General features: G+C 35.3%; 3 protein-coding genes and 1 long non-coding RNA gene across 6 annotated transcripts; 3 read left to right on the forward strand and 1 right to left on the reverse strand.

The window, feature by feature from the left end:
• Positions 1 to 12,061: 12,061 nt before the first annotated feature.
• LOC112705709 (protein NLP5) lies at positions 12,062 to 16,526 on the forward strand. 2 transcript variants are annotated; one of them, XM_025756619.2, is made up of 5 exons: positions 12,062 to 12,262; positions 12,744 to 13,880; positions 14,194 to 14,241; positions 14,360 to 15,269; positions 15,408 to 16,526. In XM_025756619.2, the coding sequence occupies exons 2-5, from the start codon at positions 12,864 to 12,866 to the stop codon at positions 16,325 to 16,327; spliced, it is 2,895 nt and encodes a 964-aa protein (XP_025612404.1). In that variant the 5' UTR covers positions 12,062 to 12,262; positions 12,744 to 12,863; the 3' UTR covers positions 16,328 to 16,526. The 2 variants fall into 2 exon arrangements, with proteins under 2 accessions (XP_025612404.1, XP_025612403.1); XM_025756618.3 differs by having other exon boundaries at positions 12,215 to 12,530.
• Positions 16,527 to 24,978: 8,452 nt separating this feature from the next.
• LOC112704902 (uncharacterized) lies at positions 24,979 to 25,914 on the forward strand. Its single transcript, XM_025755763.1, has 2 exons — positions 24,979 to 25,323; positions 25,570 to 25,914. Exons 1-2 carry the CDS (start codon positions 24,979 to 24,981, stop codon positions 25,912 to 25,914), a joined length of 690 nt encoding a protein of 229 aa, XP_025611548.1.
• A 7,904-nt stretch (positions 25,915 to 33,818) lies between these two features.
• On the forward strand, positions 33,819 to 35,279 carry LOC140174894 (uncharacterized). The gene is made up of 2 exons (XR_011865006.1): positions 33,819 to 34,119; positions 34,690 to 35,279. It is a non-coding gene; the product is annotated as an uncharacterized lncRNA (long non-coding RNA).
• A 2,948-nt stretch (positions 35,280 to 38,227) lies between these two features.
• Positions 38,228 to 52,659, reverse strand: LOC112705710 (uncharacterized). Of its 2 annotated transcripts, none has more exons than XM_025756622.2 (39): positions 52,368 to 52,659; positions 51,355 to 51,419; positions 51,075 to 51,174; positions 50,807 to 50,914; positions 50,428 to 50,544; positions 50,096 to 50,246; positions 49,728 to 49,975; positions 49,401 to 49,592; positions 49,167 to 49,243; positions 48,971 to 49,088; positions 48,483 to 48,566; positions 47,996 to 48,091; positions 47,813 to 47,914; positions 47,633 to 47,701; positions 47,327 to 47,422; positions 47,137 to 47,244; positions 46,635 to 46,748; positions 46,379 to 46,462; positions 46,073 to 46,201; positions 45,357 to 45,555; positions 45,108 to 45,251; positions 44,017 to 44,060; positions 43,561 to 43,644; positions 43,372 to 43,440; positions 43,205 to 43,281; positions 42,674 to 42,743; positions 42,286 to 42,435; positions 41,783 to 41,848; positions 41,522 to 41,666; positions 41,308 to 41,372; positions 41,166 to 41,231; positions 40,899 to 40,992; positions 40,634 to 40,670; positions 40,442 to 40,499; positions 40,204 to 40,314; positions 39,926 to 39,993; positions 39,116 to 39,182; positions 38,956 to 39,024; positions 38,228 to 38,808 (listed from the first exon to the last, which is right to left on the reverse strand). In XM_025756622.2, exons 1-39 carry the CDS (start codon positions 52,422 to 52,424, stop codon positions 38,734 to 38,736), a joined length of 3,873 nt encoding a protein of 1,290 aa, XP_025612407.1. In that variant the 5' UTR covers positions 52,425 to 52,659; the 3' UTR covers positions 38,228 to 38,733. The 2 variants fall into 2 exon arrangements, with proteins under 2 accessions (XP_025612407.1, XP_025612409.1); XM_025756624.3 differs by having other exon boundaries at positions 51,765 to 52,620.
• Positions 52,660 to 72,089: the final 19,430 nt, after the last annotated feature.

Here is a 72,089-nt window from a genome sequence, read left to right on the forward strand (position 1 = left end):
GTTTTCATTAGTTTTTATGATAAATTCACATTTCTGGACTTCACTATGAGTTTGTGTGTTTTTCTGTGATTTCAGGTAATTTCTGGCTGAAATTGAGGGATTTGAGCAAAACTCTGAAAAAGGCTGACAAAAGGACTGTTGATGCCGTTGGAATCTGACCTCCCTGCACTCAAAATGGATTTTCTGGAGCTACAGAACTCCAAATGGTGCACTCTCAATGGCGTTGGAAAGTGGACATCCAGAGCTTTCCAGCAATATATAATAGTTCATACTTTATTCGGGAATTGACGACGTAAAGTGGCGCTCAACGCCAAGTACATGCTGCTGTCTGGAGTCAAACGCCAGAAACACGTCACAACCCGGAGTTGAACGCCAGAAACACGCTATAACTCGGCGTTCAACTCCAATAAAAGCCTCAGCTCGTGGATAGATCAAGCTCAGCCCAAACATACACCAAGTGGGCCCCGAAAGTGGATTTATGCATCAATTACTTACTTCTGTAAACCCTAGTAGCTAGTTTATTATAAATAGAACTTTTTACTAGTGTATTAGATATCTTGGGACGATTAGTTCTTAGATCATGGGGGCTGGCCTCTCGGCCATGCCTGAACCTTTCACTTATGTATTTTCAACGGTGGAGTTTCTACACACCATAGATTAAGGGTGTGGAGCTCTGCTGTACCTCAAGTTTCAATACAATTACTATTATTTTCTATTTAATCCTCTTTTATTCTTATTCCAAGATATACGTTGCACTTCAACTTGATGAATGTGATGATCCGTGACACTCATCATCATTCTCACCTATGAACACGCGTGACTGACAACCACTTCCGTTCTATCTTAGGCCGGGCGCATATCTCTTAGATTCCCCAACAGAATCTTCGTGGTATAAGCTAGATAGATGGCGGCATTCATGGGAATCCAGAAAGTCTAACCTTGTCTGTGGTATTTCGAGTAGGATTCCGGGAATTCGGAAAGTCTAACCTTGTTTGTGGTATTCTGAGTAGGATTCTGGTATTGAATGACTGTGACGAGCTTCAAACTCCTGAAGGCTGGGCGTTAGTGACAGACGCAAAAGAATCAAGGGATTTTATTCCAACCTGATTGAGAACCGACAGATGATTAGCCGTGCTGTGACAGAGCATAGGACCATTTTCACTGAGAGGATGGGATGTAGCCATTGACAACGGTGATGCCCTACATACAGCTTGCCCTAGATATAAAAGATAATGGGATTCCATAAGAGAATTCTATTCCAATTAACATTCCGTACTTCAGAGTTTTCCTGAATCCTAGTTTTCTTCTCTGAGTCATGAGCAACTAAACCTCCATTGTTAAGGTTAGGAACTCTGTCTATTGTATGGATTGAAACTATTATTTTCTATTTTAATTCATGTTTTGATTTATATTTCAAGAATTATTTTCGTTATTTATTTTATGAATTTGGGTGGAACGGAAGTATGACCCATGTTCTAATTGAGTTCTTGTATAACATGGAAAAGCGCTTTACTTGAACAACAACTTGAAAATAATTTCTCCTAAATTTTAATTATTTGGATTTAACGGGATACGTGACATATAATCCTCTTATTTTTGGATAATTAGAATTTTTGTGGCATACAAACTGGAATTTGGTCATCACCCTCTAATTGGAATTAATTGACCAAGGAATTGGCAGTTAATGAATTTTAGAGGAGACTAGGAAGGTCTAAGGAATTAGCATCTAGTCACATATAGTTTGCCATGAATTAAATCTTGCATGATTAAAATATAGTTAATAAGAAAAGTCAATCCGGAAAATAGACAACTCTGAAGCGTTAACTATTTTCTCCCATATTTTATTCCCAACTTATTCACCTGCTGTCTTCAAACTCTTAATTTACTATTTAATGCTCTTTGAGCATCCAACACTCTTTTCTGTTTGCCTAACTAAGTGGTTTAACCAACCATTGTTGCTTGATCCATCAATCCTCGTGGGATCGATCCTCACTCACCTGAGGTATTACTTGGTACGACCCGGTGCACTTGCCGGTTAGTTTGTGGGTTATAAATCCCGCACCAAAGAGCCACAGGATCATTTTATGAAAGCAATGGATTGACTTCAAGCAATCATTCATCAAATGGAGCGAGAGGAAAGCCGGAAAGCACGCGAAGCTCTCATGGCTAACGAATCTCAACTTGAGAACAAGGGATTAAAGTGTGTTGTGCAACAAGTGAAAAAGATAGAGAGTGTTGAACCGCCACATCCTTATCATGATGAACCATCCTCCTATTATGAACCTTCCCTCCCAAGCAATGAACCCTCATATCCACTCCAATCTCCAATGGATGACACTCTTGGTGTTCTTCTTCAAGGGCAAAGAGAGATGCAAAGGGAGGTAATAGAACTCACGGCTACCTTGACCGAGGTAGTAAACAATTTAGTCTCCCTACACTTAGACACTCAAGGAACTCTCATGGACATGTGGAGCATCTAATGAAGAACGTAGCATGAAGGAGAAGTTAGAAACTCCGGTGGAACGTGAGGAATGTGACTTTGTATTGGAACAATTGGAGGAAGCTGTAATTGTTGAAGAGGAAGAAGTGGTTGAAGACTTAGGAGATGTTGAACCTCCATGGGAATCCAGAGTTGTAGAGTATTCCTCCAAGACGCTTGAAATTGATGTTAAGGAGGTTAGTGCACAACCTCCAAGGCATATTCCCTATGAAGAATTGGACGGGATAGATCAAGAAGCAAATTCCTTTGGTGATGATGATCATGAATCAAGTCCTCCTAGTGATGAATTGGCATCCACAAGTGAAATTCTTGAGTTAGAAGAGCCTTCTCCCAATGCAATTGATTGCAACATTGAGGTAGATCTCTCTAAACCTCATATTTATTATTTGAGTGACGGAGAAGAGCTGGATGAATCCAGTGAGGAAGAGCTTGAAGGTGAAGAATTTCTTAAAAAGGTGGAAGTCCTTCGGCAAGGTTGGACGGGAGTTGAATATTCTTTGTCAAGATCATTGGAGAGTTCTCTACCTAGGTTGCCATCTACTCTTTCATTTGAGTGGGTAAAACTTATCTCTATTAACTTTACTGTCCCACTTGAGTATGGTATTCTTGAAACGGATGGCCAACTTATGAGGCTTTGTGGCATTAAGCGTAAGAGAAGGATATTTAGTGGTTGGAGTTGCAAATCAAGGCTCATCAAGGTTAAAATTTCAAGAGCTAGATGCAAAGGTTGGACCGGTGATCACTTGGTTAGATCTAAGGGAGGAGTTTGGTACTTCATTGAGAATTCGGATTGTTTGTCACCCGGTTGGAACAATGATGATCCACTTAGAGATGGGTGTAAAAACAAGATTTGGGATCCCGGCATACAAGAGGATCAACTTTGGGAGTTCAAAGCTTGTGAAGAACTCCATCAAGGCTTAGTGAATTCACTTGGAAATGTTGGAGCTTATTGGAAGTGCAAGCGTTGGTGGATGTTTGAAGATGAGTTTAAGTACAAGCCACCATGACAAGGAGCTCACCATATGTTCAATTTAAGGACTTTAACTAAAGTGTTAGGTGGGAGACACCCCACCATGGTAAACTCTTCCTATTTTCTCTTTTATTTATGTTGGTAATAAATTAAATTTTTATTTTTAGTTAGGATTATTTGGTTTAAGTTTTGGTTTTACTGGTTAATAATGTTTGACATTAATTTGATAGCTTGTTGATTTATAAAAAAAAATTCCCACGCGTGCGCGTGGCCGATGCGCACGCGTCATATTGGATTTTTCTCTTTGGTGCATTTTTTCCGAGAGTTGTGCTGGAACTGTGCGGGTGGTGAGCCTGGCGCACAACCCACCCCACGCGTACGCGTCACTTAGCTTTTTTGTCTTTCCACCCGTACATGTGGGCGACGCTTACGCGTCGCTTCCTTATTCTGCAACCTACGCATCGCTTCCTATTTTCCATTTCTTCTTCTTTCTCCTCTCCCTCTTCTTTCTTTCTACCTTTCTTCTTCTCTCTTCTTCCTTTCTTACTTTCTTCTTTTCCCTCTCTTCAACAAAAAAAAAATAAAATAAAATAAAATAAAATAAAATATAAAAATAAATAAATAAATAAATAAATAAATAATTTCATTTTTTCTCATCTTTTATTTTCTTTTGTTTATTGAATTCGCATAGTTTTATTCATTGCACTTCAATTTTGTTTTTATAGCTTGTTCTTATGTTCTTTTCTAAGTTTCTTATTTTAACATCGGTGTGGAATTCTCCTACTCAATTGTTGAGAATTTCTTGGATTATTTTAGTGTTTCTTGACTTGTTTGGTATTGTTGGGTAATGAAATTTTTATGTCAATGCTTAATCTTAGATGACTCTTGCATCCTTTGTGCATTGATATGAACTCATATTGTCTTTCATGACCCACTCTTTCTTATTTAAACTTGATGCTTCCGAGTATTCTTTTCATTTACTTATGCTTCGACTTTCCTCTTGCATCAAGTGCTAATTGATATGCCATTCACCTATATTATTTTCTCACTTGCATGTTGTATCTACCATGTCGTTGAGAAACTCATTATTCTTTGGCATTTTCCCACCTAGATTTTTTTTTGTTTGTGGGTTATTCTTCTTCCTTGTTCTCTTCTTTCAGGATGGCCATCGAGGAGGGAAACGGAAAGGCTTTCGAATAGAGCGACAAACAAGTCCCTTCGCACATTAATTCTTTGGAGAAAGCACAACAGTTGTAGCTCACAACCCCCGTCCACTTGCATATCTTTGCATGCACCGAGGACGGTGCAAACTTTAAGTGTGGGGAGGTCGATACCGACTTCCATGGGTAACTACTTCCTGTTTCAATACCAATGTTTAATTTTCTTTGTTAGTTAGTTGTTGCATTGCATAGTAGATTGCATGTATAGTTAATTGCTTGTACGTATGTACTACTTGGTTGAAGTGATGAATTCTTTTCCAAGAAACTATTTTATAACATTTCACTAATTTAAATTAAAATTTAATGTTAAACTTGTTTGAGGACATTTAATTTGGAACATAGTTTTAGAGCTCGAACACACAAAATCAGTGAAATTTTGAGCCTACTTGATTGGTTGCATTTTATCAACCAATATTCTGTTTTAGTGTGTATTGTTCTCTCAAAAATTGTGATCTTTGTCTTGCTTGATTCTACATTTCCATTATTTGATGTATACATGTATTTATATAATTGAGGCCTTTGTTTCACTGAGCTTACATACTCATATGGCCTTACCTTTTTCATTATCCTTTGCAAACCAATGTTGAGTCTATTTCACCCCTTTTGTTCTTTACTTTAGCACATCATTAACTCTAAGTGAAAAATAATAATATCCTTAATTTGAATCCTTGGTTAGCTTAGACGAGTGAGAGTGCTCATGAATTAAGTGTGGGGAAATGGGGTTGGAAATGTTTGGTTTGTGAATTGGGTATTGTATATTCTAGTGAAAATGTGAGAAAAAAATAGTTGAGCATATATTCTTGCATTCAATACCTTAATCATATGCATTGAGAAAAACAAAAGAAAAAAAATGCAACGAAAAAAAAAAGAGAAAAAAAAGAGCACATAATAAAAGGGGACAAAATGCCCCAAAGTAAATGGTGCTAGCAATGCATATGAGTGGTACTCAAAATTGGGATGCATGAATATGTGGAAAATATAGTTAATGGGTAAGATTTTATATTCTGATTACATGGATTGTCTTAAGTTAGGTGGGAAGTTTGGGTTAATCAAGGATTCAGATTTTAGTCCACTTAACCAAATACAATCCTACCTTCACCCTAACCCCATTACAACCCTTAAAAGACCTCTTGATATGTGTATTTGTGCATTAAAATTTTGTTGATTGGTAGAAGAAGAGCAAGTCTTAGAAAGCAAGATTAGTAGAGAATTGAGAGAATCGAACCTTAAACACTTGAGTGATTAGAGTGTATACACTTCCGGTGAGGGTTCGATGCTCAATTCTTTGTTCCCGGCTTTCACGAGATTTCTCCTTGCAAGTCTATTTGTACTTCATTTTATGATTTGAATTAGTAGAACCCATTTCATATTTGTTCTTGGAGAATTTGATTTACTTTTAACCAAGTAGTTAGAATCATTTTTGCATGTAGTTGCATTCATATAGATAGGTTGCATTTAATAAGTCTTACCATTCCTCTTCACTTTTATGGTTCTCTTGAGTTTAGCATGAGGACATGCTAATGTTTAAGTGTGGAGAGATTGATAAACCGCTATTTTACGGTTTATCTTGTACTGAATTGAGTGGATTTTATCCCTTATTCTCACACTTATTCATAGAATTCGCATGTTTTACATTTTCCTTCCTAATTTTGTGCTATGATTGAAAACATGCTTCTTTGGCCTTAAATTTGCTAATTTTAATCCTCTCTGATTACCATTCAATGCCGTGATATGTTTGTTAAGTATTTTCAGGGTTTATAGGGTAGGAATGGCTTAGAGGATGGAAATAAAGCATGCAAAAGTGGAAGGAATACCAGAAATTGAATGAATTACTAAGCTGACAATCCTGACCTCTTCGTACTAAATCGATCATAACTTGAGCAACAGAGGTCCGAATGAGGCGGTTTCAGTTGCGTTGGAAAGATAACATCTGGGGCTTCAAAATAATATGTAATTTTCTATAGTTTCTTCGCAGTTAGGTGATTCACACGCATGGTATGATGCGTACGCATGACTAGTGCGGTAGACAAGTGACGCGTACGCGTGACTAGGATTTTGTCAACAATGCGTACGCATAAGCAACGCGTACGCGTGACCAGGATTTTTTAGCAACACGTACGTGTGGGCGACGTGTATGCGTGACAAGTTGTCATGTGCTGCAGATATCAGAAAACACTGAGGGCGATTTTCGGGCTGGTTTTGGCCCAGTTCCAAGCCCGAAAACACAGATTAGAGGTTGCAGAGTGGGGGAATCAATCATTCGACACTTCATTCACATAATTTTAGGTTTTAAATATAGTTTTTTATAGAGAGAGAGGCTTTTGGGTTTTTTAGCTTTATTTCTTCTCAAATTCAGATTTCTACCTTGCTTTAATTTATATTTCTTCTACTTTTATGTGTTCTATTACTTCAGTTATCTACTTCTCTTGTTGATTCCTTTATGTTACCAATTTAGTTTATGAATTCCTCTTGTTTCCTTTAATCCATATTAATGCAATTTATGTTTCATGTTTCTTATTGTTCAATTGCTTTGCTATTGTTAGTCTTAAATTTTACATTCTCTCATTACTTTTCTAGCTTTTATTTTGTGCCTCCCAAGTGTTTGATAAAATGTTTGGGTGGATTTTAATTTACTTTTTATGTTCTTAACTTGGATTGATTAATTAGAGACTCTTGAGTTATCAAAATTCTTTTGTTGATTGGTGAGTGAGACTTGCTAGTTGGCTTAGGCTTCACTAAATCTAGTCTTTGATTAGGACTTGTGAACTTAAGTTGATTTTACTCACTTGACTTTCTTTCATTGTTAGAGGTTAACTAAGTGAGAGTAAAAGGCAATTACCATCACAATTGATGATGATAATGAGGATAGAAATTCTAATTCTCAATCCTTGTTAGGACTTTTCTTAGTTGTTATTTTATTTCCTTGTTATTTACAATATTTGTTCCTTATTCCAAAACCAAAAAATATACTTTTCCATAACCAATTATAAGTGCACTTCCCTGCAATTCCTTGAGAGACGACCCGAGGTTCAATACTTCGGTTAATTTTATTAGGTTTGCTTAAGTGACAAATAATTTAAATTTTATTGAGGTTTAATTATCGGTTTAGAACCATACTTACAACGCACTTATTTTTGTGAAAAATCTTTACCGACATTTTTCCCCCATCAACACCCCAAGTCAACATCTTCTAGCTGATAGAATAAGCTCTTGAAGAAAGATTCAGCTTCCCGGCTAAGAGCCTCTGGATCCTTTTCTCACACACAATCCTTGAGAAGAGACCATGAATCTTATTTATCTTCCACCGCCAAGTGTCTGAACATGGAAGAAGTTGGTATTTCTGTCCTCGAACTTCACCCACTGTTCTCTGAATTTTTGAAATCAAAGAAGTTCCTCTTGTACAAGAGTGTTATTATAATCCTTAATCAATTGTTGTTCCTTTTGACGCATGAAAGAATCTTCCCTTTCTTCCAAACACTTCTGAAGATAATTAATTTGACGATCTAATTCATATTTCCTAACAACGATGTTACCAAACACTGTAGAATTAAACTCAAGAGAATTCTTCTGCACCTCTAAAAGCTTGTTTTGCACCCCTCTAAAGCTAGACCACCAATATTGTTTCACAATATCTCTGTAACCAGGGTGAGTAGCCCAAGCCGCCATAAGATGGAAGGGTCTGTTCCTTTTCGGTTGCGGGCACCCTTTATAGTGTACTAAGATAGGACAATGATCAGACTGTAGTTTATTTAGTATTTCTGCATATGCCTCAGGAAAAAGAGATAACCATCTATTATTAATACAAACTCGGTCAAGCTTTTTTGCCACCCCAGTATTGTTTTTTACCCTCTTGTACCAAGAAAAACGTCTCCTAATAGTCTTCAAGTCAAACAGAGCACTATTCCCTAAAGAATTGGCAAATTGATAAGCATGTCTACTCAAAAATGATAACCCTTAGTTTCATGAGAGAAAAGAACCTCATTAAAATCACCGAGAACAATCCAAGGACCTTGAAAAGACAAAGATTGAGCTACCAGGTAATCCCAAAAAAGACCTCTAGTATTATGCTGAGGACTACCATAGATACCACTACACCTCTAAATCACATTTTTAAGATGAACTTCGATTGTGACACACTGGTTGCAAGCACAACCAATTTTCAGCAAGTACCTTGCATTGCAAAAAGGAACTAGATACCACCCTTATGCCCAACTGCCTTTTCTATACCCATAGGATAGTAACTAAGTCTTTTTTAGAACAGTTTTAAATGTTGAAAGGGAGAATAAGTCTCAATCACAATTAAAAAAAAATTCTAAATTTTCTAACAAGATCCTTACAATTCACCTAGGCTAACTTATTAGAAGCACCCAATTAATATTCCAAATTAAGATATTTAAACTATCCATTAAATATAATTAATAAGAGAATATCAAGAAACAGGTGAAATTAACTTGCACTACCAACCTCAGTAGAAGACTTGTCCCCTGAAACAGAACAACTCAGGCCTCCATGAACTACTGCCTTTTACTTCATTATGATGCACATTTATCCCGAGCTACAATCGACGAGATTAGTGGCAGTGCAACGCTCTCCGTACCTCCTTATACCCACCTTTTTAGACATTGATGGAATGCCAAAATCTTGGACCCCACTCACAAGAACTAGCGGTGCCATTACTCCCTTCTCAGGCTAAATCATGGTTGGACTCTCAAGGACCAGAGCATCCCCTGCCGCGCCTCCAACCGGCAAATTTTGCAAGGATGCCGAATGCAGACATTTCTTGATGGAGGGCCTTCTCGTTGCTGGCGTATGGGTAGATGATAGCGCATGCTGCTGGGTTGCCTCATGCCCAATCCGGACTCTTTGCTTTCTGAATCCTCGTAAAAGCTGAGGTTTGGACCTCTGGTGGTCACCCGACCCAAAATGGGTTTGATTGAAACCTTGGGCCTTCATTATTAAATTGTGGCCCAATTTAACTTTTCCTTTCTTCAGCACCTTATGTCAGTCCGCTTCCCCCTCTTCACATGACTCATTGCCATTGGCCTCGTTCCACACGGAATCATCTCCAGATTTTGTACGCAAATTAGTGTCGTTATCATTGCCTAAATTATTGGTCGGATCAACAGTTTCTATTTCACCTGAATTTTGAATTTTCGGATCTAACTTGTCGCCGCCTTGTGCCTCCCCTTGAATAGATTCAACCATCTTCTCTTTCTTGAGAATCTTACCTAGGCATTGAGATTTATTATGGCCATATCTTGCACAAAATTCACAAAGTAAAGTTAGACTTTCATACTCCACATCGTAAAAGACACCCTCTACTATGATATTCTTGATCACCAGCAATTCTAAATTTATTTGAACACAAGTACATGCATATCTCTCCCTCTTTGCCAGTTTGGTGGCCAAATCGAGTTTTATCAGGACTCTTATTCTAGTTGAAATACGTAGCATTGCCTGCTCTTGATAACACTCGATTGGGAGATTGGAGACTCGAATCCAAACTAACATAGAACCGAAAGATTGTTCGGGTCGAAAATCAACATCCCAAGATTTATCGCGACATAGTGACCCTCGATCAGCTAAGGCCCATCAAGCATGGCCTTTTCACGATCTTCAGCGACATCTAATTTCACCAGAATGTACCTAAATTCCACATCTAGCAAAGTGAAACCTCCTTTGATGCGCCATACTACCTTCAGCTTATGAGAAAGAGCTGTGTAGTTATACTTCCTGTCCAGGACCTTGATCACCAGGGCTTCTCTATAAGGTTCGGCCAAATAGGTCTTCACCTCTATGCTAAAGCTTATACTTGAGAATCACTTTGCTTGTCTATTATCGTCGCAATACCATCTTCTGGTAATGATCCGACAAGTGCAAAGTACTTCAACCTTGTTGTACCAATAACGTTATCTTGAAAAAAGACCTTAGGAACCTTCTGAAAATCATCTCAAAAAAGAGCCTCCTTATCACTGAAAGCACACCCACTCAAACTCTTCTCCTCGTGTTTCCCCTCACCCCCTCACGTGCACTCTCTCTTTCGCTCATTTTTTCGTTTTTTAAAAGAAAGAAGTTTGCTATCCATATTTATTCTTTGTTGTAATTATACGTGTAAAATTTTGTAGTGAAACATCTAAGTTTATATAAATAGAACAAAAAATTAGAAAAGAGTGAAAATAAAAATACAAAGAAAAAGGATAATGATAATAATGATATAAGAGAGTACTAACAATATGCATGAGATAGTAAAAATAACAATAACTACACATACAAACTGACTCCATCGTAATAGAAACTATTCCATGATAGGAATAACTGCATATGATTTTGGGCTATAGTGCATGTGTAAAATGGAAAGAAAGTATTGGACACCAAATTCCCATATTCCCTTCATATATTAGTATAGAAAATTTTCTTTATATATTGTTATAAATTAAACAAAATAAAATGTTAAGTTCAATATAAATTAAATAAAAAATGTCCAATACTCAGTATTATAGTAAAAAAATAGTTATTATGATAGAAACTAAAATTATCAATTTTACAATGGGATTAGTTAATTCAATTCATGACAAAAATAATAAAAAAATATTAAAATCTAAATTTATTAGATATTAAATAAAATAAAAAATATTCAATATTTTTAGAATAAAAATTAAAATATTAAAAAGAAATAAAAAAAAATTCATATATAAATTTTAGTAATTATACAACGTGACTTTGAAATAAGTTTAGAAAAAAAACTGAACAACATTTTTAAATTATAATAATAAAAATAAAATAAAAAGATAAAATTAAACACTAAATTCTCATATTTTTTTTATTTGTAGGAGTAAATGAAAAGATAAAATTAGACACCACATTTTTTCACATTTCGTTTATATATTATTATAGATAAGTCAATGAATCAAATTAGAGTACGTTCAAATGATAGAACTACTGGGAGAAAAAGGAAAGAACAAAGTTAAGGGATGTTTGTGTGCTGATGGGGGAGGTTTGAGTTTGACTTTACCTCAAAAGAGAGCGAGAGTTCCAATGAGTGGGACCCATCATTGGTAGCATCGGTTATCAGTATCTTCATTCTTCTTCTCAGTTGGTTGGAATCATCAGCATTCCATGATTTCTTTCTCCCTCACATACTTTCCAATGCCCCCTCCTTCATTTCACTCATACATGTCAACATCTATCTTCTATTTATTACCATTACACTTCAATTTTATTTGAATTGTTATTTTGTATCCTTAAAATTAAACTAAACTAAACTAATTATTTATATCATTTTTAGCCACACACAGGACAAGGTTCATTCTTGTGTCACGGTGGGTCCCTCCTAAGAATCCATCAATATTCATCATCAACCCACCATCTCCTATTTTATTTTATTAAATAAATTTCTTGCATTTCTTGTTTGTTGCTTCCTTACTCCTCACCTCCACTTATTAATTATTATTATTATTATTATTATTATTGACATCAGCATGAACTTGACAATTATAAAAGAGTGCACAGCACCAAATATAAAATAAAATAATAAAAACCAGAACTTGGAGTATCTTCAAGAATCTTTACATGGTGAGTTATTCCCTTCTTCTATCTTCGCTTTTACCTTGCCGGAGGACCCTCCTTTCTTCATTTTCATACAAAGGAACCGCATAGAAAAAAAGATTCCTTCAATTCACTCACTATAGCTAGAGTTTGGAATCTTGCACATAAAGTGTTATATTCTGAGTGTATAGAGGAGAATCTTTTCTTTTTTGGTGAGCATGGCCACCATGTTTCGCCTCCAACTTTCTTCTTTTTGTTTCCCCTTTTGCTTCGTCGATTAAGACTTTGCATCCAGGTTTTTCTTTTCAAACCTCGAATCTATTCTGTTCTTCATTTTTTGGTTTTCATTCTGATAAATCAAAACTTATATAATTATATATATGTATGTGCTGCTTTGACCTTAGCTTGCATCAGATTTTTAGTAGGAAAAAAGTAGAAACAATCATGATTCATTCATCAACTTTTGTTTTTTTCATTTGCTGACATTATTTGACTACTTTTTTGGCAGAAAGAAACTGTTTGAAGACTGAAGAAGCCGAAGCCGAAGCCGAATCCGAATCCTCTTACCTTGTGTTTTTGTTTAAGACAAGAAAGATTGTTTTGTTAGATCTGTTTTGGGAGCACCAACATGAGAGATGGTGGAGTGTTATCATCAGGTACCATGCTGGAACCTACTCCTCCTCCTCCTCCTCCTCCTCCACCACCACCACCACCAGCACCACCTCCTTCAGAGGTAGCAACAACAACAACATCAATATCAATGGACTATGATTACATCAATGAACTCTTTGTAGATGGTTGCTGGTTAGCAGCTTCTTCTTCTTCTGCTGCTGCTGCTGCTGCTGATGGATCTGCTGATTTCTATGTGCCAAGTCCTTCTTTTTCAAACCCCATATTTGATCCATTCTCTTGGCCTTGCTTGGATACTGAACAAATTGAATCCCAAGAACGAGAACGAGAACAAGAACATGAACATGAAAAACAACAACAACCACCACCTTTTAGCCATGACTTAGTTGTTGCTGCTAATAGTTGTAGCCGGAATCAGCAACAACAGTATCATCACTATGAGAATCAGTCAGTGGAAAACAATAATCCAAATCCTAATAATCCTTCTGAGTTTTTCAGAAGGTGGTGGATTGCACCAAGTTCTAATCCGGGACCTGGATCTTATGTCGTTGAGAAGCTATTGAAGGCACTCATGTGTATCAAAGATGTGAACAGAAACAAAGACATGCTTATACAAATATGGATTCCAGTTATGAACAGAGGAGGCACTCAGATTCTCAGAACCAATGGGCTTCCATTCTCACTTGAATCAAGGTCTGTGAACCTTGCAAAGTACAGGGAAATCTCGGAGGTGTACCAGTTCTCTGCCGAGGAGGATTCGAAGGAGTTGGTGCCCGGATTGCCAGGGAGAGTTTACAAGGAGAAGGTTCCTGAGTGGACTCCTGATGTTAGATTCTTCAGGAGCTATGAATATCCAAGAGTTGACCATGCTCAAGTCTATGATGTGAGAGGATCATTGGCACTTCCAATCTTTGAGCAAGGTAGCAAGAATTGCTTAGGTGTTGTTGAAGTTGTCATGACTCAACAGAAAATCAACTATCGCCCTGAACTTGAAAGTGTTTGCCAAGCACTTGAGGTTTAATTTTCCTCCTCAACTTTCCTTATGTGTTCTCTTTTATTTGCATAATGAACTTCTATTGTGTTGTAAATATCCTAAGAAAACTTGAAACTTGTGCTTGCTAGCTTTTTCCTTTCATCGTGCTATTGCTATTTCTGGAGGTATAATTAATTTCTATGAAACTCTTCTTTCAATATCATCCTTTTCAAACAGATACTTTTATGACAAATATGATGTTGTTTACTTGTGATTGAATTTTTCTATTTTAGCTATTCAAATATAAGATTCATTTGTTAGTTTTAACTATTGGAGGAAATTTGTTATTTTGCAGGCTGTTAATCTTACAAGCTCAAAACTTCCAACTATTCAGAATGTGAAGGTAAAAATGAAAAAAAAAAAAAAGAAAAATCATCTGAGAGTAAAGATTTTTAATGAACTTGAACTTCTCAATTTCCTTATGATAACTGAACTGTTCCATTTTTTTTTTTAATTTTCAGCATACATCATGTGAAAAGTCCTATGAAACTGCATTGCCTGAGATTCAAGAAGTATTAAGATCTGCATGTGAAATTCACAAATTGCCATTGGCACAGACATGGATTCCATGCATCAAACAAGGCAAAGAAGGATGCCGGCACTCAGAAGACAACTATCCACACTGCATATCTCCAGTGGAGCATGCTTGCTATGTTGGTGACCCTTCAATCCAGGTCTTTCATGAGGCATGCTCTGAGCATCACTTGTTAAAAGGCCAAGGTGTTGCCGGCGGAGCATTCATGACGAATCAGCCTTGCTTCGCACCCGACATAACTTTGTTAAGCAAGACAGACTATCCACTTTCTCATCATGCAAGGATGTTTGGATTGCGCGCTGCAGTCGCCATACGCTTGCGAAGCATCTATAATAGTTCAGATGACTTTGTTCTTGAGTTCTTCTTGCCTTTGGAATGCATTGACAATGATGAACAGAAGAAGATGCTCACTTCATTGTCATTGATCATACAAAGGGTTTGCCATAGCTTGAGGGTTATATCAGATAAGGAATTGGAGGAGGAAACTGATTTTTCAGTTGAAGAAGTGATAGCTCATGAAGATAGTGGCACTTTTGCTAGTGCTGCAGCGTGGCCAGAACCACTGCAGAGTCAAATTGTTGCTTCATTGGGTGCTCAAGAAAAATCAAGTGAAACTATGGGGACGAGTTTCTCCGACCAAAGGCAACAACAGCAAGAGAGTTCTGTTTTGAAAGGGAACCTTGACTCTAATGGGGAGTGTTCTACTTATAATGTCGGGAACTTGTCAAGTAAAACCGGAGACAAGAAGAAGAGCAAAGTAGATAAGACTATCACTCTGCAAGTTCTTCGCCAACACTTCGCCGGAAGCCTAAAAGATGCAGCAAAGAACATTGGTGGTAAGTGCTGTATTCATATGGAAAAATGTTTGCGCGACTCATTTTTTGTACTCAAAGAACATTATTTTGTGTTACACCTTTGTTCTAGTTAATACAAATCTTATGGTACTTTGTCCTTATGGAATCATTACTTTGCAGTTTGTACTACAACGTTAAAAAGGATCTGCCGGCAACATGGGATAAAACGTTGGCCTTCAAGGAAGATCAAGAAGGTTGGTCATTCCTTGCAGAAGCTTCAACTTGTAATCGACTCGGTCCAAGGTGCTTCTGGTGCATTCCAAATAGATTCCTTCTATTCAAAATTCCCAGACTTAGCTGCTTCTCCAAATCTATCAGGAACAAGCCTGTTCTCAAATCTCAAGCAATGTGATAATAATCCAAACTCACTAAGCATACAGCCGGATCCTGGTTCGCTGAGTCCGGAAGGCGCATCAAAATCGCCGTCCTCTTCTTGCAGCCAGAGCTCGATTTCTAGCCATCCATGTTCCAGCATGGCTGAGCAACAGAATCATCATCTCACAAATAATAATTTTGATAGTAGCAAAGATCAAATGGTGTTATTGGTTGGAGAGAATTCTAGCGGCGATGGCTTGTTGAAGAGGATAAGAAGTGAAGCAGAATTGAAAAGCTTGAATGAAGATAGAGTAAAAATAGTCATGCCAAGATCGCAAAGTCAAGAAACACTTGGTCAACATAACGTTCAAAATGGGCACCATGGATCATTGTCAAGAACCAAAAGCAAAGGGACTCAAAAGGAGGATGCAGCTTATAGAGTGAAAGTAACATATGGGGATGAGAAAGCAAGGTTCAAGATGCCTAAGAATTGGGGCTATGAAGATCTTGTGCAAGAAGTTGGTAGGAGATTCTGCATAAGTGACATGAGCAAATTTGATGTCAAATATTTGGATGATGATTATGAATGGGTGCTACTAACCTGTGATGATGATTTAGAAGAATGCATTGAAGTTTGTCAATCATCTGAGAGCACCACCATCAAGCTTTGTCTTCAACTCTCTAATACTAATCATAGTATGCGAAACCCTTTAGAATTTAGATAGCAATATTAGAAGTGAACCTTTTTTTTTCACCTGTAAATTATAAGATTGTTTGTCATATTGTGTGAATCAATCTTAGAAAGTTTGTAGTTTAAAGGTTCAACAATTCTTCTTTGAAGACATTGTTTTGGCAGATTATAAGGACAAAGATGTACATATATCCTTATTGCTTGAAGCAATAATCAAGTTCAACTTTCCTTAACTCTCAGTCTATCTAATTAGAGTTTGACCAACGAATTTTCTTAGTATCTTTTTTTTTTTTTAATACTTTACTTGAACGAAAGTTCTGGATGTGATTTATTATCATTTAAATGAGAGCATGTTAAGGGTTATCGTGCTTAAGTTTTGGATTGTTTGTCGATGATAATTAATAAATAATTTAGAGGCAAAGGACACCTGGGGATTTTGATATATAGAAATGACATCATTAATTAAAACTAATCATATTTGTTAGTTGTTGTTTCCAGCGCGACACAATCATGGCACCGCTCTTGTTTGCATCGCATTTCCACTGGATATATATAACGTGATCTTATTATCTTAACGATGCACTAACTACTATGAATTTTACTTAACATTACCTTATATAACAAAATTCATAATTTATATTTATTAAATCTAAAAGTATATAATTATTTAATAATGTTACGGCCTGGCCCAGGCCATTCGCAGGTCAACCCGACCCACTGATGACCTGATCCGAACGGTCGGGCACGTACAGCTCACTCAGCAACCCAGACACGCGTCATTGACAGCTCTCCACTGCAGTTGTGAGGAAGCTTCGAGGAAGGTGGGCCCTAACACGGTATAAATAGGGAAAGGCCTGCCCCTCCCCCAAGGTACGTAATACACCACTCTACCCCCTTTTTCGCCTGCACACTCTACTAACTTGGGTGTCGGAGTGTCTTCACATCGAGAGCTCGGAACGTCGGTCCATCAACTTCTCCTTCGCCACCTGACCTCGGGCTACATCCCACCGGATCAACTGAGAACCACTCCCGAACCGTCCGGTACCCGAGATACCGAACATTGGCGCTGTCTGTGGGGACGCCTGAATGGAGATCGTGCAAGGTCCAGGGGACCACGGCCGCGCGGCGGGCCGCGAGGGGGCAGCCTCCGTTGCCTCCCCCCGCGAGCGGTTAAGATCCCCTCCACGACGAACCGAGCCACAATCAAGAGCCCGTGAAAGACGCCCCTTCGGGGGAACGGGTAGCGACAGCGTTAGGATAATGCAAGAACTACGCCATAGGGTGCAGAACCTGGAACACCAATTAGCGGATCAGGAGCATCACCAAGAGACTTCTGACCCCGACTACTCCTAGTCCCCCGAAAGTCAAGGGAGAACCTCCCACCGAAGTAGTCGCTCCCGACATACTCCCGTCTCGAGATCGGAATCGGGAAGTAGCCGGGAGGACCAGGAACGCCCTAGGAGACGAAACGACACAATCATTTACGCCCGAGGTAAGCGAGCGTGCTTCATGAGGCGAGACCGCGAAAACGGAGAAGAGAGGCCAAGGGGAACACGACGACCCGTCATCATGGGCGCCACCCCATTCCATCGTTCCATCCTCGAGGTTCGGTTAGCAAAGCACTTTGACAAACCAACGGACATGAGGTATGACGGGACCCAAGATCCGCAGGAGCACCTCACGGCCTTTGAGGCCCGAATGAACCTGGAGAGAGTGGGAGACGAAGTAAGGTGCCGCACCTTCCCGGTTACCCTAGCAGGCCCTGCGATACGGTGGTTCAATAGCCTCCCGCAGGGATCCGTGGCCGGCTTCTCGGATATCAGCCGTGCCTTCTTAGCATAGTTCACCACCAGAATCGCGAAGGCCAAACACCCGATCAATCTGCTCGGCGTCACTCAGAAAACCGGCAAAACAACCAGGAAGTACCTAGATCGTTTCAATGACGAATGCTTGGAAATCGAGTGGTTAACAGACTCGGTCGCCAGTCTCTGCCTGACGAATGGACTCCTTAATGAGGACTTCAGAAAGCACCTCACCACAAGACCAGTCTAGACGATGCATGAGATCCAAACGGTAGCCCGCTGATGAGCGGATAATTTATACGCTTTTTGGCATTGTTTTTAGGTAGTTTTTAATAGGATATAGTTACTTTTAGGGATGTTTTTATTAGTTTTTATGCTAAATTCACATTTCTGGAATTTACTATGAGTTTGTGTGTTTTTCTGTGATTTCAGGTATTTTCTGGCTGAAATTGAGGGACCTGAGCAAAACTCTGATAAGAAGGCTGACAAAGGACTGTTGATGCTGTTGGATTCTGACCTCCCTTCACTCGAAATAGATTTTCTGGAGCTATAGAACTTCAAATGGCGCGCTCTCAACGGCGTTAGAAAGTAGACATCCAGAGCTTTCCAGCAATATATAATAGTTCATACATTATTCGTGATTAGATGATGTAAACTGGCACTCAACGCCAGTTCCATGCTGTATTCTAGAGTCAAACGCCAAAAACACGTCACGAACCAGAGTTGAACGCCAAAAACACGTTACAACTTGGCGTTCAACTCCAAAATAAGCCTCTGCACGTGTAAAGCTCAAGCTTAGCCCAAGCACAAACCAAGTGGGCCCCGAAAGTGGATTTCTGCATTAATTACTTACTTCTGTAAACCCTAGTAGCTAGTATAGTATAAATAGGACATTTTACTATTGTATTCAGTGTCTTTTGACCACGTTACATCTTTGGTCTCGGTTTTATTCCATTATTCATTTTAGGAGACTATTGATCACGTTTTGGGGGCTGGCCATTCGGCCATGCCTGAACCTTCATCACTTATGTATTTTCAACGGTGGAGTTTCTACACACCATAGATTAAGGGTGTGGAGCTCTGCTGTACCTCGAGTTTTAATGCAATTACTACTATCTTTTATTCAAATTCAATCTTATTTCTACTCTAAGATACTACTCATACTTCAACCTGATGGATGTGATGATCCGTGACACTCATCATCATCCGTCCCTATGAACGCGTGCCTGACAACCACTTCCGTTCTACAAGCGAAAGCTAGAGTGTGTATCTCTTGGATTCCTGATGCAAGATGCATGGTTGCCCTCTCCTGACAACCGAGCCCTCCATTCCGTGAGATCAGAGTCTTCGTGGTATAAGCTAGAATTGATGGGGGCATTCATGAGAATCCGAAAAGTCTAAACCTTGTCTGTGGTATTCCGAGTAGGATTCCAGGATTGAATGACTGTGATGAGCTTCAAACTCACGATTGTTGGGCGTGATGACAATCGTAAAAGAATCAAGGGATTCTATTCCAACTTGATCGAGAACCGACAGATGATTAGCCGTGCCGTGACAGAGCATTTGGACCTTTTTCACTGAGAGGATGGGATGTAGCCATTGACAATGGTGATGCCCTACATACAGCTTGCCATGGAAAGGAGTAAGAAGGATTGGATAAAGGCAGTAGGAAAGCAGAGATTCAGAAGGAGCACAGCATCTTCATACGCCTATCTGAAATTTCCATCGATGATCTACATAAGTATTTCTATCTTTATTTTCTGTTTATTTATTATTATTATTATTATTCAAAAACTCTATCACCATTTATTATCCGCCTGACTGAGATTTACAAGATGACCATAGCTTGCTTCATACCAACAATCTATGTGGGATCAACCCTCACTCACGTAAGGTTTATTACTTGGACGACCCAGTATACTTGCTGGTTAGTTGAGCGAAGTTGTGAAATTATGTTTAGACCATGGTATTGAGCACCAAGTTTTTGGAGCCATTACCTGGGAATCAATTTCGAACAACAATTTAAGTATGAATCACAATTTCGTCCATCACCCGCGAATACATTAATGACGAGGAAGTCAGCTGAGTTGTTGCCGCCAACAAACGGCAACCCTCCTACCCTCAACCCAGGCAGCACGGGAATGGAGAAAGACAGAAGGAGCGTGCTAGAGACGGCGGCCCAAGTAATGCACCCAGGCCGTTTCCTCGTGTGGGAAAATTCACCAACTACACTCTCCTCACCCTCCCCATCATGGAGGTTTACCAACAGATAGCTGAGAAGGGAATCTTGTCAAAGCCCCGCCCGCTGAAGGACCGAACTGGTGGGAACAAGAGCCTCTACTGTGATTACCACAAGGGCTACGGACACCAAACGCAAGACTGTTTCGACCTGAAGGACGCACTAGAACAAGCAATCAGGGACGAGAAACTAGCTAAATTCTTCCATCTCATCAGGGAACCGAGGAGACGAGGTTGCGACCACGATGGGAAAGACAAGGCCCGAACGGCGAAGCGGCGGCAAGAGCCAAGGGATGAGGACCACGGTCTTACCGTAGTGAATGTGGTAATCGCGAGAAACATGGCCCCAAGATCGAGATCAGCACACAAAAAAGACGCCAAAGTCCTAGCGATCTCCTCCTCCTCTTCACAAAGCTCCAAAAAGGCCCCATCCATTTCTTTCGGCTCGGAAGACCGATGGTTTGACGAGGTCTTAGAAACCCCCCCCCCCCATGGTCATCACGGCTAGGGTGGGAACCAGCCTCGTCAAACGGTCCTTATAGACACAGGGGCAGACTCAAACATTATGTTTCGCAACGACTTCAACGCATTAGGACTGCGGGACGCCGACCTAACGACTCACCAGCACGGTGTCGTAGGGCTAGGCAATCACTTCATCAGGCCAGACAGAATAATCTCCCTGCCGGCCTCCATGGGAGGAGAACAGGGACGGAGATCGGTTATGGCCGAGTTCGTAGTTCTGCGAGACTCCACAGCTTATAACATCATATTAGGGAGAAAGACCATCAACGATGTCGGAGCAATAATCAGCACAAAGCTGCTAGTGATGAAGTTTATCACGAACAACGGATCTGTGGGGTCCATAAAAGGAGAGTTGGAAACGGCGGTCGCTTGCGATAATGCCAGCCTCTCATTGAGGAAAAAGTCCAAAGAAGCATCGGGGGTGTTCTTCGCCAACCTGGATGCCCGGGTAGACGACAACCCCAGACCCGAACCAGAGGGGGACCTAGAGAAGTTCAGGGTCGGGGACACAGAGGAAAAGTTCACATTCATGAATAGAAATCTCCCGCACGAATTGAAAGAACCTTTGGTAGAAATGATCAGGGCCAATGGCGACTTGTTCGCCTGGATGCCAGCCGACATGCCGGGCATAGACCCTCATCTCATGTCACACCACCTGGGCGTCAAGCCTGAAGCCCGACCAGTGGCTCAGAGGAGAAGGAAGATGTCACAAGAAAGAGCAGAGGAGGTGGCCAAGCAAACGACCAGCCTTCTAGAAGCAGGTTTTATTCGAGAACTAGACTACTCGACCTGGTTGTCGAATGTAGTTCTGGTAAAAAAGCACAATGGGAGATGGAGAATGTGTGTGGATTACTCTGATCTTAACAAAGCATGTCCCAAGGACTGCTACCCCCTTCCCAACATTGATGCGCTTGTTGATGCAGCGGCAGGGTACCGGTATCTTAGCTTTATGGATGCCTACTCCGGCTACAATCAGATACCGATGCACCGGCCTGACGAAGACAAAACAGCATTCATAACACCAAAAAGAATCTACTGCTACAAGGTGATGCCCTTTGGCTTGAAAAATGCGGGGGCCACATACCAGAGACTGATGAACAAGATATTCAGAGATCTCATAGGCAAGACGGTGGAAGTCTATGTAGATGACATCCTCGCGAAGACCACCCGACCAGATGATCTCCTGGGCGACTTGGGAAACGTGTTCGCGTCCCTTCGACAAAACGGCATGAGACTCAACCCGCTCAAATGTGCCTTTACCATGGAGGTCGGAAAATTCCTGGGATTCATGATCACTCAGAAGGGGGTAGAAGTCAATCCTGAAAAATGCCAAGCAATACTACAAATGAAGAGCCTAGGCTGTATCAAAGACGTCCAGAGGTTGGCAGGAAGACTCACCGCGCTGTCCCGCTTCCTCGGAGCGTCGGCAGAAAAAGCCCTACCCTTTTTCAATCTAATGAGGAAAGGAATAGCGTTCGAATGGACCCCTGCGTGTGAAGAAGTGTTCAAACTCTTCAAAGAGATCCTGGCAGCACCCCCCGTACTCAGGAGGCCCAAAGGCAGGGAACTACTTTACCTATACCTGGCCATAACAGAAGGGGCGCTCGCAGCAGTCTTGGTGTGGGAAGAAGGAAAGGCCCAACAGCCAATCTACTTCGTGAGTAGAGCGCTACAAGGAGCAGAAATGAGGTACAGCAAACTGGAAAAACTGGCACTGGCGCTCTTGACCTCTTCCCGCAGACTAAAGCAATACTTCCAAGGCCACCAGATCGTTGTGAGGACAGACCAAGGAATCCGTCAGGTACTCCAAAAACCCGATCTAGCGGGAAGAATGATGACTTGGGCCATTGAACTATCCCAATATGACCTGCGGTATGAGTCCCAGCACGCAATCAAGGCACAAGCAAAAGCCAACTTTTTGGTAGAAGTAACGGGGGACCCCATCGAGGAAACGGGCACGCGGTGGAGACTCCACGCGGACGGAGCCTCCAACCAAAAGTTCGGAGGAGCCGGGTGATCTTGGAAAGTTCTGCCGGGGTCGTATATGAGCAATCGATCAAATTTGAGTTCTCGGTATCAAACAATTAAGCAGAATACGAGGCCCTCTTGGGGGGCTTGGCCCTAGCTCGTGAAGTCGGAGTAACAAAGCTTGAGGTGTGCAGTGGTGGACGGAATTGTGATCCATATTCTTTTGTACTTGTATGAAATCATTATTGTGGCACCAGTTGAATTCACAACTCCGTTCAACTAACCAGCAAGTGTACTGGGTCGTCCAAGTAATAAACCTTACGTGAGTAAGGGTCGATCCCACAGAGATTGTTGGTATGAAGCAAGCTATGGTCACTTTGTAAATCTCAGTTAGGCAGATTAAATTTGTTTATGGGTTTTCGAAAATTAATAATAAAAAGAAAATAAAAGGGATAGAAATACTTATGTAAATCAATAGTGAGAATTTCAGATATGTGTATGGAGATGCTGTGCTCCTCTTGAAACTCTGCTTCACTACTCACTCTTCCTTCAATCCTTCTTACTCCTTTCCATGGCAAGTTGTATGTAGGGCATCACCATCATCGGTGGCTACTTTCAATCCTCTCGGGAAAATGGTCCTATGCGCTGTCACTGCACGGCTAATCGTCTGGAGGCATCACCCTTGGTTGATGGCTACATCCCGTCCTCTCAGTGAAAACATTCCTATGCTCTGTCACAGCACGGCTAATCATCTGTCGGTTCTCAATCAGGTTGGAATAGAATCCATTGATTCTTTTGCGTTTGTCACTAACGCCCAGCCTTCAGGAGTTTGAAGCTCGTCACAGTCATTCAATACCGGAATCCTACTCGGAATACCACAGACAAGGTTAGACTTTCCAGATCCTCATGAATGCCGCCATCTATCTAGCTTATACCACAAAGATTCTGTTGGGGAATCTAAGAGATATGCGCCCGGCCTAAGGTAGAACGGAAGTGGTTGTCAGTCACGTACGTTCATAGGTGAGAATGATAATGAGTGTCACGGATCATCACATTCATCAAGTTAAGTATAACGTATATCTTGGAATAAGAATAAAAGAGAATTGAATAAAAAGTAATAGTGATTGCATTGAAACTTGAGGTACAGCAGAGCTCCACACCCTTAATCTATGGTGTGCAGAAACTCCACTGTTGAAAATACATAAGTGAAAGGTTCAGGCATGGCCGAATGGCCAGCCCCCTTGAGTGATCAAGAGACCGAATAATCAAAGGCTAAACAGTCAAGAGATTAAACTGTCAAAAGATGTCTAATACAATAGTAACTTATCCTATTTATACTAGACTAGCTACTAGGGTTTACATGAGTAAGTAATTGATGCATAAATCCACTTCCGGGGCCCACTTGGTGTATGCTTGGGTTGAGCTTGATCTATCCACGAGCTGAGGCTTTTCTTGGAGTTGAACTCCGAGTTATGACGTGTTTTGGGTGTTCAACTCCGGATCATGACGTTTTTCTGGCGTTTAACTCCAGACAACAGCATGTACTTGGCGTTCAACGCCAAGTTACGTCGTCAATTTCCGAACAAAATATGGACTATTATATATTGCTGGAAAGCTCTGGATGTCTACTTTCCAACGCCGTTGAGAGCGCGCCATTTGGATTTCTGTAGCTCCAGAAAATCCATTTCTAGTGCAGGGAGGTCAGATTCCAACAGCATCAGCAGTCCTTTTGTCAGCCTTTTTCAGAGTTTTGCTCAAGTCCCTCAATTTCAGCCAGAATTTATCTGAAATCACAGAAAAATACACAAACTCATAGTAAATTCCAGAAATGTAAATTTAACATAAAAACTAATGAAAACATCCCTAAAAGTAGCTCAAACTTACTAAAAACTACCTAAAAATAATGCCAAAAAGCGTATAAATTATCCGCTCATCATGCAGCGACACGCAGGTCGTCACCTCGCAGGTAAACGGGAGCTACCAGGCTAGAGACTCGTTGCTACAAAAGTACCTGGAAAAGGTTAAAGAATTGAGCAGCCAGTTTGAGCAGGTCACGATCCAACATGTCCCGAGGGAAAGAAACACACGAGCAGATCTCCTATCCAAGTCAGCAAGCACAAAACCAGGAGTAGGCAACCGGTCTCTCATCCAAGGCATGCTAAAAGAACCGGCAGTTACCCTCCACTTGACAAAGGCAGACCCCTCTTGGTTGGACCCAATCGTCGATTTCCTTAAAAGCGGCAAACTCCCTGACGACGAGAAAGTAGCTAAAGTGCTGAGAAGGGAGGCAGCAAAATACACGACCATACAGGGACAACTGTATAAAAAGGGACTCAGCCAGCCCCTACTGAAGTGCCTACACCCCGAACAAATGGATTACGTGCTCAAGGAAGTCCACGAAGGGTGCTGCGGCCATCATATCGGGGGCAAAGCCCTAGCAAGAAAACTCATCCGAGCTGGATACTACTGGCCGTCGATGATGGAAGATTCCAAAGAATTTGTGAAAAAATGCGCCAAGTGTTAAGAAAACTCCAACTTCCACAGAGCTCCAGCTTCCGAGCTGAGCCTACTGACGACCTCCCGACCCTTCGCCCAATGGGGAATCGACCTCCTCGGACCTTTCCCGGTTGGCCCAGGGCAAGTCAAATACCTTATAGTCGTGATCGACTACTATACCAAGTGGATAGAGGCCAAAGCATTGGCCAGCATATCCTCATCCAATTGTAGAAAGTTCATGTGGAGGCAGGTAATCACTCGATTTGGCATCCCAGAAGTCGTCATCTCGGACAACAGGACGCAATTCACTGACAAAAAGTTCATAGAATTCCTCAACGGCCTGGGTATAAAGCAGAGGTTCTCTTCAGTAGAGCACCCCCAGACAAATGGACAAGTCGAGTCCGTAAATAAGATAATCTTACAAGGCCTCAAGAAGCGGCTGGGTGACAAAAAAGGTGCATGGGCTGATGAACTCGCTTCAATCCTTTGGTCTTACCGAACAACCGAGCAATCCTCCACGAGAGAAACCCCTTTCCGCCTGACATACGGAGTAGATGCGATGGTACCCATGGAAATAGGCGAGCCGAGCCCATGACTACTTCTGAAAGGAGTAGAGGAAGCAGTGGAAAAAGACCTGGTGGATGAGGCAAGGGAGATGGCTCATTTGATAGAAGTAGCACTAAAGCAAAGAATGGCCCTACGCTACAACGCCAAAGTGCTTAAGAGGGAGTTCGAAAAGGATTACCTAGTCCTGCGACGCAACGACATAGGGCCCGCAACGCAGGGGGAAGAAAAGCTAGCGGCAAACTGGGAAGGACCCTACAGGGTCAAAGAGGTGCTCGGCAAAGGTGCCTACAAATTGGAGAAGCTCGACGACAGGGAAATACCGAGAACATGGAAGGCAGGTAATCTGAGAAGATTTTATTCCTAGCCAGAACGCGCCGGTTAGGCGGTTCGACGAGTTTAATAATTCACTATGGTTAGAACACTCACCACCGTTGTATCCCTGTTTAACTGCCGATTAATGTTTACTTAACAAATTTGCTCTTTATTTTTGCTCAACTATGCATCCCACGACAACATGTTCCCCATATCGAACAACAAACGGGATAACAATACGGCACCCCGGGACTGATCACCCCGGGAGCCAAACAAGTTGAAAAGCCATAATAAATGGCCGCGATAATAATAAAGCCACGATAAGGCCTCGACAAAGACACTAACGTAATGATAAACAAACGATGAAGCAGTGATCATATAATAGCAGAACGAAAACAAGACAAAACGCAAACACTACCGGGTAAACGGAAAAGCATAATATTGGCAAGCCGACCAACTGACTAAATAAGTACGACAAACTAGTTCAAAAAGTTCTACAACAAAGGCACAAAAACACAAGGTAAAAGAGTTCACTTCCTAGGCATATCAACAATCTTGCCGTCCTTGATCATCTTAAAAACCCCGATGGCCGAGGTATCAAAGTCGGGAGCCACGATTTTCACCTGAGCCTTGAGAGCCTCCTCAGTCATAAAGATCGCACTCTTTCCTTGCTCTCGGACCTCCTTGTGTTTCTTCCTAAGCCCTTCAGCCTCGTCTTGAGCAGTCTTGGTAGCCGCGACAGCCGCATCTCGTTCTTTCTGCAGGGCGACCAACCGACCTTGTGCAGCGCTAAGCTGGCTTTCCAACGTTGTTTCCTGCTCTGTCAGACGAGATACGGAAGCATCGGTAGTTTTCAATTTCTCTTTAGCAGACGTAGCCTTCTCCTCGGCGGTCTTAAGCTTCTCCTTCGCCTCGGTTAGCTACTCCTGGAATGTTTCAACTTGGGCCTTGAGTTTGTTGTTGGCCGTGGCGGCAGTCTCGAGCTTCCGACGGAGCGACGCCATACCCGACAACTCGAACTCAGCCTTCCGAGCTATGGCAGCACCACGGAGAAGAGTACAATACATCCATCGTGCCTGCCCCGCGAGGTCGGTACCATGGAAGTGTTCCTCCGTGCCGGGGAGTAGTTGGGAATCTATGAACGACCCAGCATCGAAGTTCCTCTCCATCATGGTAAGGACCCCTTCAGGACTAGAATGTGACCTTTGCCTCTTAGGGGTAGGAATTGGAAGACGAGTGCCCGGTACCAGCCACTTCCTCAAGAACGGGGGAGTCACGCATCGCATTGACAAGTTTGTCCGACATGACGACGTCACGAGGTGTGGGCGCCGCTTGCTCCCCCTCGACTCTAGGAGGAACCACCGATTGCTCGTCGGCCTTCTCCCCCATCACTTTCCGCCAAGAAAGTCTTGTACAAATTCTCAAGGCCGGTCACTTCGGCAGACATCCCCACTACAACAAGAAATGAATAAGTTAGTCAGTAATCAACATACTAAATCAAAAGAAGCAACCATACAGAAAGGACACAACAAAAGTAACTCACAAATATAATCCCTGGCGACCTCCCGGCTACCCATAAGGAGGTGAGGGTTCACATGGTTTTTCCCAAAAATGGCCCACAGCACGTCGGCAATTTTTCGATCCACAGCCGACATCCCCTTATAAGTTACCTTAATAAATGCATTGGACCCCGCCCCCGAAACTCCAATATGTCGGGATGAGGCGCTTCCCCTCTAATGACAACAAAAAAGGGTGACGACCCTTGACTGGTCACACCTTGAAATACTTATCCTTAAATCCATGATAAGAGTCCTCGAATAAGCCAAATATCCTCCGTCCTTGGGCAGAACGGAAGGACATAAACCCCTTCCTCGCCTTCCCCACCTTGGAAGGGTTCGTAAGACTAAAGAAGTATAGGAAGACATCGACGGACATCGGAAGCTCCAAATACTCACATACCATCTCGAAACAGCAGATTGAAGCCCAACTGTTCGGATGCAGCTGCGATGGCGCCATGGAGATCCGACTAAGAAGCCCCATTTGGAAGGCGGAGAAGGGGATACGAACCCCCACTTGGGTGAGCATGGCTTTGTAAAATCAGATCCAGTCGGCAACCCAAGGGGCATGGAAGTTGATCTCGTATAACCGCTCATGAGGAGCAGGAACGTAAACATCATAGTTGGCCTCCTCATCGGTGCCCCCGCATAGGTATTCGGCCTGACGGAACTCGGTAAGCTCCTTCTCACCCATCTGATTCGGGGAGTCCTTGAGGTCGGAAACCACCCAAGCATACGGGTCATAACTCCCGTCGGAGGTAGAAGCCCGGGCGACAACGCGAGGCATACCTATAGTTGGGGTACCACTCGATTAGTCTATGAGGTCGGGAGTGGGGAAAAACCCAGAAACTACACTTGACCTATTCTGCAACCCAAACTAAACACACCTAAAGTAAAACCCTGACAAAAACCTACCCCGGAATGGTAACCCCCCTAATACACCTACTTGACACTAAAGAAGATCAAGCAAACAACATGCATGTAATAGGAAGCAATGACAAAAGCAAAATAGACGCAAAGCAGAAAATAAAGAAACAACTACTTACCTGGATTAGTTTTGAAGAATTGAGGAAGAAAGAAGAGAAGCAGATGCACAGGATGACAAGAACAACCCTTTGGGAATTTTGGGAATGAAGAGGATGAAGACGGTCGAAATATGGGAATGAATACAAAACGGTTTTGAAAACCGCTACTCAAAGAAGCGCGAAAATTCCAGGGGCAAATCAGTCTTTGCGCGCGGGATTTTTCAACCCAATATGAGCATTTAATGCTCTGTGCAAGGAACGAGGCGACAAATGATCGTCCCAGCAACGAACAGGCACGCACACGAAAGGCACGTCCCCTCCACGGGCGGCCGACCTGGCGACAACGCATAAGAGAAGATGTAACGCCACCAACAGCCCACGCGACTATTGCTGGTGCGTTGGGGGCACTGTTACAGCCTGGCCCAGGTCATTCGCGGGTCAACCCGACCCACTGATGACCTGACCCTAACGGTCGGGCACATACAGCTCACTCAACGACCCGGACACGCGTCCTTGACAGCTCTCCACTGCAGCTGTGAGGAAGTTTCGAGGAAGGTGGGCCCGATATAAATGGGGAAAGGCCTGCCCCTCCCCCAAGGTACGTAATACACCACTCTACCCCTTTCTCGCCTGCACACTCTACTGACTTGGGCGTCGGATTGTCTTTGCAGGTGACACTCCCCTTCACATCAAGAGCTCGAAACGTCGATCCATCAACTTCTCCTTCGCCACCTGACCTCAGGCTACACCCCACCGGATCAACCGAAAACCACTCCCGAACTGTCCGATATCCGAGATACCGAACAAATAATAATTAATAAATATTAAATAAAATAACTTTAATCTGTTTAAATTGATTTTTTATTGTTTTTCAAATATTAAATATTATTAGGATTATTTTAGAACTCATGCCGTCTTGTTTAGTAAATGAATTTGCAACGAAGAGCCTTAAAATGTTTAGATAAGTTATTAGGATCACAAAAGCCCCTTGCCACATGTGAGATTTAATTTCTTTTCATCAATATAATGCTTTCTTGTCAACGAAATATGGCTGCTTCTTTTTGTCATTTGAGGTTTTTATAAATTTTTTTGTCATCGGTGCTAAAAAATGAATTTCATAGCCAAATTAATCTCTAAAACATAAATTATTTTTTAAATTTATTTTTAAAAGATAAATTATTTTTTTAAATATTATAAATTAATTATTTTTGTCTTTCAGTCACTTAATTAATAGTTTTTATCAATAATTAATAACATAAAATGTTAACTCAAATCATACAAGGTATTTAGAATATCTAATTAGATACTGGATAAATATATTTATAAAAATTTATTAATTTAGTATCGTTAGGTTATAATAGAATTGTTTTATATAATTTGAAAAATAGACTAAATTAATAGATTTTCATAAACAAATTTAATCAGCGTCTAATTAGACATGTTAAGTATCATGTATGCTATCAGTTAACATTTTGTATCATCAATCATTAACTAGTAGAAAACTATTAATTGAGTGACAGAAGGACAAAAATGATTAATTTATAATATTTAAAAGACTAATTTGATTGATAAAATTTTTCAAGAATGAGAGAATGACCAATTTTTCAGAGACTAATTCAACCATTGACCTGCTAGAGAATAGTAAAAAAAATCATGTTAAGTGTAGATTATAATCAGTCACAAAAATTAGTTATTATCAGTATAAAGTATTCATTAAAATACAAAATATACATTAAACATAAAATATATTACACATATATTTATATAAAAATATATAATAATTAATTTTAGTGTACAAATAATATTTTTATAATAAAAATTATTTAATAATATAGACATTAATATGAATCTTACAAGAATATGAAATCTATTACTACTAATAGCTTAACAGACATTACTGTGTCTATTCAACTGTTTTTCTATTGAATTTAACAAATTATTTTTTATATTTTTATTTTTAAAATTATAAATTTAATATTAATAATTAAAAAATAAATTATATAAAAAATATTTTAAGTTATTTAACACATAAAATATATAAAATAAATAAATTTAAATTAAAAAACTAAGATTAAAAAAGAATTATATTATTATTAAGTGTAACAAAATTAAGATAAAAATTTATTAATATTATTTACAGATTAATTATTTATAAATATTATTAAATTTATTTATTTTCTCAATCTTATTTAAATTTGAAGCAAATTTAAAAATTTATATTTAAAATACTCTATCTCTATATATAATTTTAATAGATAAAAAATTATTTCTTTAATTTTATATTATATTAAACATTTTTAACTATCTTTGATTTTATTAATCTTTTAAAATTATTAATTTTTATTTTGATTATGTCATCTCACTATATTATACACTATTTTTTTTTTATTATTTTTTATTCATGTATAATTATTATTGTGTCACCGTCATTATTATGTTGCCTTTTTTTTATTACTCTTCTTTATTTTCTTCTTCTATTCAGTCCAATCGCAATTTATTACCACTATACCATTATCACAACTTTTTTTTTTCACTTTGATGTTTGATTCATAACTACTTATTATATTAACTTTTGAGTTGTTAAAAATTTGCTAAAAGAATTTTTTACTTGTTTGATTTAAATATCTAGATATATAACTATTATATAATTATTTATTTTTTATACTTACTTGTTTAGTCATATCTTCTCATTTAAAGAAGAAATTTAAGATATCAAACATCTAAATTTTTGTTCAAATGATTAAAATTTGTCAATAATTATAAAAAAATAACTGTAAAAAATAATACTAAATATATTATATTTTTATAAAAGAGTAATATTATATAGACACTATTATTTTAGCTTCTATTAACATACACAATTGACCTATAAAAAAGTTAATATTGTTAAGTAACTCCCCTACTCAATACTATTTGTAATAAGAGTTAAGTTATGTGTACACCAAAATTAGTTATCAAAGTCAACCATCAGTATAAAATACATGCTGAAATACAAATACACATTAAAAATAAATTAAACCACACATGTATTTATACATAAATATATTAGTGGCTGATTTTAGTGGCTAATTTTGATGTACAAATAGCATTTTTGTTAAAATAATTCTTAATCTTTCCTTACATCTAATATCTCAAATTTTATTTCTTCAAATAATAAAATTTTAAAGGTTTTTCTAAGTTTTGTTTAATTTTAAAATAGAATAACAACTATGATATTGTTAATGTTTTTTCTAATATTTTTAGGAAATTAATTTTTATATTTTAAAATTATAAATTTGAGATAAATAAATAAAAAATCATAAATAATAAATTATTGATAAATAAAAAATAAAAATAAAAATTTTATAAGTTATATAATTTTTTTATTCTATAGAATAATAAAATTTGAATTAATTTAGCTATAATACTAAAATTATTACGTTGTTATATGTGAAATAATTAAGTTAAAAATTTATAAATATTTGTAAATTTTTTATTTTCTCGATCTTATCTAATTTGAATTAGATATAAAAGTTTATATTTAAAGCACATTTTTTTTACATAATTTTAATGGCTAAAATTTTTTTATTTTCTTAATTTTATATTCAAGATCTTAAATTATCTTTGTTTTATCATTTTTATGAATTTTTATTTTTATTTTGTTATTTTTTATTATTTTCTATATAAATATTTATTATTGTCCACCACCACTATTATATTGAATTGTTCTCTCTTACTTCCTCTTTTAGTTATTTTCTTCTGCCTTATCTTCATCGGTAGCAATTAATTGTCATTATGTATTAGTCCATAATTATTACCCTCAAAAGTGTGTACTACTTTAAAAACAAATTAAAAAGATCTCATAACTCTTATGTTAATTATCTACGCTACTATAAATATAACGAAAGTGTAAATTTAACTTCTTCTATTATGAGTATTTTTTTATTATTACATTACATCTTTTTATTTGTGATAAAAGTTAAAAATTAAAGTTAAATAATATTAGTATTTTTTAATTTAATAAAATTAAAATAAAGCACAAAGATAAACATAAAAGCCAATAAAAATAGAAGGCTCCAGAGAAGGATAATATTGAATTTTATGTCATTATGTATAAAAACAGTATGATTTATTATATTATATCTTTTTTTATACCACAAAACAAAATAATTAAGTTTTATATTTGATTTCATTACTTATTTTATTTATTTATGATGGTTTAAATTAGACTTTATAATTATTGAGTTATATTTTGTCAGACACTAAAAAAATAGCTATCGAATCATTTTCTTTTTTATAGGAATACGTCTATTACATCATAATTTAGAAGACATCTTAATATTTATATTAGACTAAAATTATATTTTAGGATATTTATTTATAATTTATTTATTATTTTATTATAATGGTTTTTTTTTGTTGGATCACGGTTGAACCGATTAGACCAATAAACCAGTGAATCAGTTACTAGAGTGGTTTGATGATCGATCCGGTTTTCAGAACCTTAGTTTTTAGTTTAGTTTCTTCTTAGATTTAGATTTTAATTCTTGTTTTAGTGTAGTTTCTTTTATATTTTCATGTTCTAGAATCTTAATTTTTCTAGTTTTACTTGTTAGTTTCTTTATTTTTGTTAATTTTAGTTTATGAAAATTTGTGTGAATTCTAATTTTTCTTTAATACAATTTAGTGTTTTCATGTTCATCGTTGCTTGTTTGAATTGTTATATTTTCTTTCTTGTTTTGGTAGTTATAAATTTTATTATTTTTGTAATTTTTTATGTTTTATTTTTATACATTCCAAGTGTTTGACAAAATGTATTTTCTAGTTTTAGAGTAGAATTTTGCATTTATGATTTGGAATCATGGTTCTAAAAAGCATACTGGACTGGCCAGTCGAACCGGTTCAATCGAAAATTGACAATGAAAATGATCCGGTCCATTGCCAAAAACCGTTAATTATAGAACCGTTCGAAAACCGTTGAACCGGCCAGAAACCGACGGTTGGACCAGACCGGTAACTGGCCGGTTCTAAAAAAAGGACGCAATTTTACGTTTTAAAAAAAAAGAAGAAAAATCAAAACCAAGTTGAAGGCCCCCTTTCCCTGATCATTCATGCAAAGCAAAGTAAAATCAAAACGGCAAAACCCTAGCCCTAAGTTCCTTGCCGTCGCCATCCCCAGGTTCTCGACGCCTCCGCTTCTTTCTCTTTTCCCTGACTGGAACCCAGATAGCTCGGCACGTCGTCCACTGACTTTTCTGTTCATGGCTTGGAGCAGCTCGCCATTTGCCGCCGTCTTACCTCTCGCCGTCGTCTCGCCTCTTGCCGTTGTCTCGCCAGTTGCCATCTGTGTCTCCATCGAAGGTGAGTGGTCGTGCTTTGCTTCCTTTTGATTTTGCTCTGGTTACTATGGCTTTGTTTAATTTCTGAATGCTCGATTCTTCTTCTTACTTTTAATTTCTGAATTTTTTATTCAAATAATATTGCTAATGTTCTTCTTCTTCCTTGCTAATGCTCTGTTTAATTTAGTGAAATCACTGTTGAGTCTGTTTCAATGTTTTGAATGTTTGATACTCTTATTTGTGATTTCTGAATCTGAAATTAATTAAATCATTGATTTTGTGCTGTTGAAATTATTGATTAAAATGGATTTATTATCTGTTGTTGCCGTTTTTTAATTTTTGAGTATGATGTTTCTGAAATCTTGTTGAAATAGTTATTGATTTCAGGGTTTATAGTGATTATTTATTGCTGGTATTTAACTTTTGTTACTGCTTCTTTTTTATTTCTGGCTCTGTTAAGTTTTGTTAATTTGCTACATTCAAACTTGTGCATTGGCCTGTTCATCTTCACTTGCAACAACAAAAAGCTTTTCATTTGATGATCCATTAACTACCTTATTTTCTGGTACCATTCCTTTTGTTATGGTTTTAGCTGAAGAAATTGGAGGGGTTGGATGAGGAGACATTGATGCCTCAGAAGACAACACCACCATCACCATATCCTTGTTACTTGAAAGTTTCTTTAGCACAATAGTTAAAATCACAATCATAATTACATAATATATTTAAATAATTATCCCAAAAAAAACTCACAAGAACATCTTGGGATTTTGATGAATTAGACTTCGATGATGATTTCTTGCCCAGAATTAAGTTTCTATTCTACTTTCTAGCATTTTGTCTTCCCATCATTCAAAAGATCAATCTGAAAGAATCATATACTAATAAAAAACTCAATGTCTTTTAAATTAGAAAAAGGCTAAACAAAACAAAGCAGTCCCAATCAATATCAATTTATACCATCTCTCGATTCTTCTACTCAACAGGGTAGAAATGAAGGTGAAGATGAGCCCATTGAAGTAAATCTGCATCAAGTTCTTGTAAATTTTGATGATTGATAAATTTTTATGTTGGCATTTAATATTTGATATTTCTTGATTCTATTTAACTTGAGTTTGTATATTAATAAGATCATATGAATTTTGATTAATGACATTTAATGTAGTGTTTTAAATTTAAAAACTATTTTAATATTTATATTAGACTATAATTATATTTTCTGATGTTTATTTATAATTTATTTATTATTTTATTTTAAAATGGTTTTTCTGATTGAACCACCGATTAGATCGGTTAGACCAGTGAACTAATAAATCAGTAACTGGAACGGTTTGATGACCAATCCAATTTTCTGAACCTTGCTTGGAATTAAGGACTTAGGTGACCTTAAATCATTGATGTCCAATATTAATTAGTAATTTAGGGTTGTTAGTTGGTTTTGTTTCCATTGACCTAGTCTTTTACTAAGTCTAATTAGTGAGTTAATTAGAACTTGTGGATTAAGATCAATTATGCATATTTAACTTTTTTAATGACGAGGTAGGATTAAATCTTCTTAATTACCATATTTGTGGCCAATGACTTGGATACGAAACCTTAACCATCAACCTTTGCCAAAACCTTTCTTAGTTAATTTTTTCAATTGTCTTAATTTAATTCCCTTTGTCTTTTGCTGATTGTTTGTCATTTACTTTTTTATTATTTAATTTCTTGTTTATTGCTATTACAACCCATTTTCTCTCATATCCGATTGTAATTTCGTAGGAAAATGACCGAGATTTAAAATTTTTAATTTTTATTGATTTGAATTTATGACAGCAAATTAAACTCTGATATTGATCATTTGTCGGTTTGGATCGATACTTGCGACTAGATTCTTTTTGAAAAATTTGAACCGACGTTTAGCCCGCACTACTCTGAGACTGAGAACGAACAACACAAAGAAAGATGCTGAGAATGAATGACGGGAAGAGAAAGAGACACTAAGAACAACGGTGGAAGAGAGACTAAAAACGACGGCAGTTGCTGGAGTTGACAACGACGGCAGAGACCAGAACAAAATAGAGGTTAGAAATTTCTGTAAAAAGAGTAAAGAGCGCAGCGTATGAATTAGGGCTACACAAACGAGAGAAGAGTAGAGGTTACAGGATTTGTGTTTGTTTGTGGCGGGTGTTAGGGCTCAATGGACTTACCCTGTTCTAACCTTTGGTTTTTGAGCCTTTTGGGGTTAGGGCCAGTAAAAATTTTCTTTCAAAGGTTTTGGCCGAAGGCAAAAAATATTAAAGAGGACATAGAGCTAGTCCTAAGGCTGAAGGCTTAATTGACACTACTATGTGCCGCGACCACCGATATGTATCTCACCACCGTATGGATCTACCCTTTTCCGTTGAAGTGCCGCAGCCCACACCGTAAGTTCGTAACCTATGCCACTAGATCGCTTCCTGCTTCATCGGCCTGGTAGTCACCGGCGTCTTCCAATGGTGCACGACCCCCACTCCTACCAAGCGGACCATTGCGCTACTACCTGTTCCAAGGAACGAGTCAACTCCCCTTCCATCATGTACCGACCCTGACCAGCAGCAGCATTTACTCCAACCCATGACCCAAGTCCCAATAGCTAACTCCTCATCCCTTGACCCAGCTATATCAAACTAAACAAAGAAAAATAAAATAAACAAAACAAATAACTGCTTAAATAGAGGGATAGTTCCGTTTAAGATTACTCTTAAACTCCTTGGGTCCCAAGGTGAAAGAAGCTCCACATGCGAAAGTTGTAACTTCATCGACATCTTTGCCATAGTATCTGCCACCGTATTTGCATCTCTCGTAATTAAACGAAATTCAACACGCCAATTTCAATGGATGATATCTCTTATTTTAAACACCAATGGATCAACAAACCCAAAACCATCTTGAGTAATAAGATTAAATACTTCCACATAATCCGTCTCACAAATAACATCTTGTTGACCCACATCCCAAGGTAAGAGATATCCTCTCCAAATAGAAAATAATTCTCCTTGAAGAATACTATTACTCTCAATCATTCCCAAACACCCCATTTGCCAACTCCCATTACAATCTCTAATAACACAAACAAAACCAACACTATCACCCGACCCGAACCAAAATAACTAGTATCACAATTAATCTTAAAAGTAACAATAGATGGGGGATTTCAAAAACCATTTAGAATAGAGAGAAGGGACATATATAAGTCAAAAATATTCTTAAGTTTCTTTTCTAAAGTTAATGCCAGACAAATTACGTTGATCTTTTAATATAGTAAGTACTATTTTAACTTAATACCAAAAAAAAGGTACTATTTTAACTTTTAAAAAAAATGACATATTTCCTTAAACTTTTGATCGGTAGACATTTATATCCTTGAACATTTGAAAATATATTTAAGTTTTTGACTTTCTTAAAATCTGGACCAAAGTTTGAAAATTAAACCGATCATTAAATCGCTCTAATTATTAATTCAAATGTTTTGTCTCATCTTGAGTTGATAATCTCTGTGTAAGGTTGATATACACAAAAAATTTAAAATGGATTAAAGAGGAAGTTTTTTAAAAGTTAAAAAAGAGATGAATGTACATTTATAAAATAAAGGAGAGAGAAATCATTTTAGCATTTCGCAGGAGAAAAGTGAAATTTTCTCTAAATATATTTCTACTCTCGAGTCTTTGCTCCTTGTAGTCGTAAATTCGTAATGCCAGAACGACTTTACCTAAACATTTCAATATATTCATTAACTTTAATGCCGTAGTGCGTCATAAAAGTAAGAAAAATCGCTATTGAATTAAATTTTTATGAACGTATGCAAATTGCATACATCACTTGCACATTCATGGTTGCCGAGAACCCTACCAGCCAGCGTTGTCACTTGTCAGGATGTGGAGTGTTGTCATTATATAACTATATATTAACGATTAAGTCATCTCATATGTTCTATTTGTTCTTACGTCATAGACTCCCGTGTGCGTTTCTCCATTTTTAAAGGGTGCAAATGACTCTGGATTCTGCCTCATTTCTTTATGTCAACTACTCAACTTGTCAAGAGCTTACACCACCTGAACGCATTACCAGGACCAACACTCAGCATTTTAATAAAGGACCCATTGTAATTTAGCATCGACGAAAAAAAAGTGATTGGCAACGTCACTTATTAGGTATTAGTGTGCACATACAGTTGGTTATCATTACATCCAATCAGAAAAAAAATGAAACTTTTCTTAAATGTTACTTAGGTAGCTACATTGGTTTGAGCTCCTCCTTTGTCCTAATCCTAGTTGTAACACGATTTCAGTCAGCTATTGCACGCTACGGATCAACACACTTCGTCTTCAGAATCTAGTAATTTCATCAGATATATATACTATAAAACTTCATTTTCTTCTATGAACCTTATCTCATTTTAATTTTTTTTTTTCATTACTTCCACAGTAACCTTACATACAAGAGGTGCTTAACTGGGTACCAATGAGTCATCATATACACTACTAGTTCAGTGGCGGCCAAGTCAAAATTGGTGTATTTTCCTATCTTCCTTTTCGCCTATCAACATTCTGTACTTCACAGATGCTTCTTAACTAGTTGCCGACGACGCATAATCCAATCACTACTGTATGTTCTATGAAGTAGTTGATGAATGATCCTCCCCTTGGTCAATACATCTTGAAGGAGGACCAAAGATGCTTAATACAACCTACCAATAAAAACAAAATATGTTCAGTCTCGAAGACAGTTGAAAGTTCGAATGTGATCATCCTTAGTATGTTGTAGTATTCCTGGCGCTCTACCCTTTCAATGTATTTTCATGAAAAACAAAAGCAAAAACAAAAACAACACTGACCGGCAAGAAAACAAGTCCATGCAAGAAACCAAGAAGTACTAATGACAAGTACATCTGAAAGTAATATACCTGTAAAATGCAAAAGTTAGTATAGAAATATATATACACACATACTTCTGTCCATAATTAAGGGGATAAACCAAAGAGGAACTCATAATACCACAAAAACTTCTGTCCTTGAGAAGCAAAGAACAATAACTCCAACAAGCTTTGTTAGTGTAATGCCACTGCAATCAGCGTATAAGTAAATCTATTTCAGAAATGATATCATAAATTTAAGAAAATAAAATGGTTCTTGGGTTTAGGGGTAGCAAACGGGCCGAAACCTGCTGAGCAAGCTTGCATAACTCGCCAAAAAAGGCGGGCCGTGCTATAAATTTGAGACCACAATAATAAAAAAGTCCGCCTAACCCGCACTACCTAATTCACGGGTTTTGGCGGGATGGGGCGGGCTTTTGGCTTTAAAGATCATAATTGAATTTGGAATATTACTTTTGTGCTTGTATTTGGAATGTTTGTTCGTTTTACTTTAAGTTATAATATAGACTATGTTTGATTGATTAGAAACTTGAACAATGTTTAATTATATTTTTGGACCATGTTTTGCTTTGGACAATGTTGGTTTCATTATTTTGTTTCAAAAAAACTTGGTTGATGATTATGTTTATTAGATATTTAAAATTATAAAAACTTTAGTGTTTGTGAATTTAGACATTATAATTTTTTTATGTCTTTAGAAATTATAAGTTTATTGAAATGTTAGTAAAATTATATATATTTTTTAATATTTAATAGTTTAAAAATTTTTTCAAAAAAAAAAGAGAGAGAGAATTGGCGGGCTTAGCCCATCAACCCGCCAATCCACCGTTAGGCAAGGCTGGCGGGTAAAAATTTGGGACCGCCTCACTAGGTTGGATGCAGATGCTGATTGATTCAAACTAAAAATTAAATTGCTGCTAGGACAAATCACCTGAAGACTGAAGCCCCCATTGTACCCAAAGCCTCCTTAACACGTTGATCTTTGTCTCCACTAGTTACCTGCAGTAAAACTTGGTCATGAGCAACTGACAGAAACCAGTTTGTAGAGAAAAATTATGAGCAACTGACAAAAACCATTTTGTAGAGAAAATATCAAGTATTAAAGAGTTAATAACTTTGATAGCTCTTAGATGAAGAATTTCAAAATGATACAATTATGCATATGGATAATTCAAATTGAAAAATACTGGAAAGCAGAGTGATACTAACAGCAAAAGAATGAGTCATATGTACACAAAACTCGACCGCAATGCCCACTGACATAACAAGGTTGACCACTGAAACAGCATTCAACTGGATATTCAGAATGGCCATCACACCCTACAAAGCATAATCTTAAACAAATTAACTAGGTGATGCAGAATTCAAAAATATCAACTAGGAACTGTATGACATGGTTCAATAAACAGGAAGTGAAAAATCAAGTACAGCTTAAGAAAGAAAATACCATGAGATCGACAACAATCATCACCAACACCAACAAAATGATTGCTGAACTCCATAAACTACAGAGTTTTAAATCAAAAAGATTATTAGACCAAGACAATTGATTCATCAAATGCTTTAACAAAATTGTGGAAATTGGAAGAGAGATAAAAATATAGCTTGAAAATCATTCCCAAAATAAGTTGATGCCCACCTGCATGTGATAACCAAGCACACAATAAATACTGCACCTGTTACATCCATTATAAGATTTTGTTAATATCTTACAAGCTCAAAATCAACACACATGCTTAATAAATAAATTGAAGATTATTTCCATAAGGATCAATCCCCTTCAGTCTCTTCCATATGAACATCCATATATTTTCTTGAAAAGAACACTTTACTTGCACAGAATTCTGACCAGAAAAGGTTTATGATGGCATGAGAAAATGCATAGGGTTTCTCAAAATACTAACCAATAGCTATTGCAAGATTGACCAGTGCAGTCCTCCATATATTAAGGTATTGCTCAAAAAACATATAAAACACTGAATATGGGAAGATCTCAATCTGCATCAGAAAAGGAATTTCAGCTTGGACATAGTAAATGTAGCACAACAAAAGAGTATGTCTGGATTTCCAGATCCAGATACAGTGTTACATGCTGATGTTATTTCAACATTATATATCTAAAAGGACAAAAATTAACATGATTCACCAAGTAGAAATGAATGAAACATCACCTTTAAAGAATCAGAAACTCTTGAAGCAAACTCTCGAGCAGCCCTCATGGAATTAACATAGTCAATCTAAAAATTTTTTACTGTTAAACTTTGGACTGTTTGATGCTACAGTAATCATGGAACAAACAATGAGAAATCCTACCTGCTTGTTGAGTGGAGTATGATAAGTACGGAATGATGATGCCTGGATAATACCACTGTCATAGCCTGAAAATGCAACCCAAATAGTTCATACCAAAGTCAGATAGTACTCACACAGCAACTTAAACTGGTTGGGCTTCCAGGATACCCCAACCCATGTCTATGTTGAATTAAACAAGAAAAAAAGGACTTGAAAGAATGAATTCGACTCGAACCTTTCAGATCTACACTGCTGGTGTAAGCCCCATGACCACCTTTTGCACAATCAGCAGAAGGCAGAGAACTAAGAAACCATGGAAGTTTATCCTTAAATTGTGTTGTAGAGGGACGATCATTCCACAAATCTGCATGACGAAAACACTGCGCAATCCAAATATTGTTTGATTAAGGCCTCAAAACAAAACAAGAAATCATCATAGTTTACTTTACAAAATATCCAAAATAAATAAAACGAAAAATAAAATAAAATAGCATACCGTTGTGCAATCTTTGCATGCTCCATTTGAAACACAAGATCCTTCACCAGCAGAGCAGCAAGGAGGCTGGATTAATAAGGAAAAACCTTAGTCAGTTAAAGCAAAATCATGATAAACTTGGAGTACTACATTGAAATCTTATCCTTCATCGACACATTTTCCCTTTCAATCAAAGCAAAATCTCATCTTCCAGGTAGTGATCCAATTTTTTTTTTTTGGCTACTAAACAATTATTCTGCTAGAATATTCCTATTTAGCATCACTAAAAATAGAAGAAATAAAGTAATCAAAATGAAAGTTTAGGTCTACTATATTGAGTAAATCCTAGCAATGTTCATTAATCCTCTGGCTACAACGAATACATTTCCCCAGGTCATGAAAAGTTCTGTATGTGAAATTACTGTAAAAACTATGATCGAGAGTCCTAACAGAATGTAATAAGCACGTCTTTATCACAAAATTGGGATCCGAGAAAAGTTCAAAAAATATCATGTACATCAGACCTGATCATCAGGAGGACAATAACTCCCGTTTGTGAACTTCCTGCAGCACCCAAATGCTTCTGGAGACACCCACACAAGATAATCATCAAGCCAAGAGGCAGCTGGCTTGGCAATATAACTAGTCTCCGGCACAAGGGCTGCCCTAGAAATCTACATGGTAAAAGACAGCACCCATAATAAGTGTCCAAGTTGATAGATAATCATGGACTGCTGGCAGAGTGCAAACAAAACAACTATAAAAAGAAAACCCAATGGCCCATCAATAATAATAGTAGTAAAAATAAAATAAACAAGAATTTGTAACATTGAATGTGCCAGGAAAAACCAAAATGAGGTATGGCTACATCATATAGAATCAAGTAAAGCCACTTAACAGCTAATGACTTGCCTCATTTAAAAGAGAGTCTGAATTGCATTGGCTAATGGAGCAAAGCTGATTTGTTTGTGTTGATTCTGAGCTGAAGTGAGGAAATTACATTAGAATTAATCATTCTTGACTATAACTAGTACTAAGGCAAGATTAAGTATGTCCCAGTCAGAGACATATGAATCATGAATACTTTCAAACTTACCCTGCTCCTGTTGAAATACTAATATATCATAACTGAAGAAGACTCAGTGAAGAATTAACAATTAACTTCATAAAGCTTTGGTTGGGTGAAACAACTTATGATCAATGCTACCTTTTAGCGTAAGTGGATAAACTTTGTGAACCACAAGTTACAATAAATATTATTCAAGCTAATTTCAGTATGATTTCACTTTATATCCATTACAACACCTATGAACAAGAAAGAAACATTACAAAAACACAGCAGTAACCAGTAACACTGGAATGCATCACTTTAACTTTAACAGAGTCCTAAAAATTTATCACATTAAGCATAATAGTGGATGAGATGAACCAAACGTTTAGTACCTGTAGTTATAATTCTTCACAACGAAATACAAAGGTGGTCCAATTCTGAGATATTCTGACACATTAGTGAAATATCCCTGCAGGAAGACATATACGAGCTTGAAGATAACAAAGTACACATGAAAAAGAAACATGAATGTAGTAGGGAGCAAACGAAAGTATTAAACCTGAAGATACGAGTCTCGTGGAAGAACAATCTGCTGCTCCAGACCAGGTTCAATTCTAGTACTCAGTGCCTATAAGGTTCAGATGAAGACAAATTAAGATAGGAATGGGGTATAGTGAAATAGAATTACATGTATGATTTGATTAATGTCACAACAACTACAAGAGTGCAAAGAAAAATGAAGACTTACAATGCTAGCGAATGCAAATGCTACAAATATAGCAATAATAACAATTTTTACTCCCCATATGCTCAGAATGGGAGCGTGAACCTCCTGAAAAAAGGTAAGGAACAATCAATGGGATAAAAACAAGGTAGTAAGCAACACTGTACTGAAGTAAAAAAATGTTGGAGAAAAAGACAATGTTAATTAATTTAAAATCCATACAAAAATGACAAAAAGAAACTCAAAAGGTTGACAGAACCAGGAATTGTAACATAAATATTAGGGATAAATGCCTGCTGACCAGGCTTGACACAAAGTCATAGCCTCCATTAGTAGAAGATCGTAGAAAAATTAAATTTATGACAACATTAAAGCAGCACATACAAAGGTAATATTGCCCTAAATTCTTAGTAACTTGGTCATATATTTTAGAAGTACCAGTAATAAGTCATTGAATTGGTAATAGAGATGTTGTTTTACCTTCATATAGCGTGCCAATAAACCACGCTTTCTCCTTCCGATTCCTGACAAGTTAAGAAAAAACAAACTTCAATAAATGACCATTTTGGTCCTCCAAATATACAACTTATCTATCTATCTATCTATCTATCTATCATTTATAGAAGGTTGATACTAATTTTTTATGCAATGAGTTTTAGCCATATTATTTTTTCTAATGATGCCACATCAGCACTTCTAAATACATAGTAACATATGAGAATCAACTAATCATTTTAAAAAATAAAAATAAAAATAAAACTCTTACCTATTATTATTATTATTCAATTGATACATAAATTATTAATTAAATGCAATAAATATATACAAATAAAGTGTCATAATAATCATAATTATAAAATTTCAGTTATAAATATTGAAATCCCACATTATTTGATTCACTTATACATGTTATATAAGACTCTTACTACTACACAATTTGGTCTATTTACGAATCATGTTACATACAACTCTTATTACTATTACTTTATTTGTTAATCTCTCATACAAATTGTTAAAAACTCTTTCAAGTAAGTTCAAATTTGGCACAACATCTCCTTACTATGTATATTTAAATATATCATGATTATAAAATTAATTCATAATTTTATTCTATATTTTTGGTATTTTTATTCGAATTTATTTTTTTCTAACTTTTTCTTTTAATTATTTGCAAACAATGAAAACAATAAATATGTACATTTGTACAGCATTAATATAAAAAAATTATATCTTTTTTTTAAATAAATGAATTCAAATTCCTAAAAAAAATCTATAATCCAATTTGTATTATATTTTAATTGAATAATTATATGGAATTATATGCAAATTATCAAATAAATATTTTATAAAATATTTTTAATATAAAACACTTCAATTTAACATTAGTATGCATATTATCTAATCATTCTCTAAATAATATTAGAATATACTATATAGTATAATTAATTTACCTCCCCGCACGTAATGCGGGTCTCATTCTAGTTATAGAGGAATTTGGGAAAGCTCGTAATCAAATTGAGACAAGATATAGTAAGATATTGTAGTTCCATGAAGTAATATTTTGTTCATACTTTTATCAGGGTCAGCATGTGAGGAATGGACTTTCATGCATGGAAAACAGTCGACTCTCATATCCTCTGTTCGCAGGGAGTCTAGAACTATCAGAGCAACAAAAGCTGTAACTTGGAGGAGAAAATCCAAAAGAACAGCCAATGCTGTGAAAGAAATGATGAAGGAAATTTAAGGATTAGAATTTTACACAACAGGAAAAGCAACTGAGACTATAGCAAAGTCATAAAATTCCAAAATGAAAAACTTACCTGCAAACATGGAGAACACGCGGCATGCAGGCATCGAAATAATGCATCCAACTGCAAATGCTAAAACCTCTGATAAACTAGCCAATGTTATTGATGGTCCAACTTCCACAAGAGCCTTGCTCATTCGTTCTTCTAAAGGTAGCTCAAGTTTTTGCCTTTTTACTGAGTGAACTAGTATACACATGTTATCCACACCAACCTAACCAAACAAGATTGAAAAATAAAAAAGAGTTGGTTATTGGCAATACAATGGCTGAATTTGACTATGATGTTCTGCTACTATACCATTGTAGATATTTTATTATCCATTTCTATAGAAACTTTGATTAAACAAACTTGCAACTAAATAGAAGTTGGGACAGGTAGGCACACTTTATCTCTATGGACCTAATCACCATTGATGTTGTTCATTTCGCTTGAACGGAACAATCCTATATTAAGGATGGGATGCTTTAGGCTACCAAAGATAATTCTTTGTAGCACTCAATATGCTTAGTTTGTCTCAAAAGCTCAGAAATGATATTGTATACAAATGGCAATAAACACTTTTTTTTTTTGAAAAAATAAAAAGGAAAATGGTATTTTATAGTAACTTCAGTTTTTTATCCAAATTTCATTTAGTTCTCAGCTTTTCTTTCTAAATATCAGCTGGCACATTTTTTCTGATTTTAAATTGCAACCAAGATTTCAGAAAGAACAGGCAAACAATGACTTACAGCTAGAACAAGAAACGGGATAACTTCCATGATGATCAGTGTTGATTTAACACCAAGGGCACTGAAAAATCCAACTGATCCAAGGACAGAAAGCATAACAAGCAGTACTCCTGAAAGACCAAGCAATACCTGTAATCCAGAATTATATATTTAGGTACCTTAAAAATCTCCTACTTGGTGAGAGAAGTGTTTGATGCACCCTGTTGTCATCATGTACATTAATAAAGTGGAGCAGCATGGAGGAACCAAGATAAAGAAAAAAGAGAATAAAAAGAAAGATGGTTTAGCACAGCTGTTTGACTGCACCTTCGATGAAATATAGAAAGAAGAAGGATGTGGTGTATCTCCTAGAGTAAGAGATATATATGCAAACATCACGAGATAACTAACCTGCAATAAAATGAGGGATTAAACAACTGGTATCAACAAATAAAAACGATTTTAGAAATACAAAGCATATAACTCAATTCACATAGTTCCCATAATCATGCCTCAGATTAAAAATTGTTCTTAAATATTATTCAAGACAAGCAAACATCGTGAATCAGAAAGAGGGTGATACCACTATAGTAATAGCATCAGCAGTACTTTCTCTTTTTAACTCTTCCTCGATGGAGCTTTCAGACGAAAAAGCAAGTGTCAAATTCCTTGATTGCACCATCGGTAATAGCTCATCCTATATCAAAGGACATAGTAAACATGGGAAATCAAGAAAAAGAGAAATGATGGGAATGGCAATAGTTCCATGACTCTTTCACATCACAAGACGACCAAGTAACCTACTAGAAAATTTATTCAATCTCTGTTAGATAGGCCAGAGGGACTAGTTATTGGATGGTAAAATAAGCTAAATGTGAATGTTAAGACTCAATGAGAATCGAACACAACATAAGTACTTCCTAGAGATGAATGACAATGCAGCACTCTTGATAAGGTTCCTTTCTGCGGAACAGAATTGGCCAATGCAGGATAAGGATATGTGGGGACTTGTGATTCTTATAAAGGGATGATGAAAATACTGATCAGCAAAAGGAAGGGAGAAAAAAATAAGTACAGGATATTACCTTCACCAACTGAATAAAAGTCTTCTCCCATGCAATTGCCTTGGCAGTTTGATTACCTTCTCCATCAACAGCATTATTCACAGGATAAGTTATGATAAACGCAGATGCCTGTCTTGATAGATCAAAATATAGTTATCATATGCTCCACAAAATTTCAACTTATTAAAAAGTAGAAGAGTAGAGAAAGTACCTCAGAGTAATCATTCCCAGAGTAACCCCCTAAGACGGTGCTTGGATCAAGAGGACCTTTAAATGCACTCATACATTTGTCTGCTGAGGAATAATGCTGAAAGAAACATTGGAAAATAATCAGGTCAGTTGCATCCTGCAATTATACAAAAGTAAAAATCTCACACAAAGAAATTTATTATAGTTGAATATAAGCCATATTCTGGCAGGAGATCTTTGTTATTGTTTTATATGCAAACTTGCAAATATCCAAAATTAACATATACTACTATAATCAACTTCAAGATGCGAAGATAAAATTTGGTACCTCAAAACAGTAATTGAGATGGTCAACTCCGCCATAATCATCGAAATTTTTTTGGTCCATTTTGAAGTACTACAACCAGGAAGAAAAAAACATTAATAAAAAGATGTTCAAATCATGCAAATTTATTAGAATGTGATGATGAAATATTAAAGGTAGCTAGCTGAATATCAATAACTATACCTGCAGGACGCTCTGAGTGGCACAATCTTTGTCTAGTGGCTTCATACAGATGTCTTGAAGCGATACCATCAAGCCAGAATAATTAGCACGAATTGCATCAACCTGACAGCATTAAAGGAATGCCTTCACAATCCCAAAATATGAACAGAATATTTATGTAGTACTACTAAATGGAACACTTACTTTCTTTTGTATTTCAAAGAGAAATTTAATGTTTTCCTCGGACACAATTCTTGGTGATGTAGTATTCACTTTATCTGGTACTGTGGCCAGTATGAGCTGAAAAATAAAAGTGTCATTCATCTAAATAAAAGGGAAAAATCAAATCCAGTCAATATTGACATCAATTAAGCTATTAGAGGAGAAATGATAAGAGTGCTCCTTTATGCCATTTGCCACATATGTATAATGTCTAAGGCTTTATTTAAGAATGGTAGCTTTTCTACAAGTCCTGAAGTATTTTATCTTCCCTATATGCAAGTGTTGGAAGTCAAAGAAAAAAAATATATGAATAAATTTCCACGAGAAAAGGGAAGAAAGTGAAAGAAAGTTGATAAATAAAATAGTTAGGAGAACATTAAAGGAAGAATTTTGCATGCTGCATCAATAATGAACTTGACAAGCTGATGGGGACTAACAAGAAAAAAGAAAAAGGAGCCAACATAAAAACCTGTTCAATTCTGTAAAATGGAGCAAGATGGCTGTCAAAAAACTGTTTCTCTTGTGCTGCTTTACTGCCAGGTCCTACCCAAAGCTGAAATGTAGGTAGTTATATTAAAAAATTAATGCTGATTCAAAGAATTATATGAAGAAGACGATAGAGGAAGTTCAGAAAGCCACGATAACAGAACAAAAAAGCTACTTCCTCATTCCCTATTCAATTCATTTTTCAGTACATTAGAAGTCAAAATTGCCAATCTTTCATTGTATTTTAATACTATTACAAGACAAGTGAGAGGAGAGTTAAAGCCAAATACTTAAGCTCTCGGAATTGAAATAAGAAATATATTTATTGATAGAGAAATCAAATACATTGAATAGCTGAACTACAAAGAACAAAACAATTTTTGTCAGAGATGGATACAAGCTTCTTCAGAAAAAAGAATAGAATTAAGCAAAGCATTTAAAACAACAGAGAAACAACCATGGGATAGTTACCTTTTGAGGCCGTGTCTCAACCCTGAATCGGATTAGCCCCAGACAGAGCAGAAGAACTATAGCCAGAGATGATAACAAGACTGTAATTGGATTTCTAGCTACATACAATCCGTATTTCCTGATCATGTTTGCAAAAAGAGGTTAGATATTGTCCATATATAAGTTCACATATCACAACCATAGCAAGGGTAGTGACCTGTAAAACTTTGACATGTATCCTTGCACAGTGGAGAGCTGAACTCCACTTCCGTTTTCTGGAGCCCCTTCAATCATCTTATTCATCATCATCAGTAAAAAGTCAAAACAGAGTCAGATTTATGACAAGCATTCACAAGGAAGAAAGTGAAGTAAAACCTTGTTTAAAAATTTTAAAATAAAGATAAAACAGTTCTCAAGTTTTCATATAATGAAAAAAATGGCATATTATAACCTGACGCATGGGGAGATTCTCATCCTTCTCCCTATTATGAGAGTGCACCACACTGCCACTAATGACATTAGACTCTGGTTTTGTTCTATATGACAGCTTTCTCTCCCTTATACGATGATAAAATCCCCAACCCAAGAACACAGCCATCAATATGATGTATAGGACTGCTAAAATAAAATCAACACATTTCACCTACAGATATCAAACAGTAAAAGCATATTAGTGAAGGACACTGATTAGATTTAAACTTAAACCATGTTTTATTTGTCACAAACAAGATACAAGTGTGTTGGGAAATATCAAAATCTTGATAATATGCTCCCTTACCACTAAAGACCCGACTTTCACAGTGCAGGAATCCCTCTTATGGGTGGTAGTTGAAACTGAATCAGAGCATACTGATGATGAAGGACAATCACCACAAGAACATCCAAGAGAAATATCACCACATGAATAAGTTGAAACATTCATAGGCTTCATGCCAGATGACTTGATTGGGTTTGGCTGGAATGTAATCGCATATGGTGAACCAAGACTATATGGGGCAGCTTTTCTACCAAGAAAAGAAAACCATTCTGCAAAAGGCAATCTCAATGTAAGCATCACAATTTCATACAATAAAAGAATAATTTTATACGATTAGAGAAACACCCATGGCCCCACTTATAATTTATAGGATTCAAAGTTCAAATTACCTTTGAAGTTTTGAGCACCGGCGCCAATGAACTGCATAGCTCGAGAATTCGTCGTGCCAAATTTTACATCCTTGCAGGAATCGTATAAACCTTCACCAAAAGCATCAGTAATGTAATAGTCAATCCCACCCACCGTGAAATTACCACCTACCTGCAAATTGTAACAATTGGAGTCTTCAGTAATAATTGCATTCTAAAACTATCGCGATAGCAATTTGTGATTTGCATCTGATTTACTGATAATGGTAACATAAAAGCATACGACCGCAAATACTGGTGACATCTCTGTTCAGAGTAGTTAGCATTGGAAAGAAGAATGTACAGAGCCTTACCTTATCGATTGATGTCACATTGATAAATAAACTCTGATTTGGAGAGCATGTCAACTCACAGAAAAGATTCAAAAAGTTTCTTAAGCATGCTGGACAACCGACAAGAAAAGGAATAGCCTGCCAGAGTATTGAAAGCATAAGCATTGGGATTTAAAATGCTAGTAATATTGATTGATGAGAAAGATAAACTAGAAAGATGTAGCACCATGACCTGGACAGGCATTACTATCACTAGCCAGTGTATTAGTATGGAATCCATAATATCCAAAAAATTGCTTTCAACAAAATACGAAAGATGAAACCCATTTGTTTGATCAATTCAAATAGTATGTATATGATGAGTATGCATTAACAATGAAAATCTAGCTAAAAGGATTACCTGTTGGACTTGAGTCTTTAATGTGTCAAACTGAGCCTCTGTACAACAAACATTCCCGGTAATTGTTGGACACAAACTTTGGATCTTCGATGAAAGCAAATCATCTGGCTGAAAGATACAATAATTGATAGGATCAAGCCACACTTTAAAGCTTTCAAGTTCAAACTGAAATAATCTTCATAATTATATATTGTGTGACCAAACAGGTTTATGTTTCTTAACTTCTGATTTTGAAAACAGAAAGGTAGAAATAAATAAATATATATACCTTCACAGCTTGGGAACCATAGGGACAGTTCACCACTTTACCATCGATGCGCTTTCCACAAATGTCATACATTGCACAATGATTCTCGGCATGTTTTTCCCTGTAGAAAGGAAAATGGAACTGAATATATTGTATCATTACGGACATTCATATTCTGTCCTCCACACATTCAAATTCATTATGGAAATTCCAGAACTGGAAGACAGCTGTTCATGAACCAATCATTGTCAGGTACAAGAACCCACGCCTGTACTTGTGCATAGGTATGAAGGTGGCTTACCCAGTTGCTGCAGCATCAGATGCCGAAAAATTGTGTGCTGCTACTAAAAATAAAATTACATAAACCTGCAAAAGATGAATGAGAAAAATTAGCAATCTGACCAAGTAAGGTGCACAATGCCATTGCATTCAATCAAATCCAATTCAAGCAAGGAAACACCGCCCGAGCTCATGAAATAGAACAAATTATACTCTGGCGAAAATCTCTCTCACCCCTGTTTCTTCAATAGGGAAGTTAAAAAAGAAAAAGGTCTAATCCATAAAGGATGGATCGAAGTTGTAAAGATACAAAATAACCTCCACTTTTGTGATGAGAGTGCTTATTCAAATTTCCAGGAAAAATATCTATCTTCTTCTTTTTTTTTTTTTTTTTTGTTTCATTCTTCTTTTTTTTTTTAATTTTTATTTTACCCTTTCTGCGTCAGTAGTGTTCTGAGCGTATAACAGGTTGCAAATTCATAATGTCCGTACAATTTGCAAGCTCATAACGTTTGCGCAGCCATAATGAACACCATAAACAGCTGGAAAAAAATGGATTAAACTTCTTATGATACAGCATCGCCTCAGTATAATTTATTCTACTTATGGAAGCTTCATATTCATCCCCGAAATCTTGAAGCATTCCGAAATCATCGGAATGTTCTCCTCCGTTTCACACTCCGCCAATTCTAATTGAAATTCCACAGTTGTCCACCAACACAGGCTCATTTACTTCCCCCGTTGACAACGAAACCAAATGCAACTTTCCATAATCCTTTTTATTCAAACAATAATAATTACAAAAAAAAAAAGAAGCAGCGGTTCATCTCTGGATCCATTTTCTCACAGAAAAAAGAAAATTGAGAAGTATCGTCCGAATCTGAGGAAGAATGATGAGCAGAGGAGGCGAACGCGAGTATAGATTTTGAATTAGAAACACGGCTCCACAAAAGAAGAGCGGAATAGGAAAGAGTGATGGTGAAATCAGAAACTAAACAGGAAAGAGTAAAAAGTGGAGGAAGAGAGAGGCATTGCCTGTAAGAGAGAGAGTATGGAGGAGGTGAGAAACCCTAGACGATGATGATGGTCCATTGGTTGGAGCAGGGAATGAGATGTTTGTGTGTTTGCGCAGTAGTGGGGAATGGTGGTTGTGGTGTGTTTGTGTGTGTGTGTGAGAGAGAGAGAGAGAGAGAGAGAGAAAGAAGAAAAAGAAAAGAAAAACCGTTTGCTGTTGCGGGAGGGAAGGGTGGGACTTGGAAGAGTGAGAGAGCGTGCGAGTCAAAAACCCGCATTTATAAGAACACAGTGTGCTGAGCAGAGTTAAACTGCAGCTACTCTTACTCGCCCCAGCTCATGACGTTGCCACCATCTCGCATTCCAGCGCAGCTTACGTACCACTGTTTGACTTCTTTTACCGCGTTCACATTCCCATATTCTACCCTCTCTTTAGTCTTCACCTTCTTATTAATACTTAATAGTCAAAGTGATATGATGGTCAGTACTCAGTAATTATTCCTTGCTAGTGAATAAAATTTTGAACTCTCCCTTTTTCTTTAATGAGTTAAAAACAAGGTGTTTGTTATTGTGCCTAGAAGAGATGTTGTTTATGTTAAAATAGGTTAAATAATTAATTTTAAATTTAAAAATATAAAAATTAAAAAATTTTAAATATTTTAAAATTATTATAAAAATAATTTAGATAAAAGTTAGACACCATAGAATTAATTTAAAAACAATATATATTTAATTTGTTTTCATTGAAGTCTTAGAATGATAATTGAAAAAATAAATTTTCAATTATTACTTGTAATAAAAATAATTATGCTGCGTATATAAAAAAAATCAACATCCAATTTAATTAAGTATATATTAAAAAATAAATCTCTATATTCAAACAAAATTTTTATTTAAGTCTATCCATATTATTGTAACAACTTTTTAAATTACGTGCTTCTTTTCCTTCCCCTTTTCCGTTTATATTTCTTTTTCTTCTTCTAAATTCGCGCAAGTTTTTCTTCTTTCCTTCTTCTTCTCCTCCTTTCTTTTTCTTCTTCCAAATTTACACACGCATATTTTTCTTTTTTTTCTTCTTCTTCTCCTATTCAATTCAGAACACTTGCGTCCATTCAATTCAAAATAATTTAATTCATAATAAAGCGAATATGTTATTAAGGTGAAATAATTGTATAGTACTAAATAAACGGAACATTATCCATAAATAAAATCAAATTCAAAACAGTTTTTTGCATAATGAACCGAACGCGTTATTAAAGTGAAACAATTGTATAGTACTACATGAACGGAACATTATCCATTATATAAATCAAATTCAAAATAGAATCGAACACGTTATTAAGGTGAAACAATTATATAGTACTAAATGAATGAAACATTATCCATTATATAAAATCAAATTCAAAATATATTTCTCCATAACAAATCGAACACGTTATTAAGGTAAAACAATTGTATAGTACTAAATAAGCGGAACATTATCCATTATATAAAATCAAATTCAAAACACCTGTATCTACAATTTGGATATTATCAATTCAATTCAATTTAATTCAATTCAAAACACCTGAACATGTTATTAAGGTGAAATAATTCTATAGTACTAAATGAACGGAACATTATCCATTATATAAAATCAAATTCAAAACAACTTTCTACATAATAAACCGAACACGTTATTAAGGTGAAACAATTGTATAGTACTAAATGAACGAAACATTATTCATTATATAAAATCAAATTCAAAACACTTTGTGTATACAATTTAGAGATTATCAATTCAATTCAGAACACCTGCGTCCATTCGATTCAATTCAATTTAGCAATTGTATTCCATTTAATTCGATTGAAAAAATAATCCATTAGAAAAATGTTAGTGTTGTTGGTGATGAAGATAATGAAAGAGAAGAAGAAGAAGAAGAGGAGAAGTAGAAGAAAAATCTGCGTGCGCGAAAAAGGAAAAGGAGGAGAAGGAGGAAGATGAGGAGGAGGTAAGGTATGCGTGAATTTGAAAGAAGAAGATGACGTATGCGTGTATTTGAAAAAAGAAGAAGAAGCGCGGAGATGAGAAGAAGAAAAAGCACATGCAATGACGCTCTTTAAATGAAAGTGATTTTTGTTGGTGTCGGATCTATTTGAATAAATTTGGATAAAAAAATACTTTGATGTATAACAATCCTATATATTAAAATATACATTAAAAATAAATTAAATAATAAATATAATTATACATAAATATATAATAATTTATTTAGTGGTTAATTCTTTGTGTACACACAATATTTTTAAATCAAAATATTATTCAAACAATTATCATTTGTTAATTTAATTTTAAAATTAAACATGTGAGTTTGATCTATAAAAACATACAACAATTAGTAGATTTTTTTTTCATATTTAGACAATAATGATGTGTTGGAAAATAATGATATCTCTCCGTGTCATCTAATTTATTAAAGATCTGATTTAATTTAGAGAAAATTTAAGTTTATAATGCGTTTATTCGTGTTTTATTTTCTATTTTTATTTTTTTACTTTTGTAAAAATAATAAATAATAAATGAAAATGGAAAACAGATTTTTTTTATTTTTATTAATTTCTCTTTAAGAAACAAAATATATAAAAAATAAAGACAAAAAAAATCCTAATTTTCCAAAAACTAAATTGACATTTAATATTTCAATATTATTTTATGTATTAACTTGTTCTTTATTTCTAGAATTTAGTTCATATGTGTTTTAAGAACATATAATAAATTTATTATTAGTAAAAAAATTTAAATATTTTTATTTAATAAATATAAAATAAATATATTAAAAATTACAATCTTTTATATTTTTAATAAAAAAATTTAATTTATAAATTTAATGTGTCTTTAAAATACAAGATAGATAAATCTTTATTTCTATAGTTTACTAATCCTGATTTTTAAGTTCTCTTGCTTTTAGTGAATCATCATATATATATAAGTGTGTGTGTATTTATTTATTTTTTTTGGTTACATGTATATGTATATACACATAAGGGGAGAATTGCTATTGTGCTTCTTATGTTTTTTAAAATTATTGAATATTAAGTTGAACTAGAAATTCTAAAATCAAAAGAATTTTCAATTCAATTGTTTTTGCTATTTATTAATTTATGTCTATTTTTCCTTATACTATTGATTTGTTGGTCTAAAGTCTAAGCTTTTTCAAAACAGCTTTCTCGGGGGTTTATTTATTTATTTATTTATTTATTTATGGCCCTTATTCGCTTAAGCTTATATTTAATATCAAGTTGTGTAAGACAACGACTGTGACTGACAGGAAAAAAATACTATAGTTAATTATTTTAGAAGTAGACATATTTTGTATTTTTTGAGAAATTTTAAATCATTTTTGTTCATTTCTGTTAAAGCCCATCACGTCCATATATATATATATATATAGAGAGAGAGAGAGAGGGGGAGGGAGGGAGGGGGGAGAGAGAGAGAGGAACAAAAGTAAAAATCTACTTATGTTTATTGACAACGTTCAAATCTAAATTTAGGGTATTATGTTGTTCAACTTCAAATATTTCTTATTGTACAGACCATCCAAACTAGTTTAGCTTAAGACAAGTATTAATATAAACAACTCATTGTATTGATGTGTGAACAACAGGAGAATAAAAAAATAAAAAATAAAACTCTTTAATTAAAGGCTAACTCAATAATTGATATATATTTTGGCCTTACAAAATCAAACAAACGAACCAAATTCTTTTGAAAGGACGTTAATTATATATTTTAAAACTCATTAGCTCTAAGCATCAAGCAAGACATCAACTTCAACATCGCACATAATTCTTCAAATCCCTTCGTATATAATTGCCCCTATAATACGCATGTACACAGAGAGGTGTTATTATATATTATTAAAAAAAAATAATATCCCAAAAAGCCCCCAAAAAATTTATTATCCGACAGTTTTGTCCCCATAAAATTTAACTAAGATTTCGACCCTGAGATTTTCAGATATCCACCAGATACGTCTCCAAAACCGTTTGATCCGGTTAAAGTAGTGACGTGTCAGATTAACTGCGACATGTCACCTTCAGGACATTTTGGTCCCCATCCACACTGAACAAAACGATGTCGTATTGGAACCACGGGCAAAACAACATCGTTTCGGGGAGGACAAATTTGTCCCCACTTAGACAGAAAATGCAAACGGCGTCGTTTTCATGTGGGGGACCTATTTGCCTTATAATAATATCTTAGGGGACCTATTTGACCTATAATTCGTGATATTAAAAGAAGCTATATTTACTTCAACGCAAACCTTTAAAACACATTGACATTGATCTGTTCATTTATCAAAATGGTAACATAAACCTGAGAACCCAAACATGTTAACCAAACAAATATTTGGCCTCAATAGCAACACAAATCAAATCAAGTCAAAAGAATGTTTATTTTCTTCAACATAAACTAAATGAAACCATTCTAAACAACATAAAGTCTTCTTCCTCCAACATAACAAAAGGTGGTAACATAACTAAGACAACAACTTTCACATTAATTCTTAGAAGCGTCATTTCTTGGAAGACTGGTTCAACCCTGGTGTTGGAATGAATTTGAACAACTTAGATACTGTGCCACTGGTTGCAGCTGATATTATCTCAGCACTAACACTCCCCAAATTCTTGGCCCTAATTACTGTCTCCTTTGGACGTCTAAAAGAAAGCTAAGATTGGAATAAATAGTATTGTTATCACCATGTTTCGCACAAAGTTCAACTGCTTATATTAAACCACTTACAAGGGCATACCTTTGGATTGTAAGTGACTTAATGTAAGCAGTTGAACTCTGTGCGAAACATGGTGATAATAATACTATTTATTTCAATCTCAGCTTTCTTTTAGACGTCCAAAAGAGACAGTAATTAGGGCCAAGAATTCAGGAAGTGTTAGTGCTGAGATAATATCAGCTGCAACCAGTGGCACAGTATCTAAGTTGTTCAAATCCATTCCAACACCAGGGTTGAACCAGTCTTCCAAGAAATGACGCTTCTAAGAATTAGTGTGAAAGTTGTTGTCTTAGTTATGTTATCACCTTTTGTTATGTTGTAGGAAGAAGACTTTATGTTATTTAGAATGGTTTCGTTTAGTTTATGTTGAAAAAAATAAACCTTCTTTTGACTTTATTTGGTTTGTGTTGCTATTGAAGCCAAATATTTGTGTGGTTACCATGTTTGGGTTCTCAAGTTTATGTTACCATTTTGATAAATGAGCAGACTAATGTCAATGTGTTTTTAAGGTTTATGTTGAAGTAAATATAGCTTCTTTCAACATCATGAATTATAGGTCAAATAGGTCCCTTAAAATACTATTATAAGACAAATAGGTCCCCCCACTTGAAAACGGCGCCATTTGCATTCTCTGTCTAAGTAGGGACGAATTTGTCCTCCCCGAAACGACGTCGTTTTGCCCCTAGTTCCAATACGACATCGTTTTGCCCCTAATTCCAATACGACGTCGTTTTGTCCATCCAGCGTGGATGGGGACCAAAATGTCCTGGAGGTGACATGTCGCAGTTAACCTGACACGTCACCATTTTAACCAGATCAAACGGTTTTGGGGACGTATCTGGTGGATATCTGAGAACCTCAAGGTCGAAATCTTAATTAAATTTTGTGGGGGACAAAACTGTCGGATGGTAAATTTCTTAGGGACCTATTTGGGGTATTACTCTTAAAAAAATAAGAGTTAACCATCAATTTGGTAACCAAAAAATTTAATCGCTACTAAAATAGTCCCCAAAAAATATTATCAACAAAACAACTTTTAAATAATTTAAAAATGCGACAAAAATAACTAATAATTAATATATTTTTTGTAAATGACAAAAAAACGTTTGTATTTAGCAAATATCCATTTGATATAAAATCATTTGAATAAATATTTAGAAGATGTACAAAAAAATTCAGAACAAAATTTTATTTCTAGATTTTTCTTTTTAATTTTCATGTGATAATTCACAGGTTAATGGTCAATTTGGTTTTCAAAAGATTGGCGATCGTCATTTTCGCCTTCAAATGATTTTTTTAATCAAATTAGTCTTTAAAAGATTTAACATTAATCTTGTTTGTCCTTCCATCAAATATTTAACATATTCCATTAATGATTTTGCACGTGTAGCATTAAGTGAGAACTCAGCAGGGATGAAACAATGTTATTTTATGGTATTAGTGTGTTTTGGTTAAATACGATGATGTTTCTTATTATTGTTAAGGTAATTATGAAGAAGAAGAAAGGGAAGAGAGAAGAGGGGGCGACGGCGGGGAAGGGTGGTGCTGCTGGTCTGCCGCCGTCACAATCATGAGAGAGAAAGAGAGTTCGGTTAGAGAGAAGCAGAGATAGGGAGAGAGGAGATTAAGCTCGTCGTAAAAGAGAAAAGAAAATGAGACAATAGAAAAATTCATCACTGTCCCCACCATCGTGGAGCTAAAAAAGGAAGGAGAGAGACGAAGGAAAGGGGAGATACGAATGAGACAGGGAGAGAGAAAGAGAGAAGAGAGAGAGAGAGAGAGAGAGAGAATACGGCGAGCAAAGGAAGGAGGGGTTGTTTCTGCACTGCCGAATTTTCGTCATCACCGCTGGCTCTTTTCTCTGTTATTATCGTATGTTAGTTCCCTTAGCTAATTCTTATCAATTCTTATCAATGTTTATCAGAATATTCACTTCTTTTTACCAAATATGTTTTACTCCTTCAAAACACATAAAAGATATGCAAGCCTACAACTACAACCATGATTGGTAACAGTGGCACTGAAAATAGCACAATACAGAGGTGGCAATTCACCTGGAAAGCAATATCGCATACCCCCAACACTTCACTTATTGCTCTTCACCACTAATACCACCTTCAACCCTTCTCTCCAATGCTATAATTTCAATGTCAAATTTACTTTCCCATACTTTGTCCTATCTAGTGCATGGTCTGAGTCTGATGGTGCTGCACCTTCCAAGCTTAGTGTTCCGATTCCAAGGGTCTTGGTTGATAGGGAATCACCGGTGTTCTTTCGAGCACTCAACGATCACATTGAGGTGAAGCTCTGCCTCCTCCTTCTTGTGAATCACTCTATCCTTTCCTGCCTGCCCAATGACCACCAAAATTTGTTGTCCAGTGCCTCCGTCCCTCTCAAAATACAATCTGGGTAATGGAAGAAATCTAAAATTAGCAGAAATTAAACAATTATTTTTTTAAAAAAATAGTCTGAATATAATAAAATGTCACAGAAGTTGAATACAACGAATTAGACAAATAATGAAATAAAACCCTAACCTCTATAGATTCTGATAATTGTCGTCGTTGTAGTTGTGGTCCCCCTACTGAGGCGGCGGTGTATGTGCTTACGTTGGAGCCCCACCAGTAGCGTTGCGCTGGAACCAGTAGTGTCGCTACCTCCAGCGTGTATATGCTAATTGTACTACTCCATCTACTCTTGCAACTGATCAAGCTGCTCCAGTTTCTTCTTCAGGTCCGAGCTAATAGCAACGACTCCTCCCACGCTTGCAAGAAGGTTGTTGTACCTTTACTCAGACTGCTTTGCTTGCTGGTGAAACTCCTACGTCAGCTTCTGCACCTTCTCCCTCAAGTCGACAACTTCCTGGGGATCGACAGGGCTAGTGGTAGAGGAAGCCGCCAACGCGGAGGAACGGAGGCCTCTGGCAAAGAACAACCCTAACTCGAAGCGGCGATTCTTGTGGAGTTCAGAGGCGGTCTTACGCCAAATCCTATCAGAATCTACCATTGAGATCTCGGAGCCGGCTTTGTCGTTCCCATTAGGTGACTGAGATTGTTGGGTCGCGGCCTCTAACTTCTGTGTGTACTCCTCCTGTGTTACACACGTCGTTCTTAGGATAACAGTACTACTTAAAACCAAATAAATTTGAAACTTCAATGCTATGGCCAGATTCCACATTTCAACTTACATTGGAAGCAAAATTGTATGCAAACTTGATGCACTCAATTAGGAATTGACAGACGACAATTTCAAAATAAGGATCAATCAAGTTATGGCAAGTCACAACAAACAACAACGACACATAATACAAAATATTCAACAGCAATTTTTTTACAAAAACGACCTAAACGCAGTGAATGAACGCAATCAAAATTGTCAAAATAATTTCAATATCAAAATTTATCAAAATCAGCAATAAAACAATGACTCATTAATACAATCAAGCATTTTTCAAAAAATTTAGCATGATGAATCAACAAACAGCTCAATAATTCAACAGTTTTCTGTAATTTTGGAATCTAATCTAACATATTCTAACCTATCCTAACCACATAAGTCCACTAAATCAGAAAATTAAACTAACTAAACTCCACCAAGTAATTAATTAACTTGAAATAATAGAATTTAAAAGAAAAAGAGTTCAAACAAAAATCTTGAATGTAGAACAAATGAAAATAAAGAATAGAGGTGGAGGTGCAGTAGCGACAGAAACGAAACCGGCAAGGGGTGTACAGCAGCAGTGGCGGAAGAAGTTGACGGAGATGAGAGATGAGAGACGAGAAGGTTAGAGAGAGTGGGAGAATGACTGGTTAGAGAGAGAGAGGGGAAGGTGAGAGGTTAGAGAAAGAAAGCAAATTCGAAATGAAGAGGGAAGGGTTCGCGATTCACTTTTAGGCAGGGACGGATTTATGTTATTGGGTGTGGGAACAAGCGCCCCCACTACAATTTGAAATTTTTTTAAGTAGTATATGATAATAATATTTATTTGCCTCCATTAAATTATTAAATTTAACACCACAATAATTTTTTATTCAATTTCTGGTATATAATAATTAATTTAAAAATTTTATATTAGATGTCTATTAGAATAATCAATTATCAATTTAAATGAGATTAGTGTTCTTTCTTAGAAATCAACTTGAAAGAGTATTATTTAAAATTAGCTAAATTTTTTCCGTAACAACTACATTAATTGAAAGAATTTTCTCAACTATGAATATTAGTAAGAGGTGATTTCTAATTATATGAAAAATAAATTTTAAAATATTATTTAGTGATATATATATAAAAAGAAAAATGTTTCGATTGTATTGTTAAGAAAAAGATTACTCATTTTTTTAAAATAAAAATCTAAAAAATAGAATTTTAAATTATATGTTATTATTTAAATTACTATTTTAGTGTTTTAATTTGTAAATTATATATTTCAAAGATTAATCATATTTTACGATAACAAAATATAATTATAATAATCATGTTATATGTTCGTAAAAAAGAACTATCTGTATAAAATATATATTAAAATATAAAATATATATTAAAAATAAATTAAAAAATATGTGTATGTACACATATACATAATAGTTAATAAATAATTTAATAGCTAATTTTTATATATGCATAATAATTTTATTATAAAAATTATTATTATATTATATATATTTTGCTCTCACTGTCAAAATTTTTTGGATCCGTTACTATTTTTAGGACACGGCAGTTATTGTCAAATTTACCAACTGTAACGCGGTGCGAATCACCAAAATGCAGCGTTTCATTAAAAGTGTCTACCGTCGGATTTTTCTAATGATAGCTTCGACGCTAAGTTTGGCGCCTGTTTGGCTTGTTTTCCTACCAAATATTATTGGCGACTTTATCGTCGAAAAAGACAATCCACCGGTGATTATTTGGCATGTTGAATCCTACAAAATCATTGTTAAATCTATGGATAAAGTTGACACTAATATGTGACACTAAATCTGACGGTACTTAACGTTTTTTTTATAATGAGTAGAATTAAATGAATTATATAGTTACTTTAATTGAACTACTTAGAAAAACTGAAAAGTTGGTTTTAATTCTTTTGGTTTTAGTTCTTCGTGCCTAAAAATATAGGAAAAAAATAAAAATTGAAAAGTCTTCTTGAAAATTTGCAATAAACTTGTAAACTCAATACTCCGTAGAATCTATCATTAAAAGAAGAGAGCGTTGAGTTTGAGCACTGTTAAGAATTAAATTAAGCTCAAGATGCTCAAACTAGACTAACATTGGATTAGGTTCCATAAATCCAAAACAGCTTACTGGCTTGATACAGGAAATTATATTCAACAAGTAACGGCAAATTAAAAGTCCTAAATCTGAGTCTTTTGTACATTTTAGTCATTGTCCGATAAAGAGATGTTACTTAAATAAAATAAAATGGCTATGAAAAATGGTATAAATAAGAGAATAACCAATATCAAAGTTAAGACCTCAATCTATAATAACATTATATCAACAGGTCTCGTTAACCTAAGTATTAGAGTGTTTTTATAAGTTACTCCCTTGGCCTAGTGCATGACTACTTTAGGCACAAATCTCTAACCATCAATCAAGCTCAACAACTCTTAAGATTCCCAAACAAATGCATTAAATAGATATAAATTATTTTTGAAATATTTTTATATTACACTTATTAATAAAATCCTATACATTAAAACAGTTTTGAAATATTTTTATATCACATTTAATGAATGTACATGTCTGTTGTCAAATATCAAAATATACTACGGTGGCAAAGAATGACATAATTAGAAGCGATGTTGGGCAAGGTCGTCTCATGATTATGCATTTCTGGCTAAGATTATTATTATTCAAATATTCTATGAATCAAACAATTGAGGGTTTTGAAAGCCGCCGCGAGGTGAGAATCACAAAAAGTCAAGAATAACTGGGATATTTATACGAAGTGGAATTAATGATGTTTATGCTTTTTTAAAGAGGGGTGATAGGAAATGTTCTGTGATCTGTAGTAATTAATTAATTGTTATTAGTGTTTTTAATAGTATGAGATTATATTTAATAGTATAAGATTATTTATTTTTTTTGTTAGTTAAGTACTGATCAGATTTTAGTAAAAGTGCTGACATTCTAAATTTTTTTCTTTTTTTAATTCTTTTTGTGTTATTTTAATTAATAAAGGTATAATTTAATTTTGATTTTATGTGCATGTAAAGTAGTTTTATACGTGTATTTAATTACATAACGTCATATTAGTAAAAATAATTATCTTTTATATTGATGATTGATTATGTGAATAGTTATCTAAAAAAATATATATGATTGTACGACTGTGTAAAATATTTTATATTATCAGTGTATCAAAATTAAACTTATAAATTATTATATATTGCTTAAATTTTTTATATAAAATATATATTTCGTCGATCCAACCATATTGAATTACAATATTATATAGTGAAAATCATTTTCACTAAATTTGACCAAAATTGAATATCGAAAATTATTTAATTAAAGAATATTTTGTTTATGTATATTTTGAAAATATATTACTTCGATTTTTAAGTATATAAAAGATATAACAAATAATCTTAAATTGACTTAAAATTTTTTAGGGAAATTAAATTTGTAGCATATAACTTTCTAATTCAACGAATAATTATTTTAGAAATAAATTTATTTATCTTGTGTCTTAAAATATATGTTAAGTTTATATCTTAAGTTTATTTTAGAAATAGATTTATAAAAATTTAATAAATTTAATGCATTTATTTTATATTTATTAAATAAAAATATTTAAAATTTTTTATTAATAATAAATTTATCATGTGTTCTAAACTCTTTAAGAATTACACGAATAAAATATTAAATGATGTAACATTTATTTAAATTGACATTTATACGATGATAAATATATAAGTAGGTTGACAATAAATATAGTTTTCTTCACTGCTCAATGAACCTTGGTAGTTTGGTAGTATATAAATATAAATGTTTGGAATTCGATATTTTTATGCGTAACCTTTTTTGACGTGAAAAATTAGAGGATAAAGTATTATTTTAATTTCTAATATTTGGATTAAATTTTAATTTAATTTTTAATATTTTAAATATTTTATTTTAATTTTAAAAATTTTTAAATTTTTTTATTTTAATTTTAAAAAAGTTTTAAATGAATTTAATGTTATCCCACTATTAAATTTGACATAAATAATTTGCATATTAAAAAGTCAATAATATTTAACTTCAGTATATAATTAAAATCGATTTACTAACAATTATTAATATAAAAAATTTTTCTTTGATTTTAAAGCGTTTATAATTAATTGTTAGCATTTTGAATTTTGTACTAAAAAAATTGAACAGAATAAATATTATTAAAAAAATTTTGGGTATATTTTTTTATTATCATTTAACTAGTAATATTATTAATATTCATATCACTTATTCCATTAATTATTATTATCAAATTTAATAACAAAATTATATTAAACCTGTTTAAAATTTTGAAATAGAGATAATAAGACATTTAAAACGCTATTAGTCAAAATAATACTCTACCCAAAATTATATTAAGTGTAAAAGAGTTGATAATATATGCACATAAAAATTATTACTGCAACGGATATAATTATAAAGTACAAAATAAAAGATACCGAGTAGCAGCAGCGCCAAAAAGAAAATCCAATTTAAGGTTGATAGAAAGGGAAGTCAAATAAATACATTGGAGTGAAATCATAATATCCGCCATCATTGACATTAATTAGTCTGAGGCTATCAATATCATCATTTCGTATTGACTTCCTTTCATTATATTCATATATATATATTTATATAAATGCTCGTATATATATGGCCAACTTTAGTATGCATGTATGTCCACTTTAATTTAATTTAATGTCCTTATTGGAAAATTCAAGATAGGGATTATAGTAAGTAAAGTCCAACCAAAAGGTTGACAAACCGCAACACAAATTCCCCAAATAATAAACTTAGTAATAGTAGAAGTCGTCACATTTTGAGATAAAAAGAAAAAGTGATGAGGGCACATACTCATTATGAGAAATCACACAAAGGGTGTAACGAATTGGATTCTTGCAATTGCAATCACAACACAAAGGCCAAATATAATGTTATTGTTTTACATTACATGGCTTCATCATCGGCTCTTTAGGCTTTTGCAATCAAAGCTTTATTTGATGCGTTTTAATTTCTCATGCGCATGCATATATATCTCCATGCCTTAAGGTTCATGCGTCACTAAGAAAGAGTACATGCCAAGCGAACAACCTTAGAAACAGTGTCTTACACCGAACGGCTCTCGTATATTCCTCGTGGATGATGTCGTACCTACACAATGAATTAATAAGTTGTCACTGATCTTGTACGTATTTAAGTAAAACAAATATAACAAATTAACTCTTAATTAGTTAATATCACTTATTTTTACTATAAATTTATTTTATTAATGTTATTTTTTAAAATATTTAAGATCTAAAATTAAAAGTTAGGATAAAAAATAATTTTATAATTTTGTTGACACGGACTAGCTAAAATGAATTAACTTTTCGGTTGAACTCATTTAAGTAACTATTATGGTTTTATTTTAGCATAGTAATTTGAAGTAAACAAATGAATGTGTGTGGATTATAGTATGATTATGATACTGTGGTTACGGTGATTATTCACATTTTGTTAAAATTAAAATAATATTTTTTTAATAATACTTTTTAAAAAGTATTATTTAATAATAAAAAAATATTATTTTATTTTTAGTAATATTTTTTGAAATACTATAGTCACCTTAGCATAGTTATACTAAAATTATATATATATATATATATATATATATATATATATATATATATATATATATATATATATATATACTCTTGTGTGGATAAACTTTGGAGGTATATTTTATTTTTGAAGAAATTGAATTTGTTTCTTCGTCTCTAAAAGATATATACTTCGACCAAAAAAACACGGAGGGTGGGTACCTGCAAAAGACACTCCGACGTTCAAGTCAATAAATGTTTAAGAGGTATAAGAATTTTATAATTATAGAATATTAAACATCAAATAGAACTTATCATGTGTTGCCCCTGAAATTAAATATAGAAGGTTCTTTTTTTTTTACTAAAGATATGAGACTCGAATCCGCAACCTTTTAATTGAGTATGGGGAGATTATGCCATTTGAGCCATTACTCATAGGCATATAGAAGGTTCCTTTTATTAACATAGAATTGATGAATGATATTCATGTAATGATCTTTTGGGCATTAAGATGAAAATGATGATAATTAAGTCAGTAATAAAAATATCATTTACAACTTATAAGTAAAAAATGAATGATTATTAAGGTCAAGTTATGACTCATAATGCACAATAAAAACCGAATTTATAAGGTGACGGATCATATATATATATATATATATATATATATATATATATATATATATATATATATATATATTGCTTAATATAAGGGTACATGTAAAAAGAAAAATAATATGAAAATTTTTATTGAAAATTTAAGTTTTTAACTTTTTTAATATATTCTTAAATATTAAATACATATGAGTTAAGTATTTTTAGAATCCTTAATAAGTTTGTCTTAAGTACATATATTAGTTAATTTTATTTTTCTAATTATTATAGCCAATTAATTGTTGAAAAAAATGAACTTTCACATTATTATCTTAAAAATTACTTTTGTCTAACTACATAATAAAACTTTAAATATTAGTATAAGATAATTGCATGAACTAATTGATTCCAAGTTTTTGAAAGCTAAAAAGATTTCTCATAATGAATACAATAAGAACAAAGTTAATTTGTTTAGTATTGCTGGGAGAATTGAAATTAGGTGTACGTGAAGAAGGTCGTGTAAATACCATCATAAAGATGGTCAAAGTAAAGGGGGGTAGAAATGTGATGATGAGGGAGGCATGATTGTGCAAGCTATAGGTATAAGTAGTGATGGGAAGAGATGTGGGCAAAATGGTAAAAGTGCAGACAATGGAATGATTAAGAGGTGTAGTTAGCAGTTGGGGAGAGAGGACGAGTGGGATTAATGATGAGACCAAGTGTGAAAGTGGAGCCAGGCGTAGTCATTACTGATTGGAGAAGACATTAAAGCAAACAGACTAGTGAGATTCTAGATGTAAATTTATGTGGGACCCTAATTCTTCACTCACATCAATTTTATTTTCAAACTGCCACAAAAACAATTTAACATGGACAGCAAAATTCTATATGAAATAAAAAAACAGTAAACAAATAGAAGGTATAATTTGTCGAATTCAAAGATTTAAAAACATATTAAATATAAAAATAAACGTTAAAAATATAGAAAATAAAATACGTATATATAAAAAATAGATAATAAAAGATTTGATGACTTATATTTTTGTTATGTTAATGATTGAGATTTGAGTAAGTACAATCACTGGTGAATGGTGATGGTGGTGGCAGCTACTAGTTAGTAGGATTAGTGAGCTTTATTTTATGGATCCCGCTAGGGAGATAATGGAATATTTGTACAATGTGTACAATGGTTATTAAGTTATGAAATGAACATCCCCTATACTATTTAGAATAACCATCCGAGTACAAGGGATAATAAACAAGGATCGAACTCTTGACCTTTCAAATCTAGTGCTTTAATACCATGTCATGATACCATTCATCCCAAAAAATTCAACTGATGGAAAAATGTAACACTAATAATTATATCTCTAATACTCCATAAACCTCCATTGTACATATTGTATAAATATGTCATTGGCTCCTCGTACTTTCCCTTATTTTATTTGAGAGAGTTGGGTTGGGTAAGTGAAATGGAAACGGAAATGGTGTATCTGGTGATTCCTGATTTGTGAATTGATTGTATTATTATTATTATTAGGGGGGAAGAAGGTGTGTATATATGAAGTGTGAACTGGTGAAATTTGAGGACTTTACAACAAAATAATAATGGGGCCATTTTGCTTTTGAGGGAACAAATTTTGGAAGGACCCATTAGGCGCAATAATTAGCTATCATCTGACCTTACTAATCTTAAAGGCAAAAAGCTACACGCCTTGGATTGATCATGCATACACACAACCACGCTCTTCTTCGTCCTTAATTATTGATTAATTAGAATTAGAGGGAAAAAATAAAGAAAAAGAAAAGTAGATGTTAGATTTGTAAAAATGGGGCCTTTGCCAGTTAGATTTGTGCCTAATAGGAATTAATTAGGGTGATAACTGATCTTGGGGAGAATTTTAAATATAGAGTAATATTAATCTATGTTATGCACGTCTCAAACTCTGTATAATAAGGAGTTTGTAAAAAAAATTTAGTTTTTCAGTTAGTTTATTGTATTGATTTTTTTTAATAATTATTTATTTTTAATAAAAAATACCTTATTTTTATTATTCTAATATGAAAAATAGTTACTATTCGGAGAGTTATCTGAAACGTTGATTTGGGCCTGAACGTGAAGTCCAAATCTCCTTGAGTGGCAGCATCCGACTTGTTGATACCGAGGTGCCGTCTTTCCGAGTTCCTCGTGAGGAGGTAGGGGTGGTACATACAAGAGACTCACATGCTTAAGTTAGCAAGGATTTTAGGCAGGTTTTTAGTATATTGGAATGTGTATATACCTGAGGGGTGTCAGTGTATTTATAGTAGAGTAGATAACCATCTTTGTTAGAGTAGTTCCATCTTTATTGATAAATAACCGTTCCCTTTATCTTGGAAGTTTGTTAGGATCTATCTTTCAGGGAAGATAGAGATAGTTGGAGAGATTCGGAGAGACAATTACTTAGATAAGCATAAGCTGCCCTTTTCATCGTGTCTGGCCTCTTTAAAGAGGTCAGGTATGGGATAAAGGCCACCCTCATGGGTTGGGCCCTTTATCCTTATTGGGCCTGACTTTATGTTTTGGGTCAAGGTATGAACAGTGCCCTTAATTGAGTCCGCGCTTTAGAGAGGTCGGGCTCAAGCATTGTGGCCTTTACGTTGGACACCCGATGTGTTTTTAAAATTTTAAACGTTGTCTCTTTAAATGGGGAGCGAAGTTTTCCTTGGGTTACGCGCATACTTTGATGAGGGTAGTAACGACTGTCGTGCCTCTTGGTGCGGTATTTTACAACCCACAAACTAACCGGCAAGTGCACCGGATCGTACCAAGTAATACCTTACGTGAGTAAGGGTCGATCCCACGAGGATTGATGGATCAAGCAACAATAATTGATTGATTGGCTTAGTTAGGCAAGTAGAAAAGGATTTTGAATGTTCAAAGAGTATTAAACAATCATGCAGAAACTAAAATAGTAAAGTAAATGGTTTGGAAATAAAATATGGAAGAAAACAGATAAGTCAGAGTTATCTATTTTTTCAAATTAACTTTTCTTACTAACTATTTTAATCATGTAGGATTTAATTTATGGCAAACTATATGTGACTGACCTTAATTCCTTAGACCTTTCTAGTCTCCTCTAAAATTCATTAACTGTCAATTTCTTGGTCAATTAATTCCAATTAGAAGGTGAAATTCAAATTCCAGTTTATATGCCACAAAAATTCTAATTACCCAAAAATAAGAGGATTATATGTCATGTATCCTGTTAAATCCAAATAATTAAAATTTAGGAGAAATTATTTTCAAGCTGTTGTTTAAGTAAAGAGTTTTTCCAAGTTTTACAATAACTAAAATAGAAAGAGGGTCATACTTCCGTTCCACCCAAATTCATAAAATAAAGAGCAAAAATAATTCTTAAATTATAAATCCATGCATAAATTAAAATAGAAAAAGCAATAAAATCAATCCATACAAATAGACAGAGCTCCTAACCTTAACAATAGAGGATTAGTTGCTCATGGTTTAGAGAAAATAAGGATTCTGGTAAAATGTACTGAGTTTCAATATGATGTAAATTCCTATTTATAACTAATCCTAATAAATTTAAAATCTAATTATCTAAAATTAAAAATAATATCTTTTCCTAAAAATAAGATTTGAATTTAAATTCGAATTAATTAACAAGTCTTCAGCTGATGGGTGGGGACCACTTGTTTTGTCCATTCTGTAGTTTCTAATCTGTGTTTTCTAGACTGGAAATTGGGTCAAAACTCCCCAGAAATCGTCCGTAGCATTTTTCTGCATTTTCTGCACGTGGCGCATGTCACGCATACGCGTCAGTCACGCGTACGCGTCGCTGGTCTTCTTATTGAATCAGTGTTAAATAGTTTGTCGATTTATTACTTGAACTTGTATAAGATGCCAAAGACCATTGCAGAGAATTTAATTTCCTTACAGAAAAGATTAATGTGGAGTAAAGAGGATGATAGAAGTGATATGACATTAGTGAGATTGGAAGTGGTACAGGCTCCTAAAAAATTAAAGGGTTAGGGGTTGGAGATGCAGTAATTCATAACACAGCACTGTTGTTCAAGTGGTGGTTGCGCTTTTCGAATGAGGAATGTCCTTTGTGGAAGAAGGTGGTATGCTCTTGTAATAATCTGAACCCCAATGAGATGCTATCAAATTCGTGGCAGTTCCGTCTGCATTCTCTTGTGGCAGTTCCATCTGCGTTCTCTCGTGGCAGTTCCATTTATGTTCTCTCGTGGCAGTTTCACCTGCGTTCTCTCGTGGCAGTTCCGTTTATGTTCTCTCGTGGCAGTTCCATCTGCGTTTTTTTCTGGCAGTTCCGTCTGCACTTCTTTCAGATAGCGACAGTTCTGTCTGCGCTTCCTTCAGACAAGCGGCAGTTCCGTCTGCGCTTCCTTCAGACAAGCGGCAGTTCCGCCGTGCTTTCTTCAAACTAGCGGCATTTCCATCTGCGCTTCCTTTTGGCAGTTCTGTCTGCACCCGTTTTATCAGTTTATGCAATTTTTTTCTCTTTATTTCGTTATTTTAAATAAGTTTCAAACTTAAGTTGTCACTTGAGTTTGAGGGGGGATGTTAGAATATAATTAGCATCAATTAGGATTATTTAATATATTTGAATATTTATTATAGGAGATTAACGTCTTTATTATTACGATTCTCTTCGTACCTATAAATACCCTTTTATATTGTATCATTTTAGACAACTTGAATACACTTAATAATATACCATCATTTCTCCAGTTTAGTCTCTTGTTTCTAACACGACCAAAAGTGGCCTGTGAAAGAATATTTGCCACCTACAGATTAAAGAGCAGCATGTAAAGGATAAGATGATTGCTGGCTTATCTATGGAGGAACGTAATAGAAGAAGGATTTGTTTTTGGGAGAATGTGTGATTATAATGTGGCTCGTTGAAATTTCAGTATCCGAGACTTTTAGACTAAAGAAAATTTGCCACGAGAGATTGTGAGTTTTGGAATAGACTAGAGTGAATTTAAAATTTGTATTCTAGCCTAATTTTATTATCATCCGTGATCAAATTACCCGAGAGCATCTTCTCCAAGGCATAATTAAGAATGGAATCTACACTTTGATCATCTCTATATGCCAAAATTAGTTTCTACAACACATTCTGATCTATGTTCAGTATCAAATAAAAATAAGCATCAGACTAACTTTGTTCATAGATTTCCTGATCAGTTTGCCTTTATCTCAAATAATTCTGACATTTAAAATGGTCATTCATGTAGCATTATAGCTTACATTGTAGTAAGACACCTAGATTCTGAGTTACTGCCAATCCCAATGGTTTCAATGCTAAATTGGCCACAAATGATTCTCAGCTTTTTGAAAATCTTAAAGGGTATAGATCTTCGTTACATTAAATATACAGTTAATCATAAAATTCTGTTTACAAAATCTATTGACTTTTGGCTTCTTGCCTTTGCAGATGCTGACTGGAGAGGAGATTTGGATGATCGTAAATTCATTACAAGATTTTTATTCAGGAAGAACTCTCTCTCTCTCTCTCTTTTGCTTATTCTCTTTCTTCTTCCTATTTTCTCTCTGCTTCTTGATCTTTTTATATTAT

This window comes from Arachis hypogaea, chromosome 8 (genome assembly GCF_003086295.3).
Source record: "Arachis hypogaea cultivar Tifrunner chromosome 8, arahy.Tifrunner.gnm2.J5K5, whole genome shotgun sequence".
In the NCBI taxonomy this organism is placed as follows: domain Eukaryota; kingdom Viridiplantae; phylum Streptophyta; class Magnoliopsida; order Fabales; family Fabaceae; genus Arachis; species Arachis hypogaea.

What these genes read in the sequence shown, in the direction of transcription:
- LOC112705709 (XM_025756619.2), top strand. Translation starts at nt 12,864, where the DNA reads ATGAGAGATGGTGGAGTGTTATCATCAGGTACCATGCTGGAACCTACT. An exon ending in GTGTTTGCCAAGCACTTGAG is followed by an intron (nt 13,881 to 14,193) that starts GTTTAATTTTCC and finishes GTTATTTTGCAG; the next exon opens with GCTGTTAATCTTACAAGCTC. An exon ending in CAACTATTCAGAATGTGAAG is followed by an intron (nt 14,242 to 14,359) that starts GTAAAAATGAAA and finishes TTTAATTTTCAG; the next exon opens with CATACATCATGTGAAAAGTC.
- LOC112704902 (XM_025755763.1), top strand. Translation starts at nt 24,979, where the DNA reads ATGCTAAAAGAACCGGCAGTTACCCTCCACTTGACAAAGGCAGACCCC. An exon ending in TGGAAGATTCCAAAGAATTT is followed by an intron (nt 25,324 to 25,569) that starts GTGAAAAAATGC and finishes ATGTGGAGGCAG; the next exon opens with GTAATCACTCGATTTGGCAT.
- LOC112705710 (XM_025756622.2), bottom strand. Translation starts at nt 52,424, where the DNA reads ATGGACCATCATCATCGTCTAGGGTTTCTCACCTCCTCCATACTCTCT. An exon ending in ATGGTTCCCAAGCTGTGAAG is followed by an intron (nt 50,915 to 51,074) that starts GTATATATATTT and finishes TGTATCTTTCAG; the next exon opens with CCAGATGATTTGCTTTCATC. An exon ending in ATATGACTCATTCTTTTGCT is followed by an intron (nt 39,994 to 40,203) that starts GTTAGTATCACT and finishes GTTTTACTGCAG; the next exon opens with GTAACTAGTGGAGACAAAGA.